Source organism: Arachis hypogaea, chromosome 19 (assembly GCF_003086295.3).
Source record: "Arachis hypogaea cultivar Tifrunner chromosome 19, arahy.Tifrunner.gnm2.J5K5, whole genome shotgun sequence".
In the NCBI taxonomy this organism is placed as follows: Eukaryota; Viridiplantae; Streptophyta; class Magnoliopsida; order Fabales; family Fabaceae; genus Arachis; species Arachis hypogaea.
In genome coordinates, this window is record NC_092054.1 from 16420467 (window position 1) to 16492555 (window position 72089).

Here is a 72089-nt window from a genome sequence, read left to right on the forward strand (position 1 = left end):
TCTCTAGATAAAGTACCGTAGCTTGTCACCACGTGTACCAGGTTGAAAACTTGATACGCTGTTGACCCTCTGACATAAGGGTGACCAGGCACTTATAAATTCCCGAGAATGGTACCCCCATTGAGCGATTTGATATATGTATGAGAAAAAGCTATGCATAGACTCATGGGATGCACGTCGGGGGACAGTCCAATGGTTTAACAAACCGGACTTGTCGGGTTGGCTGTATAACCGATAGATGAGCTCATTAGCCATAGGACAGGCATGCATCATATGCATATTACTTGAATTACTTGTTTGTGCTCTAACTGGATTTGCCTAAGTGCATTTACTATGTTAAGTGTATATTTGCTACTTGCAGTACTTGTAACCTTCTTGTGTTTGCTTTTATCTGTTTATTTGTCTATGAAATGCTGACGGAGATGGAGGTATAGAGGAATGACAATATAGGACTTAGATTTAAGATTAAGATTAAGTTAGGCTTAGATACTCTTAGAAAATCACCTTTTATGGCTTCTGTTTAATACTTCAAGCTCTATAATCTGAGTATCGGCGTTCTAGGATTGCCTTTGGCATTCCCAGGACCTTATATCTTATGTGTGTGGCACCTTTACCATACTGAGAACCTTTGGTTCTCACCCCATACTATGTTGTTGTTTTTCAGATGCAGGTCGAGAGGCATCTCGTTAGGCGTCTGGACTTCTGAAGCGAAGTGGTTATCGGGTTATTTTGTTGTATAGTATTGTTTATATATGTACTTAGCTTTCTCTCCGCATAACTTGTTCCTTTTGATCCTCTTAGAGGCTTATGGAGAAACAGGACTTTGTTTATGTACATTCATGTTTTGGATATGTATATATGTATGTGTAAATATTCTCCGGCCAGCCGTGACTTCGCGGGCTGAGTTAGGAGCTTGTTATTTTGTATCTTTGGCTCTCTATTCCTATTTTTATTATCTTATGTTCGATAGTTATAGTTTTCTTAGCACGCAAGTTAACTCGTTTCTTGAGCGTTGCGTTTTTATTCTGCAACTTTTATTTCATCTATTCTTCAAGGTTCCTTGTATATTATACTCTTTCTGCTATTATACGTATACATTATGTTGTAGAGGTCGTAATACCACACCACCTTTGTTTTGCGGCTTAAGCGTAAAGCTCAGTGTGGTAGGGTGTTACATGTAGAACACCCAAAAACTATTGTTATAAACGTATAACAAATAAATTTTAGAGCGGAAAACGAAAAATTTATTCCCTCCATAAATAATAACATAATATCTATTTTTATACATAGAAAAAATATTAGTAAGCTCCCTAAACCAAAACACGCAGCTCTTTTTCCCTCCCTCTAGGCCTAACCCACCACTCATCATCTGAGTCATCATCGTACAAAATCAAAACTCATCACGCAGCCTCACCATCTAGCCCTAACTCACCACTCGTTGAAGGAAGCAATTCACTGTGCGCTGTCGCTGCGTCTCTACTCTCCTCGCTGCGCGTGTTATCGCTGCTTCTCCCCTCCTCGCCGCATGGGTCATCGCTGCTTCTCCCCTCTCGTCGTGGGTCCCCTATCCTCGTCGTGGTCGTTGCTGCTTCTCCTTGTTGTTTGTGGGCTGTCACCTCTTCTGCTTTTGCTTTGCTACTTCTACTGTCACCTCGTCATTTGCCTTTCTCCTTGTCCCTGCTTCTACTTCGCATCCTGTCTCACGGTCACTAGTTCTATGCCTCCTCGTCATGGCTCAACCTTTATTTAAGTAACTCAAGTATCTCTTTTCCTCTGATTTTAATGTATTTAGTTTTTGTTATGATTTTAATATTAATTTAGTATAATGCTGCTCTATTTTGTTATGAAACTAACTACTAATTATTATATTGTAACGATTAGTTATTACAACATTTACTTCTTTATGTTCTCTGGAAATGCATTTTTTGTTAATTGTTATTTTACTATCATTGATTCAAAATAAGAAAACATTACCACAATTTTGTAGATTTCTATATGGATGATTGACTCGGTGGCTTATACTCATGTGCTATTATTTTCAATATATTTGAATTGTCCAATGCAAATAAAATTAATTTTGTTATTATTTTTTGGATGTCATAAATCAAAAAAGTTTTTTGGTTCACTAAGTATATAATTGTTGATTTGCTAATGGGCTTGTTAATAAGGATAGAAAATGTGGTAACTAATGTCTTTAGTTGTTTTGTTTGATTTATAGGTGCTAATGCTAGTATGTAACCATATAAGTCTTAATAATATTAATATTAGGATTATTGTTATGAATTGCTTATATTTTTATTCTCTGCTACCGTTGTAATTAATTTATCTTTTTGAATATTAAGAATTACAATCAAATAATCACAAAATAAGTTCAAAATTTAGAATAATGATAGCAGGAAGTATTTGTATATATCATTTAATTTGTTTATATATATATATATATATATATATATATATAATTAACAATAAGATAAAGACTTATATTTCTATCTTTAAATTCACTTCTCTCGGTGAAGTTTAATTTATATATCTATAAGAATTGGAAAGTGAAAATTAGAAATGTTGTTTGTGATTTTTTTTCTCATTTTTTCAATTATACTTTTTTTTTCCACTCTTAGCTTAGTTTTTTTATCTTTGTTTTTTATTTATTTTGAATTTTGTTGTTATAGGTTGAAAGTCTTGGTAGAAGTGGCAGTTTATGCTCACGCACATCATTGGGGCACTTTCAAATCGATCCATCGTTATCAATTCTTTCCAATTCTCTTTTTAGTTCTAATATATACCAAGATTGAATGATTATAATTTTTGGTCTCTTTGAATATATTGTTGTAATTTTGTTAATCATTTTGTATAGAGACAAAGGTAAAGAGAACACGAGAACCTACACAATGCTTGAAGCTTCATGCAAGATAGTTGGAAGATAGAGAAAAAATTACTCTAGATGGTAAAACAGAGGCAATTGGTCCTACTGATGAAGTTGTAACTAACTTGAGCAAATTTTTGGATACAATGGTAAAGAATTTAGATTTTTGTCCATTAATTTACACAAACTAATTTACACAAACTGAGAGGGGAATAAAGATAAAGAGGATATTTGGGAATACGTTCTAGTGAGAATATTAGAATTGTTACTTTTCATCTCTTTAAGAAAACATACATATTTTATTCTTACTAGCTAAAAATATTTGTGTTTTGTAGGTTAAATTCATTATTCCAATTGAAGGAAAAAGATAGTATTTGCTCATATCAATGACAGTTGGAGATGGTATAAGAGCACAATTAAGCAAACTCATTTTTTGCCATATAAATATATGAGCGAGATGCTGAAAAGTCGTCCTAAAAGTATAAATGAGATTCATTTTCAAAAGTTAATTGCTTATTAGAGAAATGAGGATATTAAAGTAAACTATGTGAAACCTAATTTAATTGTGCATGCAATTATATATATATATATATATATATATATATATATATATATATATATATATATATATATATGAGCAAAATACGATGACTTTTTTATAATACTTGTCTCTTGTTATGTAGAAAATGTCTGTGCAGAATGCGAAAAATAGGGCACAACAGAAATTTAGGCATCAAAAGAGACCAATAAATTTTGCAAGAATATATGCAAAATTGGTACACATTTTTAAAAATTATTGTGCATTTGTGTATGCGTGTGTGATGTGTGTCTGTGAGTATCAAGTATGTGTTTATTTTAGAAATAAAATTAACTCTCTTTTGCTAAATGCTATTTGAACTAAACTTACAGGTTACTTCTAAGAAAAATAATGAACCACCTGCTCAAACAGAAATGCTTGTTGAAATTCACCAAAACACAAAGGACAAATCATTAGATAAAGACATTTTGGATGTAATTGTAAGTATTGGGAGTTAATTTGGTCAAAATAAGTTATGAGTGTTTTGTGTCTTGGTTATTTGCTAATCAATTATTATTACTTTTATGCTTGTAGTTTAGTTAAAGACTCTTGATGTTGTTCTTAATTTGTAGTATTTGCTTTGATGTTGTCAAATGATTTATATTTTTAGTTCAATTGTGTAGTTATTTTTCTTTTTTTTTTAATTATTCTTATTTTTTTTTCAAATTAACATAGATGCATCTGCAAGTTGAGAATAAAAAGTCTAAAGAATCAATAATTAGAGCTTTTCAATTCATATTTGGGAAAGAGAAGACAGGGCAAGTGCGATATCATGAAAAAGTTACCACACCAACTTTGTTGAAGAAAAATGAAGAAATTGCTACCCTTAAACAGCAATATGCAAATGAGAAAGCAACATTAGAGGGTAAGGTTGATGTGAAGCAATAAGAAGTAGATGAACTAAAATCTCTTGTTAAGATATTGGTGCAACAAAAAAACTCAGGAGTCAACCTTGAGATGTTAGTTGCTAAGCTAGGAAACACTTCAAGCAATCCAAACAATGATGCTAATGAGGAGGTATCATTTGTTGTTAAAGTTTCTATAAGTTATCATATCTTAAATAATGATTGATTTATGTTTATGTTAAGGTGAGTTCTATGGTGTAGAAGTGATTGTCTTTCTATATGTGTAGAAATGTAGTGTCCACTTTCTTATTATGCCAAGTGTATATGAGAGAGAATTAGAAGTGACACCTTAAAGTGAATGTTCAGATGCAACATTGACATTTACTATTCTCATCACTTGAAGGATTAGTAACATTTTTAAATCTAATTAAATTTAGGTGGGTTAATTAAAGTGAGAGAATCAAAGAAGACAATAGACTTACTTGAGTTGGACTTTTTTTTATATTGATTATTGTGGTGATTAAGATCTGGGTTAATAAAAATGACTCCAAGTAATTTCGGATTATGGTTCCTTATTTTATTTTTTTATTATTTATTATATTGCTGAGATCTGAGTCATTTAACAACAAAATTTTCTGTAAAATACAAAAAATTTGCAATTGAAGTCGAATTGAATTGTGACTCTAGAAGTAATACTTTAAAAAAGTCTAATTATTTTTATGTATCTTCATATGAAAAAATATTTATACCATTAATTATATTTTTATAATAAAACTATTTGATATATTTCATTTAAATTACATGTTATGATTGTCAAATTGGTATATTGAAAATTTGATATTATTATATTTTAATGAAGTATATAAATATTTAACGAAGTACTTTTTTATATATACTCAATCAATAGTTGAAATTCATTCAACTTCTTTTATAGCTTTTTGAAAAGAAAAAATATTACGGTCATATTATTATTATTATTATTATTATTATTATTATTATTATTATTATTATTATGTCACGTTAATAAAATTGGTACATATAAAAATAATATACTATGAAAACATATCGTATGTATCATGATATGAAATATTTCAGTATTTTTAATTATTAATTTGAATTATAAAATTAATTTTAATAATTGTTAATTTTAATTATAATATATTTTAATTAAAATCAATAATTAAAAATAAAGAAACACAAAAACCATAGTACATGCATGTGAATGCTTCTTATTTTACCATGTGACATGTATTGTAATTTGTAAACCTTAATCTACATGTAATAGAGTATATTTATTTCCTATTCATATTTAAAGCTTTATAAAGTGAATGCAAGTAAGATGCTATTTTTCATGACTTCATTTGTTATCCATTCTTTTTTCATAATTATTAGTGCTATAAAAAAAATATGATAGCATAAAGCAGTTGAATTATGAGTTTAAAATTTAAATAATTATTATTACGGAAAAATCGAAAAAAAAATATTTGGACTCATATTAATATTCACACAATAATATAATGATTAAGGGTTAAAATAAGAGAGAACCATAAAATAAGAATAGGAATTTTTTTTATTTACTTCTATGCCAATAATCAATTTAAAAAAAAACCCAACTCACTTAAGTTTATTATCTTTTTATTCTCTCACTTTAATTAACCCACCTAAATTTAATTAAATTTAAAAATGTTACTAATCCTTCAAGTAATGAGAACAGTAAATTTTATTATTGCATCTGAATATTCACTGTAAGGTGTCACTTCTAGTTCTCTCTCATATACACTTGGCATAATAAAAGAATGGACACTATATTTCTACACATGTAGAAAGATAATCACTTCTACACCATAGAATTCACCTTATGTTAATTCTATTATCTTGTATATCCAAATAAAGAATGTTATATATATGTTTGTCCCCTCTCTCTCTCTCTCTCTCTCTCTCTCTCTCTCTCTCTCTCTCTCTCTCTCTCTCTCTCTCTCTCTCTCTCTCTCTCTCTCTCTCTCTCTCTCTCTCTCTCTCTCTCTCTCAAACATTTTTTAGCAAGCATTATTTGTATTAGAAAAGTGTAGTTTTATATTTGATTTACTATTTTTTGTTTTGTTTTGTTTATAGAAAAATCATGTTGAAGGAAAAAACAAACTTAATTAACATCACAAGATTTGAAGATCAAATGTTAGAGAGTAAAAGTCATGAAATAGTGGACATGATGATAAACCTACTTGCTATTTAATTACTTCAACTCTCTTTTGTTATTGAATATTTTGCAAAGATGATATAGTTAGAGGTTGTAATTATGACTTAGACTAGTATTATGATATTTTGAACAATAATGATATAATTAGAAGTGGTTATGACTTAGACTAGTATTATGGTATTTTGCAATGATGATGTAATGTGTGTGTGGATCTTACAAAATACTTTATAAATCAAATTTAATAGTAAATGTTTAATTAGTTTTCTTTAGTAATTTGATTCAAATAGTTAAGGTTATTTATTAACACTAAATTAAAAAAAATAGTTGGAAGACTAATTTCAATGCAACATGAAAAAACTATTGTAAATAAAGAAATATATAACTATAAAAAGCTGTTGTTAAAAGTCACAAAAGGCAATGGTGTTAAAACCGTTCTCAAAGGCAGCTACAAAATGGGAATGGTATTAAAACCATTGAAAAAACAAAAAAAAAAAATGGTTTTTAAACCGTTGTCCAAATTAGTAACAAAGCTATAACAGAGAAAAATTGTTGCCTATCCAATTACAGTTCTAAACCGTTACATAATGACAGAGAACGGTTCTAAACCATTGCCTATCTAGTTATAATTCTAAACCGTTCTTTAAAAATGTTGTAAAAACCATTGTCTATTAGGGTAACAAGGGCAACGATTTTCTTTGTTGCTGTTATCTTAGGTAAGAAACCGTTGCCTATTAGCATTGGTAACAGCTGTATATACAACAGTTTTAAAAACCGTTACCAAAACATTGCTTAAAATTTTAGGAACGATTTTCTAATCTATAACAACGGTTTTCAATTGTTGCAAAAATCCTTATTTATTTGTTGTAGTATGTAATTTGAAAGATATGACCACAAGTCCTTAAAAGTTATCCTTACTACAGAGGTTGAAAGAGTTATCAAGTCCAAAAAATTGAATCTCCATTATATTGACTCATTTAAATTTTGAAGAAGATTAGTCTTGTAGCGTATCAAATAGTTGTATCATCATATCTCTCGAACCTACACGACGTATTTCATGTCTTATGGTTTTCAATTTATTATTTCTCAAACCTCAAAATCAAAATCAATAGATGAGAATCATTTTGAAATATACCAATCCGAGCATGAGTTAAGACAAGACTTAAGTCTTTGGTGCATTGAAGTTAGCAGAGACCAATACGAATTATGGAATAAAACATTAAGGACTAATGAATTAATTAATTTTAATTAGAGACTAAAATATTTGGTTCAAAATTTTTTAGGAACTAAAATGAATAAATACTCTAGATTATAAATCATGGTTAACTTGAAACATTTACCCATGGAACATGTCAAACGCATCCACCATTATGTGTGATAGGTGTAGTTTGTCAATTTGTTGATTATGGGTGTTTATGTCTCTTCTAGAGCAGGTGGTTTTACCATGAGAGCATGTAACTTTGTGTCAAGTTTTGCTTTGCTATTATTCAGTTTTGTTGTAACGGTCTAAACTATCTTCATATTTGGATTGTGTTGAGACTTACTTTCTTTTCTTTTTCCCCTAAAAAATGCTAGACATCTTAAAAGGCGTCGCTAAATGGATCATAAATGAGGCCAGTTGAGATTGGTAGAATTGAGGTAAGCTTTGGGGTTTGACAAATGAAGTTCCGATTATGGTAGAGGTAGAGCAATGAAATCTCAGTATGAAATTGCCCATTCAAGCCTCTACGATGTCATGTCACAACCCATGTGACAATAATGAAAAAGAAAGGATCAAATGGTCCAGGCCTCCTAGGTAGCAACCACAAACCTTTAATGCAACTGTAACATAACAAATTAGGGATTGGATTGTAAAAAAAAATAAAAAAAAAGGAACAAAAATAACGATCACTTTCACATGCCACATGTGTGTGTGCAAGTGACTTTCCCTTTTCCTTTGGAAAACAACATGCCCTCTACTCCGGCAACGCTATTTTGCTCCTTTTAATCCATCCAAACATGTTGCACAATTTATAAGCCACAACTACTCAATTACACGTGTCCATTTCTTCTCTTTTCATTGCAGTAGAGGGGGGAAATACCATTTATCTTGTGGCCATTGTTCTTCCAGCTTCATAATGTGTACTCGTATAATTTCTGTAAACACAACAATTATTGGACCTGAAATTTAATGAACCAAAACATATGGCAATTCAAAAATAATATTAAATTCAAATAAGAAATTTTTGCCAAAATCATGAGTTGAGATTTTTAAATTGTAAATCAAACAAGCCATTATCCAATAAATTATAGTTCAAATGGTATTTTCTTTGTTCGGTAAAAAAAAAATCAAACAAGCCATTACTAAAATTGTGTAAGACTTTGTAAACAATATATGAAGATCTTCTAAATTCAGATCAAATGTCATCACTAGACAAGAATTGTCAATTGTGATCTGAATCAGTGCTTATCTTGTTGAACTTGATTTTGATTGTCCTTTTTTTCTTTTTTTGGGTAAGTAAACTTTGAATCAGCCGTTCCCATTAATTAATGTGTGATATCAATATTCAATAGTGAAGGAGTGAGGGAAGTGCATAACCGCTCTTGGTGGGTGGAGCAATTCGAAGCTTCGGGTCCACCTAATTCCAACCAAATAAAATCCGGGGCAATTAGGTAAATATATCCAACTTATCAACTTGAGAGAAAACAACAAAAGCAAGTGTTACAAATTAGAGATGTCATAGGAAGACACGAAAATTGTTAGACCATAAAAAATAAGAATATATTAAATGTATATTAAAATTAATCATTAAAATAAATTATTAGTATAAAATATATACTAAAATATAAAATATATATTAAAAATAAATTAAATAAAATATATATTTATATATAAATATATAATAATTATTTTTTAGTAACTAATTTTAATATATAAATAATATTTTTATAAAAAATATTCGTGTACTTGTTTCATTTAAAACTACTCTTCAAAATTCAATCATCCTTTATTATGAATTCTTTATTTTTGTAACTTAAATTTTTATGTATTAAATCTTTTAAACTTTTGTTCCATCAACAAGAAATAAAGTTCACTACAGGAAAGTCGTCGATACCGACAAATTTATTGACAGATTTTTTCGTTCGTCGCTAATTACAGATAAATTTAGAGGTGAATATAAACTTTTAATTGTAAAATTCTAGAGCTTATTATCGTCAGATTTTTTTCTAATAAATTCAACGGTAATATATTATTTATTATTAATAATTAAAATAATAGTTACTGACGGATTTAACCAATAATAAATTCGACGATAAACTTAAATTTTAATTTTTTTTGAAAATTCAATATATATTTTAAAATATTTAAATTTAATAATTTATAAACTAAAAAAAATTAAAAATTTACAATTATTTTACAATAATTTGTTTATAATTTTTAGTTAAAAGTTCAAAAAGAAGTTTAAATATCAAATTTTATTATTAAAAAAAGAGAATTCAATTAAGCAGAAAAATCAGATTTAAAATGCACCAAATCCTCAATTATAAAAATTGAACAAAATTAAATAATAAATCGAAAGAGCAATACTGATGAGTATTAGAGGTTAGACTATGTTAATACTACTATATTACATAAAGAATTAACCATACTAAATTATTTATGATACTAACAATTAACTAATTTATCGTCTTTCCCCATTTTTCTATCTTAATCCCAATTTTTTGACTAATTGCAAGTGTGGTTGAAGAATCAAAGGATTAGTGTAGTAAACCTGTTATGTTACCATAATCTTACACTTTACATTGTTATTATTACAAAAGTGTATTGAACCTGTTACATTATTATAATCTTTTGAAAAACTTTTAGTGATATTGCTAACATTATATTATTTGTTCATTTTTCATTTCTATAGTAGTAATTCTGGACCGAAATAAGTAGTGCTAATCATATCTTTCTAAACCAAGTATTTAGAGTTACATTCTTCGTGTTATTTACTAGATGATGATCTTATTGTTTCTTGGTCCACTAGTTATCACTATGGGTCGTTAAGGAATCAGGAAAATACATACATAAAGTACCGAATAACACACAATAAAAAATGATAAAAAAACATGTATTATATGTTTATAAATGGATGAACCTTTGAAATTTGCTCGTGAAAAGCATTCATATATGCAAGGAAACAAAAATTAAAGCCTTACTATTATGATAAGTGTAGCATTTCACCAAATACTTGGATCGCATGTGAAAAAGAATAAGATGCATAAATATTAACAAGGGAACGAAAGAATAAAACAAACCATAGTGTAATCGACAAAGGACCCAAAATCCTAAGGTTCCATCAACACTGTATATGCCAATAGTGTGTCTCATCAACCCGGAACAAGGCTTTGCATCAGACCTCATCAGCTCGCCATCGGAATAGCCGACTTATACTAAAATAATATATAAAATATAAATAAACACAGAAAATATAATTATATTCTAATATAAGCCTTAAAATCTCATTCAAATTAAAAATTTTACATCAACCAAAGTGTTATAAAATTTCATCCAAGTCCGCACAAGTCAAATAACAAAAAATATCCAAACAAGATTAATAAGTAAACAGTAATTAGTATGCAAATAAATAATAACTAGAACAATAAGTAGGCAGCAAGAACAATAACAGCTAGGCAAATAAATTCAATAACTACATAGCAAAAAATTTAATAACACCTAACAAAAAATTAGCAAAAAAATTATTAGCAAGAATTGAACAATTATTAGCAAAAAAAATTAACAAATTAACAAGAACAATGACAACAACAACAATCACTAACAAATCAACAAGAACCATAATAGTGATAACTACGAAAACTGAACAATTATTAACAAAAAATTTAAGTAATCAAGAATAATTACAGCAAATAAATTCAATAAATACAAGAATTAAACATCTATGCAACAATAACATAACAATTAACAAGAAGAATCAGCAATAAGAAGAACAACTAACAGATGCTGAAGAAGAACTGTAACATCCTACAACACAGAGTCTTATACTTAAGTAATAAAACTGAGGTGGCGAGGTATTACGACCTCTAAAAGTAAAATTATATATATAATATACTTGAAAGGAAGTTTTGTCTAGGAGCCTTTGAAGAAAAGTTTAAAATAAAAGTCGTAACGCTCACATAAATGGAAAACTTGCATACGAAGAAACGTAAGATATAAATATGAATAATAAAAAGGAAGTGTCAAAAGATACAAAATATTCAAGCTTCAGGCTCAACCTGCGAAGCCAAGGTTGGCCGGAGAATATTTACATAAGTATACATAACCCAAAATATCCCAAAACAGATAAAATAACAACCTGTTTCTCCACATCGACCTCTAAGAGAGACAAAATAAAGTTAAATATACAGAGGAGAATCTAAATACAGAATAATAAACATATAAGCTCAAAATACAGAGTCCCAAGATATTACACTTCACTTGCAGAATGAACTCTAGACGCTTACCGAGGTGCCTCTCGACCTGCATCTGAAAAATAACAATATCGTATAGGATAAGAACTGGGGTTCTCAGTATGTTTAAGGTGTCCACATATATAATAAATAAGGTCCCGGAAAAGCCAGAGACAATCCTAGAATGCCGACACTTAGATTATAAAACTTAAGGGAATGAACTGAACCATAAATTTGGTAAAACTCTCTAAGGTACCTAAGTCACAATATAACTCTAACCCTGCAATTTACTTTTTGTCTCATTTAACTCTAACCTTTGCTTTCACTTTCACCTAACATAACATTCTATACATTTTACCGCTTACTAATATATCATTGTTAACCCACCCTTACTACTGATTCAACCAGTCATGGCCTATGGCCCAAATAAAACCAGCTTGGCTTCCGGCCCAAATCAACTTAACCCGATCTCTGACCCATTTCAAAAAAAATCATTATTATTATCAATCCACCACCAAAGTACTCAAAACAGAAAGGCAATCACAGACACAAGCAAATACAAGACAAACATATTTAAAGAACAGTTACAGCAAGTATCACAGTTACCAGTTAAACAGAATTTATCAGGTAGACAAACCAAAATAATTATGCACACCCAAACAAAGCAAACAAATGCAACATAATGCATGTCTGTCCTACTAGCCGTGAGCTCACGTGTTGGTTAAATCGCTAGAACCTGACACATCTGGTAGCTAACCCAGACATTTGTCTCTAGGTTGTGCATCTCCAGGAGGATCATAAACGAAGGAGAGTACCTTTCCACATCGAAGGAGCGTGCCTTTCCACTTTCTCCTGGAGGATATACGAAGGAGAGTGCATTTCCATATCGAAGGAGAGTGCCTTTCCACCTTGCAACCAGAGAAGAATGTGGGGAAAACAATACGAAGGAGAGTGCCTTTCCACCTTCCCCACATCCATGTCACGACAAGAGAGGGAAATCCTCTATCCTCAACTTGTCACACATTCACATCACGACAAGAGAGGGAAATCCTTCGTCATCAACTTGCCATCCGATAAGATTATCAAGTTAACACGCAAGCAGGTTCGCACCTATACCTTGCCATCTCGACTATTCCAGCCATACTCAATCTTCGCCAATCTCAACATTCATCCCTCAACTCAGTCACATCACAAGTTAAACCTTTCTTCACTTCCAAGTAACCTCCCTTTTTATAGCTTAATCTCGCCACTACACTTAAAACTAATCCTTAGGGTTTGAAAGAGTAAAAATAGAGGTTTAGAGGTTCAAAATTATGTTTTAATACACAAAACTCACTTTGTTGATTTCAAGGGTCACGCGTACGCGTGGGCCATACGTATGCGTGGACCATGTGTATGCGTGGGAGTGCAATTTTCCCATCATGCGTACGCATTACCTCGTCCGCGTACACATGTACGCTGGACAGAATCAGACGTCCGCATATGGAGGGGTTTGCGTACGCATGCGTTGCAGATTAGTCAAAAATGGTTAAGTCTGCAGAATTTTAATTTTACATACCAAACTTCCGATGCGCATAACTTTCTCGTTTTAATACATTTTTCATTCTTTCTTCAAAAGGCATAAATTTAACAGACCCAATTTTCATATGAAATAAGTTTAAAATAATTTGGAGGTCCGAAAGCCTAGCTATGGTTAGCCGAAGTTCGGCCAAAAATCAGTTTTCATTCAAAATCATAAACCTCCATTCCTACAACTTCCTAACTTATTTCCCAAAGTTCCAAGCTTCACAACATACCAAACAAACCAATTCATGTCCCAAAATATACCTAATCAATTCTCATTTATTTCATAACCCATCATTACCCCAAACTTATCAAATTCAACCCCAACAATTCATACTTAAAACAAGATCATATTCAATACATCATCTCATCAACCTTCCACCACACTCATATCATTAACCAACACAACATAACTCATAATCAATCTTCAACATTCACATACATATATCAATTCTCAAATTCATTGTACACATATACATATTAGTTTCCTAATCATCTTAACAACCAAACATTCAATCCAAACTTATCCTATGGTCATCTAACCTAAGTTTTCACAAGACATTATATATTAAATACGAGAAACCAAAACCATACCTTAGTCGATTTCTCCCTAGCTCGGAACATCACAATTGACCACCGTTCCACAAAATCCAAGGCTCCAGACCTCTCCAAACAGAAAATTCAGCTACCAAGTCCAAAGCTCAAGCTTCCAACTCCACAAATTTTGCCACCAATACATATAATTCAATCTAATATCATATAAACACCACTAAATCAATATAGGATTTGCTATATACACAATTTTACAAGGGTTAAAAATCTCTCACCTTACCAACGAGAAATTTGGACAAGGCCCAGTGATTCCTCACCACTTGAGCACACCTAACATTATTAAATCACAAAATCTCAAAGCCCAAGAACCTAATATTTTCGAATTTAAGGAGAGAAACTGGGAGGAAAGTAGCTAATTCCTTACCAAATTGTTGGATAGATTTCGTAGAGGTTTTTGAGACGAACGCATGGCCGATGATGGCTCGTCAATCAGAGTTCCAGATCAAAAGTTATGGGCGATTGAATATCGGGGTGAATAGTGTTTAGAGTTTTGCTTCTTCCTCTCTCACTCACCGTGTCTCTTCTCTCATGGTTGAAAAATGAGCTGAATTGCTCATAGAGATGGCTTATATATATTGGGTTTGGGCCCAACTTGGGCCCGGTTCAACCAGTTTAGTCTGTTGGTCCGTTTTTAGGGCAAAATATTTAAAATTAGTGTAAAAATTTGTATTTTTAATATTTCTTCCTTTCTAAACTATAAAATCTTGCTTCCTAATTTTTTCGAATAATAATTAATTTATTGGCTAATTATTTATTAATTTTGTGGATGTTACAAGAACAACTAGCGACGAGATGCTGAAGAACTGAATCGAGTAACATTGTCATGCATTATACCTGAACGCCGGAAGGAATGGAGTTGGATGGAGGCTAGCAGGTTTGAAAGCGACAGCTACACGAGGCAGAAAATGATGACAAGGCGATGGCAGAGCTCGTAGAGTGGCAGACAAAAGAACTCACAGCTTCAAGCTCTGGGAGAGGAAGGGGACGCACCGTCGGAGAAGGCAAAAATGGGTTAGGGTATTTTATTAAAAAAAAATAAAAGCAAGATGGAATAAGGAGAGGGATGAGGGCAACCTATCTGGACAATGGAGGAGAGACACAACTCCGACGATAAAGAGCGGCAATGCCAGCTCTTTCAACGGTGACGGAGAGCAACTCTGTTTGAGGCAACGAAACACGATACAGGCGACTTGACACAGACTTTGGAGGAGAATAGAGGTGGGCAGCGATGGCGGAGGGGAAAAAGGATAGGTTGCCAGAGGTAGTTGTAGGGGAGAGAGAAAGAGAGAGGAGAATGGGGGATATGAAAGAGTGTTCTTGAAAGAGAGGGAGAAGGCTGCACTTTTTGAATTTAGATCAGCTTTACCGGCAGATACATCCGACCGTAATGCATTGAGTATGACCAAAACGCAATATTCCATTAATTGAGCTTTACCAGCGGAGAAATTTCTCAGAAATTCTAACGGTAATGCTCGCGCCAATTTTTCTTTTTTTCCCTCCAAATATTACCAGTGAATTTATCGTCGAAAAATCTAATCCGATGGTAACTTTTTTACTCAACGAATTTATTGTCATATTCACTTGTAAATCCGCCAGTAAAGTCACCACTAACATTTAACGATAATTTCGATGATAAATCTGATGGTATTCAGCGTTTTTTTATAGTAGTAGTTAAGAAAGGAATGATCAAAATAAGTAATTATTTCTAAAAAAAATATTTATTTTGATTTATAATTTATGTAAATTTATTGACTATTGTTTGTACAAATAAATTAATACCCAATCAACTATTATATTTATATATATATTATGTATAAGGTATATATGAATAATTATCCATATTGATTTGATAATTTCATAAATTGTTCCCTTGTTTTATTAGTATTATTAATTTAGGGGTTTTTAGGTAGGGATGACAAACAAATTTGCACCTGTGAATACTTTTGGGGATTATCCGTAACGAGGAGGTTAATAGAGATCTGTAAAATTTTCACAAAAACAAAAATTTGTCCTACAAATAAATGGAAATGGGTGCGGAAATTGAGCTACTCGTCTCATGGGGACTTACAAAATCTTCATGAAAGAAAATTTACTTAAATATATATATATATATATATATATATATATATATATATATATATATATATAAAAGTTATGTAAGTAACTCTAATTTATTTTATTTTAATTTATATATTAAAAATTTTATGTGTATGTTATTATGTTAAAATTGGGTTTAAATTGTGTTTGATTTGATATATTTAGTTGAATTGTATAGGATTTTATTATGGTTGTGTTTATTTTTTAAAAATATCTACCTCTCCCGCGAAGAGAAATAATAGAGACTCGTAACGAAAATGAAACGAGAGCAAAAGACAATTTATTAAATGAGGACGAGGATGAGAGAAGAGTCCGCGTCTCATAGAGACCCATTACTATTCCTATTTCTAAGTATTAGAATAAATAAATAAAATTTGTATTTTGTACTTTTCATAATAATTGGTTTTTTTTATGTTTTAAGTTTAAAAATTTTGTACCATTCTCAATCCCCTATTCTTCTCCCTAGTATTTTTAGGAGTAGTGTTTACTTTTATATTTTTTAATTAAAAGATTATTTTGATGATGAATTCTTAGAAGTACTTTTGAAAATATTAATATAAAAGAAAATTTAGAATGATTTTGTTTATCTCAATGAAAAATTTAAAATTAAAATTTAAAGAGATCTATTAAGATAATTGTTAAAAAAAATAATAAAATTGAAAAAACATACTATTTAAAATAAGATCCTCTGAAATAAAAAATGAGTAAAACAAAAAGTGAATTATCTTTGATAATATGTAAATCTTATTAATTTAATTTAAAAATAATTAAAATATCAACTTTTTTTACTTTATTAACCTTTTCAATTTTAAAAAAATTATCTCTTAAAATATATTAAAAAAATATTATATGCATACAAAAAATTAACTAACAAACCAGTCATTCATATAAAATATATATTAAAATTAAAATATAAAATATACAAAAAATAGTTTCACTACACATTTAAACGATTTTGTCAACTAAATCTAATCAAATTAGTCAAAATTCAGCAAAAAAACGCTCATATGCGTGCATGTGATCACACGCCTCTTCATGTAAAAAATAACACTAAAATTTTATAATCGTAACATAGATAAAAATTTCTTAATTTTGACATAGAAATTTCTTAACTTTAATATTAAAATTTCTTAACCAAAATTCAAATTTCTGAACTTGATGCTGTAATTTTTTTTTCTTTTTTTTTTCGTGCAGAATTTTTGTATTTTTATTTATAAAATTACGTATCTTTTTTAAAAAATTCTTGTGTTTTTTTTTGTGACTAAAAATTCTTGTGTTTATTGTCAAAAAGGATATAAAAAAAAAAGAAATAAAAAATTGCATAATTCTTTTATTTTTTCTTTGTTTGATTTTTTTTTGTTTTTATTTTTTTTAGAGAACGAAACTAAAAGAATTACGAAAACAAGAAGGAGGAGGAGGAATTGTTTAGGAAAAACATAAAACAAAAAAATAGCACTAAAATTTTTTTGTTGCGACACATAAATTTCTTAATTTCGATATCAAAATTTTTTAATCGGGATGTAAAAATTTATTAACAACAATTTTTAAAGTTCTAGATCTTTAACTTCTTATTTTTTTATTCTTATTTTTGTTTAGTTTTGTATTTTTTTATTTTTCTATTTTTTGTTCTTAGTTTTTTTGAGAGAAGGAAATGAATAAAAATAGAACAAAGAAAAAGAAGATGATGTAGATGATGCGAAAAAAAAAAAAAGAAAAAAAATGAAGAAGAAAAAAAAAGTTGAAAGGCAGTGGCCTAAAATTCAATTATATACATTTTTGTTTCAGTTGAAATAAAAGTGATATACAAATTTAAAATGTATTATTTTAATTTATTTAGATTTAATTAAATAAAGAATTTGAATATATAATTTTTTTAAAAAAATAAATTAAATAAAATATATATTATATATATAGTTATTAATTTTTTACGTCATATAATATTAAAAAATATATATATATATAAAATAAATATTTGATACGCTATCGGCTATCTTCCTTCTCCTCCTCCTTCTCCTTTTCTTTACACTAAAGTCAACTAAAAGCTAAATATAACTTTCCTCTTCACCTCCCTCCACCCTCTCCCCCAACCCAACGCAAGCCTTCTTCTCCCAACTCCTATACCCTTCTTGAAATTGCTCTTCCTTTCTATACAAACATGAATATGAATAACCACCCCCCAATTAGTTAGTTACCTCGAACAAAATTCCTCTTATTTCCAAATTTTCCACACCTAACTAACACACACTACTACTTATTAAGTTATGCATTCTCTCTCTTCTCTTACACTCTGATTTCAATTTTCAAATATATCAGATCTTTCCAAAAAAAAAAATTCCAATAGTAAACCCTCTTCCTCTCTTTCTATTCTTCCATTTCCAAAGTTTCAGAAGATTCTGATTCCAATCCTAATCTTTCTCTCTCTTCAAAAACGTAGAATCTTTCTATTGTTTAGTTTCTTTTGTTCTATCAAATAGTGCGAAGAACGTGGTGTTTGGCACAAATTAGGTTTTGGCGTTGGTTTGAAATTCTCCAGGGCTCAGTGAGAGAAGGAAATGTGGGATGTTTTCGTGGTTGGCAAGGATAGTTTCGGCGTGCTTGAGGCCAGTAGTGAGGCGATATGCGCGTATGAACAAGGATGATGATCGCGATCTCGATGACGATCCCTCTTCTCTTCACGATTCTCTGTTATGGTGCAGGGATCTCGAAAAGCACTCGTGCGGTGAGTTTTCTTTTGCTGTTGTTCAGGCAAATGAAGTGATTGAGGATCACAGCCAGGTTGAGACAGGTCCCGACGCCGTGTTTGTTGGTGTTTACGACGGACATGGAGGCCCTGAGGCCTCTAAGTTCATCAATGAACACCTCTTCCGCCACCTCATCAGTATGTTCTCTTTCTTTTGTTCTTTTCTTTTGCTTGTGTTCAATTCTTCTCAGTTAAATGATCGTTATGAATCCCGCCTTATCCATGCGGCAATCCGTTAACTAGCGTACACCGTTAAACGGAGCTCTAACTGATCGGTGAAGGATTAGTTCTTGGTCTGCCGGTGGATGGATACCGTGGAAAAAAAAATTGTTATAAATTTAACAAGAAAACTTCCGTTTTTTGGGTCCACGGCCGTTACTAATCTCTCACCGGCTTGAGTTAGATAGTAGACAGTATTGAACTCTTGGTATCTTTGATGACTTGATTCATAGTTAAGGGAGGATGATCAGAAAACTACTGTTTTGATCTTGAAAGGTTTGTTTAACAACAAAAGTGTCCTTTAAAAGGTAATTATCAGTTTCTGAACGATTATTTTCCACGGAAACCAATATTAAGATTAAAATTAAAATTGTTGTTTATAATTTATTGAGGTTTCCTGTTACATAAACCATTGAACAGAGCGGTAAAAAAGTGTTTTTTTAGCTACTTGATGAGGTTTACCAGTAAAAGTGTTTCTTTTTTGGGTGTAGGTGTTTGACTTCCTCTGTTGTTAACTTGTTATTTTTTTTCTTCAATTTAATCTGGACTAAAACTTAAATTTGATCCGAGTTGAGGGAAACATCTTCCAAATAAAAACTCTTGGCATACTATAAATTTTAAAAGTGAGTATATTGTTGTCTTGAACAATTCTTAAAAAAAAATATTTCATAAAGCATGCAGTTATTTCATAGACAATAGTGAAAGTATTTGACTTTAGTTTGTTACTGTTTTTCACAGTTTTTGCTAGTAAAACTCCAATCTGATCTTTGAGGGAATCATCTGCCGAACACATTACTGGACGAAATTTTGTTTTGAGAAACAAAAACTCTCGACATAAGTCTATAGGAATTAAAGATGTAGGTCAAAATTAGTACTTTTCACAGACAAAGTAGTTATATGATGTATTAGACTATTAGTCCTTGGCAAATGACTAAATTGACCCACAGTTTTAATTCCTATCACTATGCGCTCTGTTTTCATCAAAGACCAACTCAAGGGCTTTATTCTTTTTATTTTTTTGGTTAGAAAAAAGATTAAATGAGTAAATTATATGAATTTGTTGTGTTTTGTGTTGATGGACTAGCCTGATTTGCTGGGGAGTTATCAATGTTGATGTTTTGGACCTTTTTGTTTAGGTGTTCTTGTTATTTGGATGAGCCTTTTGGCTCCGGTAGTGTTTTTTGGCTTGTTTCTACATTTTGTATGCTTTTGGGGCTACAACTTCTGAAGCAAAAGATATTTCACCTGCTAGAATTTTGTTTCTATTTTTTTGTCTTACTCTTCTTGCCCTGAATTTTTTATTCTTATTTTTTATGTTCTTTTTCATTGAACCAATTATTTGTACTTACATGGTAGAAGACAGGATGGGAAAACTATAATCTAATATTCTTAGAAGCATATCTACAATCAAATAATTCCTCAATTTAGCTTTCTTTTTTTTTTTTCATTTTTATTTTCTTTTCTTTTCTTTTCTTTTCTTTTCTGTTCTTTTCTTTTCTTTGTTTATTTATTTGACATGACAGTTGAGTTGTCTTTGTTCTAGCAATGGAATTAGCCTTTGATGCCTGCATTTGATTAGACTTTTTACATTACACCATTTTGGTGTGGCCTTTCCTGGACCATGCATAATGCACAATGTTTTGTACTGGGTTGCTCTTTTTCATTTTTGCCTTTTCTTTCTTTGTGTTGTATATTGTTGTTTTTCTTCTCCGTACTAGCCATCACGCACGAATTTTTTCCCCTCCTTTTAACTAATGATTAAGTGTAGGTCTTATAAATTAAGTAGGTTCTGCTTAGTTGTGTACTTGAACGTGAGAGGATGGAAAATTCGGACAGAAAGTCGCTCCACACATAACTTAATGAAAATAATTTTCACTCTGTCCTCTATTTGCTTCCCACTTTCTGTGCACTCAATTAATCGGAACCCTTATGTAGTTAATTGAAGTTAATGTTTTGTTATATGTATTGATTGATTGAAATGCCGGTAGTATGGGGGAAATTATGTTTTCATTCAAGATGTTTTTAAAAAATGGCAGATGTGATATGAGAACCAGAACATGTGAAGTTTTATTTTCCTGCCAATTCTACATTTGTTTTCATCTCTCTCTCTCTGTGGTTTGATCATTGGTTTCAAATGGACAAGTTAATTTAATTTCTGACCCTCATAATCCATGTTTCTTTTACTCATTCGGTCTCTTTTTGCTGATTCATAGTTATTTTATTGTTCATGCCTTTTGATACTGCATTGGTTTAAGCAATGATGGAGGCCTTTTTTTTCTCCTTTTTAAAAAAATAAAAAATCTTGCTACAGCGATTGCACAAGAAAATGGTTCTATCTCCGAAGATATTATCAGGGGTGCTGTTTCTGCTACTGAAGATGGTTTTTTAACTCTCGTCCGAAGGAGTTACGGGATAAAGCCATTGATAGCGGCAATGGGTTCCTGTTGTCTGGTTGGTGTTATCTGGAAAGGCACACTGTATACTGCCAATCTTGGAGACTCTCGTGCTGTAATTGGCTCTGTAACCAGATCTAACAAGATAGTTGCAGAACAGTTGACTAGAGAGCACAACGCTAGCAAAGAGGAGGTTAGACGAGAACTCAGGTCTTTGCACCCTGAAGATTCACAAATTGTAGTTATGAAGCATGGAACGTGGCGAATTAAAGGCATCATCCAGGTAAATTTCCTCATTCCTTTTATAAATGAATCTATGTCAATGTTTCATGTCGCCTGTATCTTTTTTGTATTTAATATTAGTAAGTTTTTAATATTGAGTAGCACTCTGTTAGAAATTTATGTTCCTTGAATATGAATAATGTTTGTTCTTTTAATCAACTTTGGTCATGCTTTTGTGTTGGTTTTGTTTCATCAATGTAAATTTTCTCGTCTACTTCACAACTGCTGTCAGGTATCCAGATCAATAGGAGATGCATATCTAAAGCGCCCAGAGTTCTCTTTTGATCCTTCGTTCCCACGGTTCCACCTGCCCGATCCTATCCGTCGGCCTGTGCTAACAGCAGAACCATCTGTGTGTTCACGAGTTTTACAACCTAATGATAAATTCCTTATATTTGCATCTGATGGTCTTTGGGAACACTTGACAAATCAGGAAGCAGTTGAGATTGTTCACAAAAGTCCTCGACCTGTATGCTTTTCCTTCTTGTCTTCTATTTTTCGCCCTTGCATATAGAAAATGTTGCTACTTTTTCTTATCATAAGCTGCGCATTTCTTGAACATCAGGGGATTGCAAGGAGACTTCTCAAGGCTGCACTAACCGAGGCAGCTCGGAAAAGAGAGATGAGATATAAAGACCTTCAAAAGGTTGAAAAGGGGGTTCGGCGGTTTTTTCATGACGATATCACGGTGGTTGTTATCTTCATTGACCATGAATTGGTTGGGAAGAATGTAACAGTTCCTGAATTGTCCATCAAAGGGTTTATGGACTCGGTTGGACCATCGAATTTTAGAAGCTTTCAGCATATGCCATAATTGCAAGGTTCATTTCTAGAAACTATTGCCAACAAATGTGATTCATTGGCTCAACCTGGTGGAAGCTTAAAAGACCTCAATACTTTATTTGACATTTTTGCAGCATCTAATTGTTTATTTATATGTTTAGTTTGAGTTTCTCACCTTTCAAGGTAAACTTTCAATTATATATACCTTGCCTCCTGTTGATAACTGAAGAAATAGGGAAGCCATGTTTTTTTTTTAATTTATTTTTTCTTATTTTTATTTGGGGCAATGTTTGATATATGGCAGAAGTTGCTTTGTTATAGTTTATATAGTACCTTTGAATAGAGTTTATAATTTGAAGCATAAGTTCAACCCTTGTTACGGAAATTAAACTTGTTTGAATCAGCTAGACTTGGAACTCCTTGTGATTGTTAGCATCTATTGAAACCTCAGATTTATAGTTTGGTTAAAAATTAAATGTTGCAGCCAAAATGGAAAAATAAAACAAAAAATCAATTTCTAATGGCTATTTGTTTCTTGCAACTTTTACCGGTAGAGCATCTTGAACTTTAGCATTTGATAAGTTATTATTTCTATATCATATAATACTTTTTGACACTGTTAACTACAAACATGTTTTAATTTGTTTCTATTTTTTAGTTAAGCAAGTGTTGACATTGAGAAGTAAATTTAGGGAAAAAAGAAAACTTAGTTCAATACAAAAGCACATATTTGAGTTTATTTTTTATATTGTCAATATAAAAGAATTTTATATAAACAAACTAATTAATTAGTCTCATTAATAAAAATAATTAATTTCTAAATATATTTATTTTAAAAAAATTATCTAAATGCATGAATTTAATTTGATGATTATATAAAATTTTTATAGTGCATTAAAATTGAACTTATAATGTATTTATCTATTTTTGTTCTCCTTTACTTTTTTATTTTCCCCTTTATTTCTGTCTTTAATTTTCATTTTGGTCTTAATTTACTCGAGCAAGTTGATGGATAATTGGATATACCTTTTTGGATTGTTCATATAACCACCCTCAAATTTTATGGAATTTCAGCTATAATTAAATCAACATGAAGTAAGAAGTTGCAAAGCTAGTTGTGTTTTTAGGACAAGTACTAAATTTTAAGGATTAAAAAAACATGGAATTTCTTAAAGTCGTAAATGTTTACATGTATCTTCATTTAAGTTTAATTAAATAGCTCCAAATTTAGATATTGTAGTGTAGATGTGTACTTATTCTTAATAACATAATTAGAGTTCTTTTCAATTCATATATGTTAAATTTTACAAGAATCAAGAGAGAATAAAAATAAAATTAAAGCTAAACTTTGATTTATGTTAAAACATTTTAACTTAAATATATATAACCAAAACTAATCAAACTTATTGTATATATTTTTGAGATTCACTAAACAAGTTTAATTTTAATCTATTAAAAGGGTAAAATTTTACATAAACATCTGATCAATATAAAGTATAAAATTGTTTTATGCACTAAAATTAAATTTTTATTAAATTTAATGTCATTGGTATATAAATCATGTTGGTTTCTTTTATATGACGAGAAAGAAATATGAAGTTAATTTGTGAATAAAGAAATAAGAGATAAATACTATTTTGGTCCCTAAAGTTTAGAGTTAAAATTAAATTCGTCCCCAACGTTATTTTGGATTTAAAATCATCTCTAACGTTTCATTTGGTATTAAAACCGTCATTTTTAATAAAATTTTTAATTTTATTACTAAATTACCTCTAATAAAAAAATTATAAAATTACAAAAAAAAAAAAGAACGGGAAAAGGAAGAGGGAGAAGGGAGGAAGGGAAGATGAGGGGAAGGGGGGGGGGGGAGGGGGCGACGGCGCCGGCCACTGCCATTGCCAGGAAGAGGGCTCGCTGTTGCTGACCTCGCCGCCGCTACACCTCGTCGATTCTGCTTCTGATTTGGCTTCTGCTTCTGCTTTTGCTTCTTCCAATTCTGCTTCTGCTTTTACGTCTGTTTCTACGTCGGCTTCTGCTTCAGCTTCAGCTTCTGCTTTTGATTCGGCTTTTGCTTCTTCCGATTTTGCTTTTGCTTCTACGTCTGCTTTTGCTTCTGCTTTCAATTCGGCTTCTTCTGATTCTGCGTCAGCTTCTACTTCTTCTTCTGATTCTGATTTTGATTTGTTATTTTTCTGATTTTATTATTGTTGTGTGTTGATTTTGTTGTTGAATTTGATGTTGTTGTTTCTGAATTTGAATAATGTATTATTGGTGTTGAATATTATGTTCTTGAATCTGATTATTGGTATTTGGTGGGAGTAAGAGAAGTGGTGGTGGTGGTAAAGGTGGTGGTGGAGGACATTTTTGTCCGTAAAAAGTCAAAAGGATGATTTTAATACCAAATGAAACGTTGGAGACGATTTTAAATCCAAAATAATGTTGGGGACAAATTTGATTTTGACCCTAAACCTTAAAGACCAAAACAGTACTTATCTCAAAAAATAATTTATGATTAACAAAAAGGTATAACATTAAAAGAGATATATTTACTTTGAAAGGTAGCCAACAAAAGGGAAAAAAAAAGTAGTTTAGTTCAAATAATGGATGAAATTATTTTCTTGATTTTTAAGTCGGGGTTCCTCTTAAATTAACATACCATGCAACTCATATACATTTCATTTGTCATATTATAGATCATTTAAAAAGGATCATACTCAAATGGTAATAAATTCAAAATGAATTGCACAAAAAAAAATTTATCCACTTCCATTTCAAGGATTTAAGTCTTGTTGCAATATTTGTCGTTAAGAATCATTAAATTTTATAGTGATTAAGGTACCTATTAATGTTCTAGCAAGAGACTTATCAGTAATTTAAGAGTGCTATTCCACAAGCTTCATAAATTCTTTAGTATTATCAAGCTTGGAAAGAACTGATTTGATGTTGTTTGCTATGTTCGTCTGCGTGAACACAAGGCTAAGCCCATTTGACTTTTTCTAAGCTTATAATGAGTTTTTTCTTCATTGCTACTAAAAACAGTAATGACCTTCCAAGTACTTGGAATATTTCATCTTTAAAATTTTATTATAGTTAAGTCTATATGTCGGGACAATGTAATGTACTCTTTTTCATACTACCAGATTTTATTTCTAAGTTAGGTTTTGTTGGAGAGGTTTTAATGAGGTACACCCTCCATACTTGCCAACTCTGTAAATCCTCAATCAATGACACACTATTCCATAAATCATTGTTATACTATTTACTATCCTTTTAACAACTGAGCTATACGTCACTACTATTTCATACATCATCTCACAATCGAAAACACTATTCGACTTCACAAGTACTATCCTTATTTTTTCCTCAAATTCAAACGAATTCCATACTAGTTTACAAAAACATAGAACAATGATATTCAATCAGTGCCAACATATTTTCAAAACCAACCAAACAAATCACATGCATACACATTAAAAGCAACATAATATCTACTGCAAATCAAAACATAAGCATCTGTTTAAACCAAAGTACCATATTCGCCCGAGATATATCCTGTACATCAATTCATCACAAACTACCACCATCTAATTAATTACAAACTTCTCAAAATATGAAATAAATTCTTTCAACATTAGAAAATAACAATTTGTTCAAACAAAAAACTCAAAATATATTAAAACTCCATCTCAGGAGCACCCACATTCTCATCTTCACCCTCTTGGTCAGTATCATCGTCCACTAGCTACCCACCCATCACAACCTTGTAAGGATCCATCATAGCAAAGTCTACGGTTGGGGCAATGAACTTAGCCTGATCAAATGCTCTATCAAAATCCACAGCAAACATTTCAAAACTATATTTCTCTTTTTCGGTCTCCAAACTTTTCTTCTCCACCGACAGCTCCACAATCCTTATCTCCAACTCCAATTTCTCCTTATTTAGGTCTGCCTCTTTCTTCTCCAACTGAACTATCTTGTCACGCAATATTTTATTTTCTTCTATAACACTTTGCAAATTTTTCCCTATTTCCAAGTTCTCCTTCATCAGCTGTTCCATGCTCGCCTTGTCGAATGAATCCCTAAAATGTTTTAGTTCTTAAGTCCGACCCATCGAAACATCAGCCGAGCTCTAATTACCTGTACTAATACAAAGCTATAAATCAACATACACATTATTTCATATGAACAAACTAAAACACACAACAAATGACCCATACCTGCATGTGCCGACCTATTCCCACATCACCTATTTCTTGCACAAGTTTAACGTCAGATGGACATTACCCATACTCATCCGACATTAACATAAAGGGAAAGTGATCACTCCATATTGAAGTGAGGTAATCATTCCCCTTATACCCGTGCAACACCCTCTGACTCTCAGTAAAATTTTTAACATCACCAAGGTCCACCTCCTTTTCTGCAAATTTCGAGCTAGTCAAGTCTACCACTTTCTCCTCCTCAACCCTTTTTCTTTTATAACTCACACTCTTAGCAGGAGAGGGTTGATTCACCTCGACTCCCCCCCTCAGCCTTCGCATTGCTTGTAGACCCTTTCTTATCCACATTCTTAGTCTTAAAAAATGACCACAAACTACTCATCGTCACGTTCAGAGCCTTTTTGCCTGAAAATACAAACAAAACATGTTTAATTTCATAATCAAAATCAACAAAAAAGAAACCACATAATTCTATAACTTTTACCTAAGTACTCAATTACAGCCTCCCTATCTTCCTCCCACTCAAGCAATTCAGCTATAGCTAACAAACGGGACGACGATATATTATTCACCAAAAACTCCACTATCATTTCATTTTTACACTACAAGAAAAATGCTGAGAACCGTCGGATATAGCGACGACGATTACCGTCATATTTAACGACGAGTTTGATAAAGAATTCATCATGTCAAATAATTATTGGTGGATAGTCACTTTCGACGGTAAAATTGCCGGTAACTTTTGGCGGAAAACCACAACAAATATGCGACAACTTTAGCGTCGGAGTTACTGTCGGAAGAATCCGATGGTAGACACGTTTAATGAAATGCTGTGTTTTGGTGATCTGCACCATATTACCGTTGAAAATATCTGCCGGTAAATCCGACGTTAACCATGCCCTAAATTGGAACCGTGAATCCCCTCCCCCTTCATTTCAAATTCACTCTCTCTCTCTCTCTCTCTCTCTCTCTCTCTCTCTCTCTCTCTCTCTCTAACATTGTCATCTCTCCTTTCCGTCAACCACCTCTGCCGCAAATGTCACTGCCGCTGCCTCTGACGCTGCCACCACTGCTAAACGTCCCTATCGCCGCTACTACAATGCCCTTGCTGCTTCTGCTTATGCTGCCACTGCACCTCCACCCCTCTTCTCCATTTTCTCTTATTCTTCAAGGTTTTTTGTTTGGTTTATTTCAAATTCTGTTATATCAAGTTAATTAGTTAATAGAGTTTAGTTAGTTTAATTTTCTATTTTAGTGGATTTAGCTGGTTGGGATAGGTCAGAATAGGTTAGATTAGACTTTGAGATTGCTGAAAAATATTGGATTATTAAGCTATTGACTGTATTAATAATGATTGAGTTGTTTGTATGTTAACTTGATAATGATTGAAAAAATTAATCGGTTGAGAAGGGTTAATGAATATTTGGTTTGGATGGAACCCTTGAAGGGTGGAGAAATTTGAATTTTAGGGAAGACTCTGTCGAAATTTTTATAAGATTTTGTGAAATCAAAAAAATTAAAATTATGTTTTCGAAATTGTTATAATTAATTATTAGGTTGTTGTATTTTTTTACAATTGTTAATTTGAATAATTATTTTGATCTTAGTTTATGTTTTTTATTTTGTTAAGTTGGTGTTATGATAAATATTTATGGCATTTATAAAAGAACTATATATGTATATATTCATTTTGGTTCTTACGAAAAAAAATTCTCCTTTGCAATTAGTGTTTGATTGCTCTATAGGCACTTGTTAGTTTGCTAAATTAATCAAAACACTTACTCATTTTAATCTAATTATTTTGAAACTCAAACACTGTAATTTCCTTTTTTTTTTCTAATTTACTAAACCAAAACACTTTTAGAATTATTTGTTATTTCTTAAGTTTCTTCTTATGTTATTATTTATTGGTGTTTGTTAGCTTATTAATATGCTATTAATATATTCGTTGTACAGACATGACGATAAGTAGCAGAGGTAGGTCGAGTAGGTCACGTGATTGTGATAGAGGGTAGGCTTCCACCAAATCTCCCAAGACTGCCCAGTCATCACCTTCTACCCCGACTACACCGTCGACCCTTGTAACGTCACAGGCGGGTCCATCGAACCAGTAATTCATCATGGTCCCAAACCCGAACTGGGTGCCTCCTTCTGCTACGCCCCTACAGATGCAGCGACGATGTCGACAGAACCCGTAGTCGGCGATTCCTCCAATGCCCCCGAACAGGATGCCCCTCCACCACCGCCCGTCATCCGGCTGAGGATTTGGCCCGATGGCAAACAATCGTGAGTTTAATATTTTAATATTAAGTTTGTTTATCTTATGCATTTGTTAATGTGAGATTTTTTCTCTGACAGGTTTGCATTAACCCCAATGCTTGCACACAAGAGATATCCGAGCTCATTAAATCCATGTACGACCACCCATGGCCGACCTACACGTAGATCTCGGCTGAGACCAGAGAGCCCTAATTTCAGAAGTGGGCGGTAAGAACCCAATTTGGTTTGAATTAATTAACTATATTTGAACTGTATTTTATTCCGATTAACGAATCCTGATGAATCACTTTGTGCAATTGAAATTCACATGGGATGCAAAACACGATGTCATGATCAGGATGATCTATGACCATCAGGCAGCCAAACGACTTCAGCAGATAATGAGTGACGTTCATCAGGGGAAAGACCACCTAACATCGTGGATCCATCCAAACATCAAGCGTGAACTGGAGGTCTATTTTAGAGATAACGACGGGTTCAAGCGTCACCGTCTGACAAATGTTGCTAACAAGGCTTCGCCTAAGTCATCGAATGATTTGGGGCACTCGCCAGATTTATCCATAAACCCTTCCTCACACCTTTGGCTTGGAATAATGTAAAAAACACTTCCAACGACGGTTCCAACTCAAGAAACTCCATCAAAATTTCAAACTCCTTTGACAAACGCCCAAGAATTTGGTTGCAATTGAGATGGTGCGCATCTCAATTGAGTCAGGACACCACACTCGAAAGTGGTAAAGGGAAATTTAATCTCCAACTTCACAAACAAGTATGTATACATATTGAAAAAATTCACTCCCTTCCCCCTATGGCAAATCCGACCAGACAACCCACACAGTAAAAACTCGACCCTCACACCTTCTCCCTCTCTTACCCAACCAGAATTCCCGAGCTGTCGAATACTTTCTTCATCATGAAACAGTGAGGCATACTCCTTTACAACAAGAGCAACCTAAGCATATGGATGATCTTTGTCTACGATTATCTCCACTTCTATTATCTCCGATTCTTCCTCCTTCCTACTCCCCTCCCTTTTTCATTTTCTGTCCCTTCACCTTTTTTTTCCCTTTTTCCTTTATCTTTTCTTTTCCCAAATCTTTCTCCATCCTCTCCAAACAAAACAAACACTATAGAGTAACCACGAAACAACAAACAGGAAAAAGAAAACAACAAAAATAAAACTACGAACCTTTCTTACTCATCTTCAAAAACTTCAATAGAAACCAAAAATTTAAAAACAAAACCCTGTCAATACTAAAACTTCACTTTTACCACCGCAAGTTAAGCAATCAACGACCTAGCAGCCATCTATTCATTTTTAAACCCATCTGGACTGTTTATTGTGACCTCCAACACTCAACCAGTCATTATGACATTGGTAACTACAAAAACATTACCCACATCTTATCGGTTTCTCTATTTTAATTTTTATTTATTTATTTATATCACATATACCATTTAAATTTTAAGTTTCAAAGAGAACACTTACAACAAATTTACACGATGGAAACAACTATCTCACTTTAATTTTCTATTTATTTATTCAACTATCTACTAACCCCCTCCCATATAACGCTTTTTCGCTTGTCTTCCCAAATCCAACAAGTTGAGCTTGGGGCTACCACCATCTCGATTCTGAATTATAGGTCGAAACTCAATTTGTCTACATTAAAAAATTTTACAGGTCAAGTTTGGAAGCTGTGATCCGTTACTTAAAATCTGACCCAGTCACACCTATAACTCGAAATCTAGATAAAATAAAATAAACATGTGCCACATCAAAGAAACGTGTTTTCCTCTCCTAACGGACCTATCCGAGTAAAGTCAAGAGCGGTTATCACAAAGTCAAGTTGAAACCCTAAACGGTTAACTACCTATAGCGCGAATCAATGCTATAAATACAAAATTCTTAATATGTTTCAGGTACGCTATTCACTCTAAATATCATATCTCTCATCTTATACTTTTTTTAATTTGAGCATGAAGTGTCTTTGTAGGTGTTTATCGCCGCTATTCTTGAAGAGGTCGACGTATCTTATATTTCATCCAACTCAAGAAAAAATGAGTTCAAACATTAAACAGGACGAACTATATCTTGAAATCGACTATCTACTCAAAAACACATTTATTTACCAAATATATAATTGTTAAAGAAGACAAAATCAACTATTCGTAATGGTCAATTATGTATGGGTATAGGATATGCAAACATAATTGGTTAATAGCATAGCGTAACTTCACGAGACCAAAGACATGCTATGCCTTGATCATCATTTAATTCATATAACATTGATATATGTGCAAAATTTAAATAACCAATTCATTGTAGTCCATTACAATAGTAAATATATGCAATAAACAATCATTCACGAAGAGATAAACTAAAAATATAGTTTTTTTTTTGAAACAACATAAGCTCAACACACTAATGTGGAGCAACAAAAGAAACAACAAGAATTTCGTTAAACCATAAAGCCCTATAGCTTCCCGCAACGCAATCAACCACCAATAGAGACATTCTCAGTCCATTCGTTGTAGCTCTGTAATGTCTTACTTAGTACAAAGTCCACCACTGTTTCCTGATGCTGAAAAATCCTAGCATTGCGTTCCCCCCATATGTTCCAAATAACTGCAAAGAATCCCGGCAACCATTTCTTCTGCTCTTGTTTCCGCTTATGCCGACCAGTCCACCTCTCAAACATTTCCCTTACAGTTCCAGGCATAGACCAAACCTCCCCAAAAGACTCCACCCACCTGCACCGTACCTGCCATGTAAACTCACAGAGAAGAAATAATTTCTTATAACTATAGATTTCATGCTTCATCAATTTTGCAGTTATTGAAATATCATTTTCATGGACAATCACAAATTTCATAATCTAAATATTCTGATATCACTTGTTAATTTAATATAAATTTAATGTACATTACAAAATTATCATTCATATTATAAGGATTTTAAAATTTATGACTATCACAAATAAAAATAAAATGAGTAGTTACTAATTTTGATTTATGATGAGTAAGTATTATAAAGAGAATTCATTTTATTTATTCATTTGTCTTTTTAATTCTTTCTTCAATTAAGTTATTGATAGTGAATAAAAAAAAAGACTTCATTAATAGAAAAAAAAATTGAGTTCTAATTTTCTTTTCATAAAAACTAACTTTTATCAAGTTGGTTACTTTTCAAAAAATTATACAACCTTTTTTTTTATTTTATTATTTAGACATAATATAATATAACTTCATACATTCAATTATCTTGGTAAGCTTTTGTCGGGATGAACAATAATTATAGCAAATTAGCAATATTGAAGTAGTATGTAAAATAAATAAATAAATAAATAAGTAAAGGAATCAGATATATAGCAGTATATCTACAATAAAAATATTCTTGCAAAGAATGGTTGGTTTAACCAAATTGAATAGTAACAGTACATAGTTCTTATTATACAACAAAATGGTAATGAGGATAAAAAAGAATTCAATGAAGAATCTTTCATATCTTCCTTAGCTTATGCTTTAAAATATAGAAACATGGAAAAAATGGTAACAATATAGGAAAAGGAGAGCTCCTCAATCAACTGATAGTATTATATGTAATACAAATGTGAATTGTAACTTGTTGAAAGCTTTGCAACATTAGAAGCACTTCCTGTGAACGATTGATGGACCTGATTCATCATATTCTGCCTTTGCAATCCACATCTACACTCGAGCAGATAACATATAAAAATTAATGAGAATTTCATAGTAAGATATATGATACGGCTAACCTTGATAAGCCACTGACATGCCTTACGAAAAATTAACATATTGTAGACCAATTCATTTTTTCCTTTATATATTATTTTTTATTTATATTACCTAATACTTTAAGTTAATATTTTCTTTATAAGGTAAAAACTCAGGTGCCGACCACTTTATGTGAAGTTGATATTTGAGAACCATTAGATGAAAATTTAGTCAAATAAGTTAAATCATCTAGCGGCTCTCAGATATCAACTTCACGTGAAGTCGACTACACCTGAGTTTCCACTTTATAAAAATGCACAGTATTATACGTACCTGTTGGAAGGTGCTGAGTGAAGCCAAAATGGAGCCTCCAATCCAGACACTATACTTCCTCTCTGGCGGTGCAACAACCTTAATCTTCATGCTACTGGGTGCCAATGCAGAAATCTCCTTGCTCATCCTATCAGCAATACCCGGAAACATTGTGGTTCCACCACTCAAAACAATGTTACCATAAAGATCCTTCCTGATATCAACATCACACTTCATGATGGAGTTGTAAGTCGTTTCGTGTATGCCTGCGGCTTCCATTCCGATCATGGAAGGCTGGAACAGCACTTCCGGGCACCGGAACCTTTCCGCCCCTATTGTGATCACCTGACCGTCCGGCAGCTCGTAGCTCTTCTCCACGGCCGAGCTCGTCTTGGAAGTTTCCAGCTCCTGCTCGTAATCCAGAGCAATGTAGGAGAGCTTCTCCTTCATGTCTCTCACAATTTCACGCTCAGCAGAGGTTGTGAAGGAGTATCCACGCTCCGTCAAGATTTTCATTAGATAATCTGTCAGATCACGACCTGCAAGGTCCAAACGCAGGATTGCGTGTGGCAGGGCATACCCTTCGTATATTGGAACTGTGTGACTCACACCATCTCCAGAGTCCAGAACAATACCTTCATTACATTACAGAGACGTTATTTAATTTCACATCCATCAAACAAACTCAACAATCATAAGAGTTAATTAAGAAAGTTGAATTACCAGTTGTGCGGCCACTAGCATAAAGGGAGAGCACAGCTTGGATGGCAACATACATGGCAGGAGCATTGAAGGTCTCAAACATGATTTGGGTCATTTTCTCACGATTGGCCTTGGGATTGAGAGGTGCTTCAGTGAGAAGAACAGGGTGCTCTTCAGGAGCCACACGAAGCTCGTTGTAGAAAGTGTGATGCCAAATCTTCTCCATGTCATCCCAGTTGCTAACAATGCCATGCTCAATTGGGTACTTGAGGGTCAAAATACCTCTCTTCGATTGAGCTTCATCACCCACATATGCATCCTTTTGTCCCATTCCAACCATCACTCCCGTGTGCCGCGGACGCCCCACAATGCTTGGGAACACTGCCCTTGGAGCATCATCTCCAGCAAATCCAGCCTACAAAATAATTAAATACATATAATCATGATTCCAGAACTCAACTGGTCATGTTATCTAGATTATTTTTTTTATTAATTTAATATTGATAATAATTAATTATAGTAAAAATGTATAAGAAGTATATAAAATTGTTCAGTTTTTATTTTTTATTCATTGAAAATTTTTAAAATAAGGAGAATTAATTTTTCTTTTTCTCAACTTTCACTCTTCTTTTCTTTTAAAAAAATTATAATCATTAAAAAAAATTATATCAATTTAACCGATTAACTGATTTTTTATTATTTTTTATTGATTAATTATCAATTGATTTTTTTTATCTAAATTAATCGATTTACTAATGATTAATTTTTAGTTTATCTAATTAGACTCATCGATTCAATCCGATTCTTATAATCATGCATATATCACAAAATAAACAAGAGCTATGACAAAAATTTTCTACTACGTTAGATTAGAGGTTTGGATCCGTATGTACCTTGACCATTCCAGTTCCATTGTCACAAACAAGAGGTTGGATATCCTCAGCATCTCCCATTTTCTACTGATTGCTATTAAATTTCGCAATTTTTTTTCCATAAAGTAGAAAATAACATAATCATTACAAGATAGAAAAAAAAGCACACAGATATAAAAAAAATATTATTCAAAAATAATCTATGAATATTAGAAAATATTTATTTATTTTTTCAATAAAGTAAGCAACAATCTGAATAATTAAATTTTAACTATTAGAGTACAATTTTTTTTCTAACAGAATAATCACACTTTTTTAATTTAGAATAGAAAAAGTTTTTGCTCTAAATGATTAAACATTATATTGACATAAATTATTTAATACAACCACAATACATGTATAATCGAATTTATTCATATATAAAATCAGTCATTAGATTACTCAACTCCTTTGCAGTAGAATATAATCAGACTTTTCAATACATCTAATATAATCAGTCATTAGAAAATATAGTTAAGAATCGTTATTTAATTTGATATGTTTGACTATATCATATAATAATTTTCAGTTATCAACTTCATATGAAATCAATTGCACGGATATTTTCACCGTTAGTTCCTTGCACTAAAAGATAAAAGAAGAACCAAGAAACATATTTATCAAAGATCATGTTCCTTATAAAAATAAAAAACATTAATAAAAGTGCAAATGAATTAAAATTATATGCATATAAGCATCATGTATCAACATACATTGGGAAGAAATTGCCACCTGCAAAGAATTTGACAATGGAATAATTGGTGCAATGTACGTTTATGAAAGAAAGAAGGAAGTGGAAACCAAGAGAATGTGAATGTTAAGTACCTTGGGCTTGGAACTCCGAGATGAATGAATGAATGGAGCTACGAACGTGATTGTGTCTATGTTGCTTTTGTTGTCTATTTTTAGGTTTTACTATTATTAACTAACCGTGTGCCTCATGCATGTGTGGTAGCGGTCAATGTTTTTAATAACCGACAGTTAATGGCAAATGAAATGCACCCCCAAATGACCCGCAAATTCAGTTTTAAGTCATATTGTGATTGATTGTCTTGCGGATCATATTTGTTGTTGGAGATCAAAATAGTTAGCCAAAATTTAGTTAGTAAAAGTAACTTTATGTTGTAAATAAAAGTTCTAAGATTAGTTATCTTTACCTAATATTTGATCAATAATGTATTTTTTATGCTATTACATCCACATTTATCAAATATTTGCTATAATTGAATATAACTATATTAAATATATACTAAAATCAATCATAAAATTAGTTGTTAATAATAAATATAGGGTAAAATATATTTTTTGTCTCTAAAATTTGACAAAAGTTTTAAAAATATCCCTAAATTTTATTTTGTTTTAATTTTGTCCCAAAAGTTTTTGATTTGCATCAAATATATCCCCAACGGCTAATTTTTCAAAAAGGTTAAGACCAATTCAACAACAATTTCATAAGAACAACCCTTAATACAAGTAAATCAAGAATAATTTTCATACATTATTATTAAATTGGTCTTAAATTTTTTGAATATTTAGCCGTCGAGGGTATATTTGATGTAAATTGAAAGTTTTTGGGACAAAATTAAAACAAAACAAAATTTATAGATATTTTTAAAACTTTTGTCAAATTTCAGGGACAAAAAATATACTTTATCCAAATATATATTAAAATTAAAATATATATTAAAAATAAATTAAATAATATATATTTATATACAAATAAATAATAATAATTCTTTTATGATTGATTCTAATATCTATAACATTTTTTATTTGCCTAATATACACCTAAACTAATATATTTTGTACACACAAATAAAAATGGCGAAACCCACACACACACACTAGAGATACAGAATTAAATAGTCCCATGGCACAAAGAACTGATTATCTTCGACGCCCTTTTTCTTTTGGATTATTGATAAATTCGTTTTCTTCGTTTCCTTCTTGTTTGTACACTACAATAGGAGTGGCAGATAGCGGCAGCAGTTTTGTGGCAGTTATAAAAAATCGCCACAATATTAAAATTACCGGCGGTTGATGCGATGGCTATACGGGATTTTAATTTTGAAAGGGTAAATGAATCAGTTGAATGAGCATGTCAGCTTGGCAGAATTAGTTAGAGCAAGTGGTTATGAGTTAGTTAGTTAAGCAATAGAAACTGTTAGAAACTGTTAGTGTAAGTCAAGCATATATAATCTCTTGTAACAACTCACTTGAACGACGAAAAGAAATCATAATCAACTTCACTCAAGATCTCAAACTCTCTCACCCTCTTTTTTTCTTCATCACCACCATCTGTTAGCCACTGATACCTTTCATTGTATTAGAGCTGCAGATCCAAAATGACAACTCCAATCAATGCAATCGCAGTACTAGTTCAAACCAGTAACAATAACAACAAAGAGGTTTAAAACTTCTCGAACCCGATAGTGATCAAGTTAGACTGCAAAAATTTTCTGCCATGGAAAGAGCAGGTTGAATCAACAATCGAAGGGTACGAATTAGATGATCACATCAATGGAGTCAATATTCCACGCCAATTCAATTCATCCGAAGAGTATTGTTTGTTCATCACGTCAATTAACGCAAGAGACAACCCTATCTCAGTCAACGCGTTAGAAGCACTGCTACTTGCTCAAGAGGAGTGGCTTGAAAAGTTCAAAAAGATCGATCTAATTCATGCCAATCTTGATCAAGCTGGAAATTAGATAAGGTTCAAACAAATAAACAACAATTATAGTTACAATAATCATGCAAGTAGAGGAATTGGAAGAGGATATAGCTATCGAGGAGGCCATAATAATCGAGGTAGAGGTAGATTCAATTCAGGTTCAAGTTCTGGACGAGGAAGAGATCAAAATGGTTCAAGATTCATCTGCCAAGCATGTGGCAAGCTAGGACACATAGCAATTGATTGCTGGCACAAATTTATCAAAGATTTTGGAGGAAGTCATAGCAGACTTCAAGCCAACATGGCAATGGAAAATCTTGCAGCAACACCATCAACAATGTATGATCCAAATTGGTACCCTAATTCGGGAGCCACTCATCACATGATACCTGAGGTATTCAACTTCTCTAAATATGAGAACTACAATGGTAATGAGCAAGTGGTTGTAGGAAATGGAAATTCTTTATAGATTTCTAAAGTTGGCAATTCATTTCTAAAACCATTTTCATCAAATCATTGCTTTAAACTACAAAGACTGTTGCATGTTCTTGCTATCAAGAAAAATTTGCTTAGCGTTTACAAATTCATGTGTGATAATAATGTTTGGGTTGAGTTTCATCCTAACAAATGCTTGGTAAAATCACAGGATTTCAAGGAGACTCTTCTCCAAGGAACAGTTAGGAATGGTCTGTACTCCTTTGGTCTAGCTAGAATAAAGAATTCACTAAATAATATTGCTGTGTAAAGCACAAGTGTGATAAAATCCTCCAATTTTTAGCTATGGCACCTCAAATTGGGACATTCCTCTACTGATATAGTATCCAGAGTATTTAAAAGTCACAATATTCCCTTTACTCCCACTAATTCTCTTTGTAAATCCTTTTCTAATGTCAAACTGTAATAAAAAAAACTCCTTTAGAGTTGGTATACACCGACATATGGGGTCCAGCTCCAATGTCTTCAATAATGGTTCTAAATACTACTTGCATTTCATTGATGCATTCTCTAAATTCACTTGGATTTATCTACTCCATAATAGATCTCAATTGCATACAGTTTTTGTTCATTTTAAGACAATGGTTGAATGCCAATTCAATTCAAAATTAAAATCTGTACAATGTGATAATGTAAAAGAATATGTAGCTTTGGCCAAGTACATGCAGATCGAAAGAATTGTTCCTAGATTTTCTTGCCCCCATGTGCACCAGCAGAATGGAGCGGCTGAGCGCAAACACAAACACATTACAACGATGGGATTGACATTATTGACAGAAGCAGCCTTGCCAATGAAATTTTTGAGTGATGCGTTTGTCACAGCCACTCATCTCATCAACTTGCTCCCAACTCCAGTGCTAAACTATTAGTCACCCTTTGAAAAGCTGATGCCAAAGGTTCCTTCACTTGACATACTAAAGGTCTTTGGATGCTTGTGTTATCCACACACCAGGCCCTACAACAAGAGTAAACTTCAATTCCGATTTGAGTCGTGTGTGTATCTTGGGCCCGCAATCAACTACAAAGGTTTCAAATGCCTTAATAAAGCTGGGAAGATAATCACTGCAAGAGATGTTAGGTTTCAGGAAGACACCTTTCCTTACAAGTCTTCTGCCATTGGCTTCATCAATCCTTAAGCATCACACCCTCAACCAGTAAACTTAACCATACCCTCCATACCAATTCTCACTTTTCCTTCAAATCAACCATCCATACGCCCTGATAACACTTCCTCAAACCCATATCACTCCTAACCCACCTCAGCCTCAATCGAATTATCTCACCCTCCACCCAATACCTCAACCTTTACCCTCATCCACCTCACATCGACATTAAACATCTCAGCCTACTACAATTCAAACTCCATAGCCACGGTCACAAAATCAGCATTCCATGGTTACCAGAGCCAAGAATGGTATCACCAAACTAAGAGTATTTCAAGCAATTCTTTCTTAGGATCTGAAGCCAAAAACCGCAAGACAAGCACTTGAAATCCCTCATTAGAGACAAGCAATGAATGAGGAGTATGCTGCCTTGATGAGAAATAAAACATGGGTGCTCACTGATAAACCCCAATTTTGTGGTTTATCTTGTACTTAATTTGGGAGATTTTATCACTTTTTTCCACATTTATTCAATGAAATAGCATGGTTTTGTAATTCTCCTTTGATTTGTGCTTAAATGTGAAAACATGCTTTTTAGGCCTTAAAATAGCTAAATTTAACTCACTTTAATTCCATTCAATGCCTTGATATATTTGTTGAGTGATTTCAGGTTCGTAAGGCAAGTATTGGATGGAAGAAGTGAAGAGAAAAACATGCAAAGTGGGAGAACTCATGAAGAAATGAAGGAACCGCAAAGCTGTCAAGCCTGACCTCTTCACACTCAATCGACGATAACTTGAGATACAGAGGTCCAAATGAAGCGGTTCTAGTTGCGTTGGAAAGCTAACATCCGGGGCTTCGAAATGATATAAAATTTGCCATAGTTGCTTCGCATTCAGGGGCGCACACGTGCACTGTACGCGTGCGCGCCGATGCTGCACGTGGCCCACTAAAGGTGAAATCGCTGGGGCGATTTCTGAAGCACTTTGGGCCCAATCCAACTCATTTATGATGCTATTTCATATAGAATTCAAGCTTGGGCAAGGGAGGGGGGAGCATTTTTGGTAGTATAGCATCATGTAGGTTAGTTTCTAGAGAGAGAAGCTCCCTCTTCTCTTTAGAATTAGGTTAGGTCAATCTCTCCTAGATCTAGGTTCAATCTCATCTTTTCATCTTGTTTCCTTTATGATTTCTTGCTTCTACACTTTCATTCTCTTAGTTTGTGATGTTAATTTTACTTTTATGATTCTTTTATGTTCATGAACTCATGTTGGATTTGGATCTCTTTAATGCAATTTAATGTTTGATGTTCTTTTAATTGTTGATTTGAGTTGTGATTTACTTTCTTTGCCATTGATAGTTGTTAGATTTTACTATTTCTTGCACATTTACCATGCTTTCCTTGTATGCCTTCCAAGTGTTTGAAAAAATGCTTGGTTATGCTTTAGAGTAGATTTTGAGCATTCTTGACTTGAGAAGAGTAATTGGGTAATCTTGAGTCATTAATACCCAATTTAGATTGGTGATCTAGAGTTGTTAGTTAATATCATTTTCAATGACTCTAATCTTTCGCTAATTCAATTAGTGAGTTGATTAGGATTTTTTATTTGAGATTAACTAGTCTTGTTCGACTTTCTCTAATGGAAGATAACTTATACCTTCTTCCAACATTGGGGATGACGAAATAAGATAAATTCTTGTTAAGTGTTGTTATGATTAATGACTAGGATAGAAAGCCTATGATCTCAAAACTTGCCATGAATGTCTCTCTTTATTGATTGCTTTCTTTAATTGCTCTCTTTACTTTTCTTGTCATTTATTTTATTGCCCTTCTATCAACCAAACCCCCTTGTTCTTCATAGCCAATAATTAAACACTTCATTGCAATTCCTTGTGAGACGACCCGGAGTTCAAATACTTCGGTTAATTTTCATTTGGGATTTGTACATGTGACAACTCAAATTTTTGATGTGAGAATTGTTTGTTGGTTTGGAGGTATGCTTGCAACGAAGTAATTCTTTTCTATAAGAAGAAAATTTAGACCGACACTCAATCTCTCATTATCACTCACTAAACTGCCAAAGGGAAGATCTGCTGTTGGAAGTCGTTGGATTTTTCACATCAAGAGAAATTCTGATGGCTCAATTAGCAAATATAAAGCGCGCCTGGTAGCTCAAGGATTCAATCAATGACCAATCATTGATTTTAAAGAAACCTTCAATCCCGTAATTAAACCAACAAGTGTGAGGATCATTTTAACATTGGCACTCTCCAGAGGTTGGGACATAAGGCAGTAAGATATGAACAACACGTTCTTAAATGGTGACCTTCATGAATAAGTATACATGACGCAACCTCAAGGATTCCAAATCGGTGGTTCACAGGTGGTGTGCAAGCTTACTCGCTCTCTATATGGACTGAAACAGGCCCTAACGGCCTGATTTACCAAGCTGTCCATTGTACTCATCAGACTTGAATTCCAAGCAACTCAATCAGATGCCTCCCTCTTTGTCAAACAATCCAATGGTGCAGTGCTCTTTCTCTTGGTGTATGTTGACGACATAATCCTCACTGTCTCTTCCTCACAGGCCATTTATGATGTCACCCAACAATTAAACAAAGCTTTTGCATTTAAAGACATGGGTCCCCTTCATTTTTTCCTTGGAATTGAAGTAAATCAATTAGAGAATGGTAATTTGGTGCTTACACAAACCAAATATATTAGTGATATCCTGAAAAAGGCTGATATGGAGAATTGTAAGGCTGCTCCCACACCCATGACTACAAATCTAAAACTTACTTCTCAGGATGGTGAGTTGTTTCACAATCCCAGCTTGTATAGATCCATTGTCGACAGCTTGCAATACCTAACAGTAACTCGACCTGAGTTGTCCTTCCCTGTCAACTAGGGGTGTGCATGGTTCAGTTTTTCTATGAACTGAGCTGAAACTGCACTAAACCATTTTAAATGGTTTAGAAACTGAACCAAACTGCTTTGTCACATATGAAGTTGGTTCTAAACCAGTTTATAATACAGTGTACCAGTTTAAACTAGTTCATAAAAATAAAACTGGTTTTAATTAAAAAAACCAGTTTAAATTGGTTTATAGGCTAAAACTAGTTTTCACACTCCCCTCTCTCTCTCCCCACTCTCTCTCCCCTCTCCCTCTCTCTCTCTCTCTCTTCCTCTCTCTCTCCTTTCCCTCTTCCGCTCTCTCTCTCTTCTTCCCTCCCTCTCTCCCCCTCCTTTCTCTCTCTCTCTCTCTTTCTCTCTCTATCTCCTTCTCTCCTTCTCTCCCTCTCTCTCATTTCTCTTTTTTTTCTCTCTCTTCTTTTCTCCCTCTCTCCCCCTCCTTTATCTCTCTCCCTCCTCTCTATTTTCCTTTTCCCTCTCTCTCCCCCTTTCCCTCTTTCTCCCCTCCCCTCTCTTTGTCTTCCTCTCTCTCTCTCTCTCTCCCTCTCTCTTTTTCCCTCCCTTTTTTCCCTCTCTATCCCTTTCTCTCATTCTCTCTCTCTCCCCTATCCCTCTTCCTCTCTCTCTCTCTCTCTCTCTCTCTCTCCTTTTCTTTCCCCCTTCTCTCTCTCTCCTTCTCTCTTTCCGTCCTCTCTCCTTCTCTCTCTGTCCTCTCTCCCTCTCTCTCCCCGTCCTCTCTCCTTCTTCTCTCTCCCTTTCTCTCATTTCCCTCTTCCTCTCTTTCTCTTCTTTGCTCCCTCTCTCTCTCTCTCTCCCTCCTCTCTCTTCCTCTTCTCTCTTGCTCCCCTTCTTTCTCCCCATCCCTCTCTTTGTCTTCCTCTCTCTCTCTGCCTTTTCCTTTTCTCTCTCTCCCCCCTCTCTCTTTATCTCCATCTCTCCCCCTCCTTTCTCTCTCTCTCTCTCTCTCCCCTGCCCCTCTTTCTTCCCCTCCCCTTTCTTTCTCTCTCCCTTTTCTCCCTCTCTATCCCTTTCACTCATTTCTCTCTCTCTCCCCTATCCCTTTCTCTCCCCTTTCTTTCTCTTTCTCTTTCTCCCTCTCTCCTCTCTGTCTCTCAATTTCTCTCCCTCTCTCTCTTTCTCTCTCCTCCTCCTCCTTCTCTCACTCCTCTTTTCCTATCTTTCCTCCTCCTCTCTTTTTTCCTCTTCTATCTCTCTCTCATTCTCTCTCTTATTTTGGAGAAAATATGGGGAGAAAGAGAAGAGGAATATAGAGTGAGAAAATGCTGAGAGAGAAAGAGAAAAGATAGAAAGAAAGGAGAGAAAGAGAATAAGGAGAGAGAGAAAGGAGAAGAAAGAGAGAGAAAAGGAGAGAGAAAGAAGGGAAGGAGAGAGAGAGGAATAGGAGAGAGAAAGAAAAAAGAGAAAAAATGAGAGAGAGAGAAAGAGGAAGAGAAAGGAGAGGGGGAGAGAGGACGGAGAGGAGAGAAACAAAAGGGAAAAGAGAAAAAAGAGGAAGAGAGAGAGAGGGGGAAGGGAGGGGGAGAGAGAGAGAGGATGGAGAGAGAGAGAGAGAAGGGAGGAGGAGAGCGAGAGAGGAGGGAGAGGAGAGAGAGAAAAAGGGGGAGAGAGAGAGGAATAGAGAGAAGAAGGAAGGGGGAGGGAGAGGGAGAGGGGGAGAGAGAGAAAGAGATAGGAGGGGGAGAGAGAGGGGGAATGGAAGGAGAGGGGGAGAGAGAGAGAGAGGAAAGAGGGGAGGGGAGAGAGAGGAAGAGAGAGGGGAAGGAAGAGAGAGAGAGAGAGAGAGAGAGAGAGAGAGAGAGAGAGGGGGGGGGAGAGAGAATGGAGAGAGAGGAAAAAGAGAGAGAGAGAGAGAGAGAGAGAGAAAAGGAGAGGAGGAGAGAGAGAAGGAGGGAGACAAAGAGGAGGGGGAGAGAGAGAAGGGAGAGAAGGAAGAAAGGGAAGAGAGAGAGAGAGAGAGAGAGAGAGAGAGAGAGGAGAAGAAGAGAGAGAGAGGAAGAAAAAGGAGAGGGAGAGAGAGAGGGGAGGGAGAGGAGAGAGAGAAAAAAAAGGGAGAGAGAGAGAGAGGGGGATGAGAGAGAAGAAGGAATGGGGAAGGAGAGGGAGATGGGAGAGAGAGAGAGAAAAAGGAAGGAGAGGGAGAAAGAGGAAGGGTGAGAGAGAGAGAGAGAGAGAGAGAGAGAGAGAGAGAGGAAAGAGGGGAGGGGAGAAAGAGAGGAGGGAGAGGAGAGAGAGAGGGGAAGGAAGGGAGAGGGAGAGGGAGAGAGAGAGAGAGAGAGAGAGAGAGAGAGAGAAAGTATGTAAAATTAATTTTGGAGTTTAAATAAAACCAGTTTTAATTTGGTTTAAAACTAAACTGAACCATAAAAACTAGTTTTTAATAAACTGGTTTTTCATACAAACTATGGTTTCAGTTCAGTTTTTTATTTAAAAAAACTGGTTTATTTAAAACAGTTTCAGTTCAGTTTCAATTCAGTTCAGTGAAACCAGTTTTTTTGCACACCCCTACTGTCAACAAAGTTTGTCAGTTTATGCAGGCACCAAGAGATTCTCATTGGAAATCAGTCAAACGCATTCTAAGGTATCTGCAGGGAACAAAATTCTTTGGCTTACACATGCAGTCGTGCAATGAACCTAACATCACAGGATACTCTGATTCTGATTGGCCATCGGACATTGAAGATAGGAAGTCTATAGCAGGTTATTGTGTTTATATGGGGATGAACTTGATCTTTTGGAGCTCTAAAAAACAGCAATGCGTATCCAAGTCCAGTACTGAAGCAGAGTATAGAGAAATTGGTGCAGTTGTGGCTGAGTTGCTTTAGGTAAGAAAGCTCTTAGCTGAAATTCATATTGTCACTCAACCGAAAGTGTATTGTGATAACTTAGGTGCCGTTCAGCTCTCTGCTAATTCGATTTGGCACTCTAGATCGAAGCATTTTGAAGTTAATCTGGCATTTGTGAGGGACCGTGTGGCAAAAAAAAATATTCAAGTTCATCATATTCTAGGTGACACGCAAGTGGCTGACATGATAACTAAGGTTGTTTCATCGACTAAGTTTCATGCAAACTTAAGATTCGGAAAGCTCCAATCTTTTGTTTGAGGGGAAATGAAAGGGTAAATGAATCATTTAAGTGAGCCTGCCAGCTTGGCAGAGTTAGTTAGTTAAGCAATAGAAACTGTTAGAAATTGTTAATGTAAGTCAAACATATATAATCTCTTGTAACAGTTCATTTGAACGACGAAAAAAAATCATAATCAACTTCTCTCAAAATCTCAAACTCTCTCACCCTCTCTTCTTCTTTACCATCTGTTAGCCGCTGATGCATTTCAAATGTTTAATGTACTTTATTTCTTAGCTTATTCTACCTCATCTGTGTTGCTCTGACGATGGAAATGATAAAAGAAAAGATTTACAAAAATGAGTGATGAGTGATCGTATAAACTTCCAAATTCAACAATGCAAAATACTTTTAAATTTTAGTGAAATGCTGAAGACTTTTTCCTTGAGAATTTATTATCTAAATTTCAACTCTAATGATAACCATGTAACATAAAAAGATGTTAGGTCTTATATATATAGTCCACCATTGTCTTTCTCCCAACACTGATGACATACAGTAACATTATTACATTCTTTACGTTTGAAGTAGTGCATCACTAGCAACGCTAATGCGTTCTGACAAAAAATAAAAAATAAAAAAATACATTGCAATGCTTAATTTTTTTTAATTTTAAATTATAAAATTTTAGTTAATTAGTAGTGTAGTACTTTTTATTTAATAGAAAACGTTTAAGGATCAGATTTATTTCTGAGGTTTACAATCTAATTAATTTGCTTATTTTTTCTTCATCAGTGGCGTATTATTTCATATTAGTTGAATACTTTCGATGATTCATAAATTTTAAAACACTCGCAAAAAGTGAAGAAATTAAATAATTTCCGCATCAAATATTCATATAACAAAATATATACTACAAAAATTTACGATAAGTTTTTTTTTTTTGACAAAAGAAAAACTTGTATTAAAAAAAATAGTCGAGGGAAACTTACAAATCACAAAAATGTGAAAAACACGAAATCTAAAACTAAATTAAAAATAGATAAATTTTATGTTAACTTGTGTGGTCTAAGTGAAAGCACAGAATTTGATTATAATGAATTTTATAAGACAAAAATATAGATATATTATAATTTCTATTGTTTTTAAAATTACACAAAAAGTACTGTAATAGCATTTTCAATTTGAATAGATTAATAGTTTTCTGAATTTGAAAATATTTTTATGGACGAAATTTTTTTGTATTGTATCTTTATCTCATACTTGTAATAGCATTTTCAAAACATCATAAAAAAACTAATACACTACAAAGAGGAGAGAACAAACTACAAAGGAGTTATTATAAATTTCTGAAAGAAAAAACAGAAAGTACAACTAGGAAAAAGAGGTATGCCGGAGAAGGGAGAAAGAGGTGACGGTAAAGGTGTGGACGGTGGTGAGAGAATGACAGTGGTGGTTGAAGGGGGAGAGAGAGAGAGTACAATTAATTACTAAATAGTTCAAAAAGATAATCAAAACATGCACTCCTCTTTTTGTTATTGTTCGGATGACGTCTTCGACATTCCACACCAACACATTCCTTAACACATTCTGTCCTCTTTATTGTTTTACGTTTAATGTCTGCCTTACATTTCCTGATACAGCCGTCTAGGTTAGATACAACGTTATAAGATGTAGTAGTCCAAAATTCTTTAGAAGTGGTTTCATCATGAAATTTAGTAATGGTAGAACAAATAATAATTGCTCCAACAATTAACATTGCAATTGCAAGTACAACATTATTCTTAGCCATAAGTTGTCTCTCTTCTTTTTTCAGTCTTGCAATCATAAGTTTACAATGGACCATATATATTTTATATTACCTAATATTATTATATATATGTTATATGATTCTAGAACTAGGATATTCTTTGCTTAGTTCATGTCCTCTCCTTATACATTGAGTTACTCATTAATAATATAAATTAACAAGAACTTTTCATGGTAGAAAAGTATTGTTTTATGGAATAGTTTATTATTTTAATTAAGTTTGCGTGTCTCTTCATTTTAATAATGGATTGAGATAAAAAGTAAGAACATAAATGTGAAAATTAGTAAAGCTAATTTTAATAAATAAATAAATAAATAATAACTAAATAAAATGAAAGGTAATAAATAATTTTAATTTATAATTTTAGGATTTTAATGGTTGAAAAAGAGAAGAATTATATATCTTTAATTGACGAATGGTTCATATTGAAGAGACTTACTTATAAATTGACCTTTTCTTTAATTCATTTCAATCAAGTCATCCAAATAGAATAACATAAAGAAAAATCCAAAATAGTCCCTGACAATTACCTCAAAAGACAACGAGGCCATCGACAAAAAAAAAAAAAAAATCCAACCCGGCCTCTGAGCTTTACTTTTATGGGACTGATTAGTCCCTGTGCCAAAAAAAGTGAATGTTGTTTTTTTTTGGCACAGGGGCTAATCAGTCCAAAAAAAAAAGATCAAGGACCGGGTTGGATGTTTTTCTTTTCTTAGAGGCCTCGTTGTCCTTTCGAGATAATTGTGAGGGGTCGGGTGGGGTATTCACTCAATAACATAATATTTCTTTGAGTAGTTTTCTCCTATATATGATAGAGAGAAGTGTGTTCTTCTTTTGTCAAGAGAGAGTGTTATTGTAGTCTCCTTGTGATAGAAAGAAGTTGTAAATTCTCAAAGAAGTTATTCAATTGTTTTTATATTTTATACAAATTTCTAATTTTTTTCATCTCTATATTTTGCTGTGTCATTTGTCTGGTACCTAATAGTGGTATCAGAGCCAAAGGTTACTGATTAATATTTTTTTTCCGCTGCGAGTTACCGTCTAAAAAAATGGAAGCAAAGTATGAAATTCCAAAATTCAGTGGGAGTAATTTTTTCATATGGAAATTGAAGATAAAAGTCATTATAAGAAAAGACAATTATGTGGCAGCAATTGAAGGTAGACCCATTGAAATTACAGATGAAAAATGGAAGGAAATGGATAACAATGCTGTTGCAAACTTACACTTGGCACTAACTGACTCAGTTTTATCAAGTGTAGTAGAGAAAAAGACAGGAAAGAAAATTTGGGATGCTCTCACCAAATTATATGAAGTCAAGTCACTTCACAACAAGATATTCTTGAAGAGAAGACTTTATACTCTTCGAATGAGTGAATCCACATCGGCAACGGATCACATCAACAATCTAAATACGCTATTTTTCCAATTCTCATCGTTGGAATATACCATAGCAGAAAACGAACGTACAGAGTTCTTACTTCAAAGTCTACCAGATTCATATGATCAGCTTATCATTAACTTAACTAATAATATTTTGATTGATTATCTTTCTTTTGATGACATGGCTGATGCGGTTCTTGAAGAAGAATCTAGGCGCAAGAATAAGGAAGATAGATTAGAGAACTCAAAATAAGCAGATGCTTTGTTGATGACAAGAGGAAGATCAATGGAGCATGGTTCCAGTGGGAGTCAAAGTAGACTAAAGTCACAAAGTAAGAAGCAGGTCAAATGCTACAATTGTGGTAAGAGAGGGCACTTCAAGAAAGATTGTTGGAATAAGAAGAGTATAGAGAAGGTTCCAGAAGAATCAATTTCTCAAGGATGTATTGCGAGCACCTCTAATGATGGAGAAATGCTGTATGGCGAAGCAACAATTGGTTCTAAAGGCAGCAAGCAGCTCACTGATGTTTGGATTGTTGATTCAGGAGCAACATGGTACATGACTCCTCATCGTGATTGGTTTTGTACATATGAACCTATCTTGAAAGGATCGGTGTTTATGGAAAACGATCATGCCTTAGAAATTATTGGAATAGGTACTGTCAAAATAAAAATATTTGATGGTTCTATTCGTTCACTTCAAGGGGTAAGACACATAAAAGGCTTGAAGAAGAATTCGTTGTCGATTGGACAATTGGATAAACTTGGTTGCAAGACCCATATCGAAGGTGGGATCTTGAAAGTTGTTAAAGGAGCTCTTGTGGTAATAAAACAGAAAAGATTGCAGCAAATCTATACATACTTGTGGGAGATACTTTACAAGAGGCAGAGGCATCAGTTGCTTCATCAAGCCAAGAAGAAATGACGATGACATGGCATTGCAAACTAGGCCACATGTCAGAACGAGGCTTGAAGATTCTTGTAGAACGTAATCTCATTTCTGGTCTCAAATCGGTACTTACCGTTTTGTAAGCACTGTGTTACAAGCAAGCAACATAGATTGATGTTTGGTAGATCAACTGCTCAAAGCAAGCACATGTTGGAGTTGATTCACTCTGATGTATGGGAGTCACCAGAGATGTCCCTAGGAGAAGCAAAATATCTTGTATCGTTTATTGATGATTACTCTAGGAGGCTATGGGTGTACCCGATCAAGAAGAAGTCAGACGTGTTTGCAATGTTCAAAGAGTTCAAAGAAAAGTTAGAACTTGAATCTGGAAAGAAGATAAAGTGTTTAAGGACAAATAATGGAGGAGAATATGTCGATGGTGATTTTCTAACATTTTGCAAGCAAGCAGGTATTCAACGGCAATTCACAGTTGCATATACGCTTCAGCAAAATGGTGTAGAAGAGTGAATGAATAGGACTCTCCTAGAAAGAGCACGAGCTATGTTGCAAACTACAGGTTTAGCCAAGTCTTTTTGGGCAGAAGCTGTTAAAACCGCCTGTTGTGTGTAAATCGGTCACCATCAACTGCAATTGGGTTGAAAACACCAATGGAGATGTGGCAAGGTAAGCCACCTAATTATTCTTCTTTACATATATTTGGTTGTCCTGTGTACGTGACATACAATTCCCAGGAAAGAACAAAGTTGGACCCAAAGTCTAGAAAATGTATATTCTTGGGTTATGCTAACGGAGTTAAGGGGTATCGCCTGTGGGATCCCACTGCCCACAAGGTAGTTGTCAAAAGAGATGTGATATTTACAGAAGATGAATTGCAAAAAGAACAAGAAAATGACATCACTGTTAAAGAGATAACCACTGTTCAAATAGATGAAAAATGCAGAGAAGGTGATCTTTCTGAAGCAGAACCACAGCACGAAGAACAAGAAGTAGAGGCCAATGATATAGAAGTTCGTCGATCCACTCGACAAAGAAGAACACCATCATGGCACTCAAACTATGTTTTGACAAACCATGATGCATATTGTCTTTTGACAGAAGATGGAGAGCCAACAAATTTTATGGAGGCTATTCGCAAAATCCAGATGCTTCTATGTGGATGACAGCAATGCAAGAAAAAATTGAGGCATTACATAGAAACCATACTTGGAAACTTGTTGAACTTCCAGTAGGTCGGAAAGCCATTGGTAACAAACGGGTATACAAGATCAAACGAGATAGTAATGATCAAGTGGAACGATATCATGCAAGATTGGTTGTCAAGGAATATGCTCAGAAAAAAGGTGTTGACTTCAATGAAATATTTTCTCCAGTGGTGAGACTAACTACTATTAGAGTAGTTTTGGCTATGTGTGCTGTATTTGATTTACATTTAGAGCAATTAGATGTATAGACTACTTTTCTTCACTGAGAACTTAAAGAAGAGATATATATGCTCCAACCAGAAGGTTTTGAAGAACAAGAAAAAGAAAACTTGGTTTGCAGGTTAACTAAATCTCTGTACGGTCTAAAGCAAGCGCCAAGGTGTTGGTACAAGAGATTTGATTCTTTCATTATTAGCCTTGGATACAACAGACTTAGTTCAGATCATTGTACCTATTACAAGAGGTCTGGTGATAATGATTTCATCATTCTTCTGTTGTATGTAGATGACATGTTGGTGGTAGGTCCCAACAAAAATCAAATCCAAGAATTGAAGGCATAGTTGGCTAGGGAGTTTGATATGAAAGACTTGGGACCAGCAAACAAGATATTAGGGATGCAAATTCACCGAGACAAAAAGGATAGGAAGATTTGGCTATTGCAAAAGAATTATTTGAAGAAGATCTTGCAACGCTTCAACATGCAAGAATGTAAGCCAATTTCAACCCCACTTTCTATGAATTTTAAACTATCCTCAAGTATGTGCCCTAGTAGTGAAGCAGAGAGGATGAAAATGTCTCGAGTTCCGTATGCATCAGCAGTGGAAAGCCTTATGTATGCCATGATCTGTACAAGGCCAGATATTGCTCAAGCAGTTGCAGTGGTAAGTCGATTTATGGAAGATCCAGATAAAGAGCATTGGAATGTTGTTAAGAGGATCTTAAAATACATCAAAGGGACCTTGTTCCGAGGGTTACCTGAAACTGGAGGTCGATCTCAGACGAGATCTTCTGTACTGGTCGGTGCTGACGTGTCCAGCTGGTGAGTGGCGGTCGGAGCTGTTGTATCCGACTTGTGGACTCTCTATGCTGCTGATCCTTCGTCACCGGAGGGTGGGGGTACCTGCAAGGGACTCCGATGCTTAAGTTAGCAAGGGTATTAAGCAGGTTTTTAGTAGAATCAGAGTATGAGTTATACTTGGGTGCTCCAGTGTATTTATAATGGTTGTGGGCTAACCTTCTTAGGTAAGATAAGTTAGTTATCTTATCTTATCTTATCTTTGGGTGAGGTCAGCTTATCTTTAAGGGAACCGCCTTTATCTCTATAGGCTTGGACTGCCTTTGGATATGGGTCGTGTTCCTCTATTTGGGCCCTTTACTAGGCTTTCCTGGCAATTTGGCCGATCTCTTTGAGAAGAGGTCGGATAGTTGGACCTAAAGAGGTCGGTCGCCTTGTCGCTAAACATCCCGGGTCGGACAGCTCGACCCAGGGTATGAACAGTGCCTCTGCTCGAGGTCGGTCTTTCTTTTTGAGATCGAGTCTTAGTCTTAGGACTTCGATCCTTCTCGGGTGAAGCCGAACTCGAGTATTTGTCGACTTCTTTCTTTGTAGAATTTTCTTTTTTGAATGTGGAACGTTTTCTTCTAAAAGTGCGCGCTTTTGTATTAGCGCTCTGTTCTTGGGAACGTGCGAGGGTTTAATACCCTCATTAATTGGTTTTAAATGTCCCGTTTCTCTTAGCCTCTTTATTTTGAATTTCACATTTCAGAAAAATGGTTTCTCTTCTCTGTAACCTCCCTGTTCTTTCTTTCTTTCTATTTTCGCCTGGAGTTTGTAGCTTTCGCCTCTTTCCTTGCGACATTGCTTGGTTATTGTTTCCTTCTGGCTGTGGAAGAGCGATTCCAGATTCTTCTCCTCTCTTCAACTTTCTCTCGAGGCTTTCTGTTTTTTTCAGGTTGGTTTTTTCTTACTTTCTTGTTCTCATCCTTTTTCTGGTAAAACTTTGATTCTGAATGTATGTTGGAAAGTTTGAACCTTTTTGTGGTCTTTGTGTTTGTTCGTCACTGTGATGTATTTTTTGGATTTTGTTACGTTTGGTTGCTATGATGCATGTTTCTGGTATTCCACCTGATCATTAGGGTTTTCCTAGAGCTTTGCCCATTTTACTGTCCTTGCTGTTGCTTTTTTGGGATAATGGCTTCGGCTTTTAATTCTTCAAGAAAAAGGTTGCATCTTTGATGTCCGTTTTTTGTCCTTTGTTTGAGCTGCTTTTTTCCTTTGATGACTTTTGTTAAAAAACTTCAATGCCAAAAGAAAAAGGGTTGCTTTCTTTTGTTGGGAGAGGGTGTGGGTTCTTCACTCTGTTATTGCCTCCAAAGGATGCCCCTGGTCCTTTGGGTTGTGTCCTGGGGCTTTCCTTTTTATTGCTGAGTCTGCAATCTGCTGTTTTTATTTTTCCGTCCGAGTTATTTGTCTGTTCTTGAGTAATTTTAGTAATTCATCTTTTCTTTGGTTGTAGGACTAGTTGGCCATGTCTTCTCGCCAAAATATTGTAGATATGTCTTCTAAAGTTCCTGAGGGGATGTCCGATTGGCTGGACTCCCTTGTCTTAATGTGTGTTTCTGTGGTGGATGCTGAGTTTTGTGTAGAGCTGAAAAAACATCATAGGGTTTGTGGTAGTGGTGCCCAGGAGAGGGATTATGAGCTTGTAGCGCCTGACTCTGACGAGAGGGTTTGTTTTCCAACCTCGGTCGAGGGGGAGCGTCCCTTCTTCTATGCCTATGAATATTTCTTCAGCCAGTTGAACATTACCTTTCCCTTTACTGCTTTTGAGACCGACTTGTTGTGATCGTGTAACGTTGCCCCGTCCCAACTTCATCCGAATTCCTGGGGTTTTGTCAAGATCTTTCAGCTGCTTTGTCAAGAGTTAGGTGTCACACCTTCTCAGACCCTTTTCCTCTATCTTTTTGTTTCGGCCAAGCCCGGGGCTTCTTCCAAAAAGAAAGCTTCTTGGGTTTCTTTTAGATCTGCCCAGGGACATAAAGTTTTTGCTATGTATGATGAGTCCTTTAAGGACTTTAAGAACTATTTCTTTAAAGTTCGAGCTGTTGATGAGGGGGCCCACCCCTTTTTCCATGATGAGAATGATGAGCCTACTTTTCCTCTAGAATGGCAAAAGAATGTGATAGTGTCTCATTATACTTGGGAGATGCTTGACGAGGTCGAGCGGGCTTTTGTAATTGTTCTTGAAGATATATGGGGGGAACCTCCCCACCTTGATACCAAAAAGTCTCTGGGGGACCCGTCCCTGGTCCGAACTGCGTTGGGTACTGTCTGACTTGTTTTTATCCTTGTTTTTAGCTTTACTTCCTCTTTTTGTGATTGTAACCTATTATTGTGGTTGATTCTGTTTTTCAGAGATGTCTAAAAATAATGACTCCATGAAGGCCTTCAAGAAGGCAAGGAAGGCTGCTCCTGCTAAAAACATGTCGGCCAAGGTGGCAGGAGAGGGATCTTCTCAGGTTCAGGTGAAGCCACCCGTGCCGAGTTCACCTGGGCCGAAGAGGGTGATCCCCACTCCCCGGGTTTGTCTGGCTGACCCTCCACAAACTTCAGCTACTGCTTCTGGCGCTCCTCCTCCGAAAAAGCAAAAAACATCTGAGCCCTTCAACCTTGATGCCCCTGATTTTGATGCCGTCGAGTTTGTCGACCAGCAAATTGCCCCCTATGAAGGTCTTCCAATGGATGATGTGTCCATTCTTCATCACCTAGAGTTCATAACCAGAAGTAGTGTGAAGATGGCTCATATGGGTGCGGCTCTTTTTCGAACTGCTCAGGGTATCCCGGTTCATGCTACAAAATCTTTCATGATGGAGGCTAAGTCAGAGTTTGATAGAATAAGGGGTTTGAAGGAGGAGCTGGAGGTAAAGTTGGCAAAGGTGAAGAAAGAATTAGAGGGTGAAAAGGCTAGTTCTGTGGCCTTGGCGGCTTCTATGAAGTTGGCTGAAGACACAGCGTTGAGGCACAAGGATAGCTATGTTTCGGCCTATAGAGAAGTGGTGCATCTCAGGAGTGATTTGGAGACTACCCGGGATGATTATACCGAGCTCCAGGGTCACCTTGTGGGCAGCGTGACTGCTGCTTATGAGAACTTAAGGGAGCAGGTTCGGGTTCTGGCGCCCGAGCTCGACCTTACTCTCTTTAGTCTTGACAATGTTGTGAGGGACGGTAAGATTATCCCTGACGACCCTGATGATGATGATGTTGAACCTCCTCCTGCGCCTGCTGCCAAGGCTTCTGTCGTGCCGACTCCTTCAGCTCCTTCAGCCGGAATTGAGTCAGAACCTGACTGTCAAATCTTGAACCGGGAGGATGGGATAGTGGATGTTGTGCCCTTCCAGACTTGTCCTCCTTCGCCCCGTGTTGATGCAGCTTCTGGGAAACCTCTGGATCCTCTTTAGTTATTCTTGGTATATTTGCGTATGGCCCTGTCTGCGGGCTTTTGAACTTTATATTTTTGTAAATGGTATTTTGATGACTGTTGACACTCTTTTAGTTGATTGTTTAGCGACTTATTTTTTGAAAAACAAAAAACAGCTTCCAAGTTCTTGGGGCTGACTTAGGTAGCCTCTTTGAGCTTGTTCTTATTATAACTTCATGCCTTTAATATCATGTCGGTCTTTATCTACCTTGGTACCTATTCCGAGGGTTACCTGAAACTGTAGGTTGATCTCGGTCGAGATCTTCTGTTCTGGTCGGAGATGACGTGTCCGGCTGGCGGGTGGCGGCCGGAGCTGTTGTGTCCAACTTGTTGGATTGGCTACACTTCTGATCCTTGGCCACTGGAGGGTGGGGGGTACCTGCAAGAGACTCCGATGCTTAAGTTAGCACGGGTATTAAGCAGGTTTTTATGTAGAATCAGAGTATGAGTTATACCTGGGTGCTCCAGTGTATTTATAGTAGCGTGGGCTGACCTTTCAGATAAGATAAGTCAGTTATCCTATCTTATCTTATCTTATCTTGAGTGAAGTCAACTTATCTTCAAGGGAACCGCCTTTATCTCTGTAGGCTGGGATTGCCTTTAGACTCTGGGTCGTGTTCCTCTATTTGGGCCCTTTTATTGGGCTTTGCTGTCAATTTGGCCGAGTTCTTCGTAAAGAAGTCGGTCCACTTGACCCGTACAGGTCGGTTGCTTCGCTACTGAACATCCCGGTTCGGACAGCTTGACCCTGGGTATGAACAGTGCCCCTGCTTGAGCTCGGTCTTCTTTTTGAGGTCGAGTTCTCGATTTTGATCCTTCTTTAGTGAAGCCGAACTCAAGCATTTTGTCGATTCCCTTGCAGCAGCTTTTTTGAATGTAGAACGTTTTCCTCTAAAAGCGCGCCCTTTTATTTCAGCGCTTTGGAAACGTGCGTGGGTTTAATGTTTTCATTTAATTTTAACATTAATTGCCCCGTTTCCTTTTTGGTTCTTTATTTTGATTTTTGAAAAACCCAGAGACGGTTTCTCTCCCTCGCCCTTTTCGTAACTTCTTCGCACTTATTCCTTCGTTCTCTGCTTTTTATCCCTACTTCAATTTTTCTTGCGTTGCGGCGTCTGAAGCTTCTGTTTTCTCCTGGAGTTTTGCGTTTCTTTCTGCGATACTGCTTCTGTTTGTACTTTCTGCTTGTGAGGAGGCGATTCCGGATTTCATCTTTCATCCTCAATTTGCTGCTTTTTCCAGGTTGGTACTAGCTTTCTTGCTTCTTTTATGGCTTCGTCTTCGGTTTTGATTTTGCATGTTTGAAAGTTTGAATCTTTTTGTGGTCTTGTATTTTCTTGTCACTTGTGTTTTTCCTGACTTCTTTTTATGCTTTCTCTTGATATTTTCGTCGAGGCTTTCTAGGATTTTGTTGCTTCTGGTCGTTTCCTGTCTGGTACCGATAGAAAATCTGTGTCTGTTCCCTGTTTTGTTTGGAGATTTCTTTTCGTCCGATTCTAAAAAGTTTGCACCTTTGATGATTTTTTCTTGGTGTGCTTTGATTTCGGAAATGCCTTTTGCTTGGTGAACTGCAATTTCTGTGTTTTATTGTGACAAAAAAATGTTTGCTGTTTGAATGCTTTCTGAGAGATGCTAGGATGCGAGCTGTAGATTTTTCCTGAAAACCTTGCCTGATTATTGCCTCCGAAGGATGCCCCAGGACTTTGGTTTGGGTCTTGGGGTTTTCCTTTTTCTGCGTGTTCGTCTGTATCGTTTTTGAGTTGTTTTCTCCCTTGTCCAAGATGTTTTTAGTAATCCCATCTTTTTTCTTACTTGTAGGATTAGTTGGCCTCATGTCTTCTCGCAATAACATTGTAGAGATGTCTTCCAGAATTCCCGAGGGGATGTCCGATTGGCTGGACTCCCTTGTCTTGTTGTGTGTTTCTATTGTGGATGCTGAATTTTGCACAGAGCTGAGGAAGCGCCATAGGATTTGTGCTAACGGTTCCTGCGAGGGTGATTATGAGCTTGTTGCTCCTGATTCTGATGAGAGAGTCTGTTTTCCGACTTCCGTTGAGGGGGAGCGCCCCTCTTTCTATGCTTATGAATACTTTTTTAGTCAATTGAACGTTACTTTCCCTTTTACCGCTTTTGAAACTGATTTGTTGTGGTCTTGCAACATTGCCCCATCTCAGCTGCATCCAAACTCTTGGGGTTTTATCAAAATATTTCAGCTTCTTTGTCAGGAGTTGGATATAACACCTTCCGAGACTCTTTTCCTTTATCTTTTTGTCTCGGCCAAACCTGGGGGTTCCTCTAAAAAGAAGGCTTCCTGGGTTTCTTTTAGGTCGGCCCAGGGGCATAAAGTCTTTGCTATGTATGATGAGTCGTTTATAGATTTTAAGAACTACTTCTTCCGAGTCCGTGCCATTGAGGGGGTTTGCCCCTTTTTTCTTGATGAAAATGATGAACCTGCTTTTCCTCTGGAGTGGCAAAAGAATGTAAGAGTGCCACGTTACACGTGGGAAATGCTTAGTGAGGTTGAGCGGGCCTTTGTGGTCGTTCTTGAAGATTTGTGGGGGAGGCCACCCCATCTGGACACGAAGAGATTTTTGAGTGATCCATCGTTGGTTCGGGCTGCTTTGGGTATTGCCTGATTTATTTTTATACTTGCTCCCGGGCTTTGTTTCTCCTGTGTTGTAACTTGTCTTTTGTTTTTTGTTTTTTTCAGAGATGTCGAAGAATAATGATTCTATGAGAGCCTATAAGAAGGCGAAGAAGGAGACCGCAGCACTAAACCTCTCGGCCAAAGCGGCTGGAGAGGGATCTTCTCAGCCTCTGGTTAAACCTCCTATACCGAGTTCTCCTGGGCCGAGGAGAGCAATTCCTACCCCTCGGGTCCGTCAGGTTGATCCTCCACAATCTTCCGTTGCGGCTCCTGGTCCCCCTCCTAGTAAGAAGCAAAGGACAGCTGAACTTTTCAATCTTGACGCTCCTGACTTTGATGCAGTTGAGTTTGTAGATCAACAAGTCGGTCCTTATGGTGTTCTTCCTATGGACGACGCGTCGATTCTTCATCATTTTGATTACATCACTCGTATTGGTATCAAGTTGGCGCATATGGGGGCGGCCCTATATCGGACTGCTCAAAGTCTCCCTCTTCATGCCACTAAAGCTTTTATGGAGGAGACCAAACAGGAGTTTGATCGGATGAAGGATTTGAAAGGGGAGCTTGAAGTAAGGGTGGCCAGGTTGGAGAAAGATTTAGAAAATGAGAAGGCTATTTCTACTTCCTTGGCTGGCTCTCTGAAACTGGCCGAGGACACGGCTATGCGGCATAAGGATAGTTATTTGACATCTTACCGGGAGGTGTTGCGCCTAAGAGAAGAATTGGAGAATGCCCGGGAGAATTTCTCCAAACTTCAAGGTCACCTTGTTGGCAGTGTTGCTGCTGCCTATGAAAACCTGAAGGCACAAGTTCGGGTTATTGCTCCCGAGGCTGACCTGAGCCTCTTCAGCTTGGAGAACGTTGTCAGGGATGGCAAGATTGTCCCTGATGACGAGGATGAGGATGATGTCGATCCTCTCCCTGTAGCTTCTACCAAGGTGTCGACTCCTGCTGTCCCTGCCGAGGTTGGTCCTCCTGTTTCTGATCCCGACTGCCAGATTCTGAATCGGGATGATGGTACGGTAGATGCCGTTCCTCTCCAGACTCGGCCTCCGTCTCCTCGGCCTGATGCTGCTAAAAAATCTTCTGACTCTTAGCTTTTTATATTTATTCTGGACATGTGGTTGGCCCGGCTTGTGGGCTTTGTTAAACTCTTTACGTTTTGCTGACACTTTCCTGTTGCTCGCCTTAGCAACTTTTGTTTTTTATAAAAAATAAATGGTAGCATGCTTTAGCTTCTTTGCGGTAGGTTTTGGTTGCCTCCAAGGCTTTTTGACCTTGTGGATGATATCGGTCTCCTTTAAGTTATTTGTAGTCCTCTTTCTTGGATTTTTGTCAGATCTCTTTCAGGGACTACGTTGCTAACTTTTAGTGGTGGTAGGAGTCCGACTTGGTTATATCGGTCTCCTTTAAGTTATTTGTAGTCCTCTTTCTTGGATCTTTGTCAGATCTCTTTCAGGGACTACTTTGATAACTTTTAGTGGTGGTAGGAGTCCGACTTGGTTATATCGGTCTCCTTTAAGTTATTTGTAGTCCTCTTTCTTGGATCTTTGTCAGATCTCTTTCAGGGACTACTTTGATAACTTTTAGTGGTAGTAGGAGTCTGACTTGGTTATATCGGTCTCCTTTAAGTTATTTGTAGTCCTCTTTCTTGGATCTTTGTCAGATCTCTTTCAGGGACTACTTTGATAACTTTTAGTTTTGGGCTGATTTTGTCGTATCGAGCCCTTCTAAGTTAAAGTAATCCTCTTTAATAGGGTTGGCCAGACCTCTTTCCAGGGTTTACTTATAACTTGGGTTGACTTGGTCCGACTTGGCAACGTCGGTCAGTCTTAAAGTTATTATTTTAGCGATCCATAAGACCTCGTCAGGTTCTTTTTAAGATTACTTTTGATAACTTCTTACATTATTCTGTGTTCATCTTTGCCGATTTGTAGAAAGTGGTTGTCATCTCTAGATCGTCCTTTGGGTGAATCGCGTTTTCACCTTTATCGGACGGTTTGTCTTTATCGTGATCGTATAGTGAAATTGTTTTTCACTTTATGTCGATCTGTCGCTTTATAATCGGACGATGAATACTTCAGATTAATGCGTCTTGAAATCTTTGTAGAATATCTCAAAAATATTTTATTTAAAAGAAAAGGTAGAAATATATACATATGGGATCGTCTGAGTCTCAACTTGGTACCTCATTAAAAAACCTTTTCAAGAAAAAGAGTACATCCAATGATGAGATCTTTTATATACTTTTTTCTAACTGTAGTACCTTCTGAGGTTGCAGGCGTGCCATGACCTGGGAAGCTCCCGTCCATCGAGTTCGGACAGTCTGTAGTAGCCCTTTCCAAGCACTTCTATAACTCGGTAGGGTCCTTTCCAGTTTGCTGCCAGCTTTCCCTCTCCTGGTCAAGTTGTTCCGATATCATTTCGAATTAGGATGAGATCATTTTCTATAAAACTTCTCGGCACCACCTTTTGATTATATCTGGAAGCCATTCGACGTTTTAGAGCTTCTTCCCTGATCCGAGCTCTTTCTTGGGTTTCGGGTAACAAGTCGAGCTCTTCTCTCTGGAGTTGGAAGTTCGCTCCTTCATTGTAGTGAACTACTCTTGGCGATCCTTCCTCGATTTCTACCGGAATCATTGCTTCTGTTCCGTATGCTAATCGGAAGGGGGATTCCTTCGTGGTTGAATGTGGAGTTGTTCGATATGCCCATAGGACCTGTGGCAGCTCTTCTGCCCAGGCTCCCTTTGCATTTTGTAATCTCTGTTTTAGTCCAGCCAATATGACTTTGTTAGCCGCTTCGGCCTGTCCATTGGCTTGTGGATGCTCGACGGAGGTGTACTGGTGCTTTATATTCAGGTCGGCTACTAGTTTTCTAAAGCCTGCATCTGTGAATTGAGTGCCATTGTCTGTAGTTATTGAATATGAAATCCCAAATCTCGTGACAATGTTTCTATATAAGAATTTTCGACTTCTTTGAGCGGTGGCATTGGCTAGGGGCTCTGCTTCGATCCATTTTGTAAAGTAATCTATGCCCACTATGAGGAATTTAACTTGTCCTGATCCCTGTGGGAAGGGGCCGAGAAGGTCAAGTCCCCATTTTGCAAATGGCCAAGGTGAAGTCACGCTGATGAGCTCTTCTGGCGGGACGATGTGAAAGTTGGCGTGTTTTTGACATGGTGGACATGTCTTTACAAATTCTGTGGCTTCTTTTTGTAAAGTTGGCCAATAGAATCCTGCCCGGAGTACTTTTTTGGCGAGAGCTCGCGCTCCGAGATGATTACCACAAATGCCGCTATGTATTTCTTCTAGAACTTCCTTTGTATTGGAGGTCGGTACGCATTTTAGTAAAGGTATTACGATTCCTCTTTTGTATAGGATGTTGTTTATGATGGTGTAGTACTGTGCCTCCCTTTTTAACTTCTTTGCCTCCTTTTCTTCTGCAGGGAGTGTTCCTTCTTTGAGGTAGTTAATTATGGGGGTCATCCATCCTTGGTCCTGACTTGTTATGGCCAGGACTTGTTCCTCTTCCGAGATTGATGGGTTTTGCATCATTTCCTGGATGAGGCTTCTATTGTTGCCCCCTGGTTTGGTGCTGGCTAGTTTTCAAAGTGCATCAGCTCGGGCATTTCGTTCGCGGGGTATGTGGCAGATCTTATATTCCCTGACTTGTCCGAGCAGTTCCTTGGTTTTATCCAAATATTTTTTCATGGTGGGATCTTTGGTTTGGTAGCCTCCCTGTTATTTGTGATGTAACCACTTGCGAATCGCTGTAAATGTTGAGTTTTTGAGCTTCGACCTCTTTAGCCAGCTTCAAACCAGCTAATAGTGCTTCATATTCCGCCTGGTTATTGGAGGTCGGGAACCCGAACTTGAGGGAGAGCTCAACTTGGGTTCCTTGGTTGCTTTCTATTATCACGCCTGCGCCGCTTCCAGTTTTATTTGAGGAGCCGTCCACGTAGAGATTCCATTCTGTAGGAGTTTCTGGGGTATCTGTGAATTCTGCGATGAAGTCGGCCAGATATTGTGATTTGATGGTCGTCCGAGCTTCATATTGGAGGTCGAACTCTGATAACTCGACTGCCCATTGTAGAATTCTACCTGCTAAATCTGTTTTCTGCAGTATTCCTTTTATGGGTTGGTTAGTTCTGACCTTAATGGTATGAGCCTGAAAGTATGGGTGGAGTCGTCGAGATGTTAGGATGAGAGTATAGGCAAATTTTTCTATTTTCTGGTAGTTCAGCTCAGATCCCTGTAGTGCTTTGCTAATGAAGTGGACGGGTTGTTGCCCATTTTCGTCTTCTCTGACTAGTGCTGAGGCTATTGCCCGGCTTCCTACCGCGAGATATAGTATAAGTGGTTCTCCTTCTTGTGGTCGAGATAGGATAGGTGGCCGTCCTAAGAACTCCTTGAAGTCCCGGAAAGCTTGCTCACATTCTGTCGTCCATTCGAACTGTTTTCCCTTTCTTAAAGTATCATAGAAGGGGAGAGATCTTATCGCAGCTCCTGCTAAGAATCGGGATAGGGCGGCCAATCTCCCGTTGAGTTGCTGTACCTCTTTGACACAGGTTGGGCTTTTCATGTTGAGTATAGCTTGACATTTGTCTGGATTTGCCTCGATTCCCCTTTGTGTGAGCATGAATCCCAAGAATTTGCCTGCTTCAACTGCGAAGGTGCACTTTGCGGGGTTTAGTCTCATGTCATGTTTCCTTATAGTGTTGAATACTTAGGACATGTCGGACAGTAATGTATTTTCGCTTTGTGTTTTTATCAACATGTCGTCCACGTAGACTTCCATGATTTTCCCAATGTGAGCAGAGAAGACTTTGTTCATTAACCTTTGATAAGTAGCTCCCGCGTTTTTGAGACCGAAAGGCATCACGATGTAGCAGTAGTTTGCTTTGGGTGTCAAGAACGATGTTTTTTCTTGATCTGGTGGATGCATGGGGATTTGGTTGTATCCTGAATAGGCGTCCATAAACGACAGGTATCTATATCCGGAGGAAGCATCTACTAGAGCGTCAATACTTGGGAGTGGATATGGATCTTTTGGGCAGGCTTTGTTGAGATCGGTGTAATCGGTACACATGCGCCACTTCCCGTTTGATTTTTTCACCAAAACGACGTTGGCTAGCCATAGTGGGTACTTTACTTCTCTTATGAATCCTGCCTCCAGTAGCGTTTGTACTTGTTCTTCCACAGCTCGGGATCGTTCTGGTCCGAGTTTTCTTCGCTTCTGCTGCACCGGCCGAGATCCTGGCATGTCTGCGGCTTTCCATGCGAAGAGGTCGGCATTATCTCGCAGGAATTGTAACAGTGAGTTTTTTGAATCTCCTCTTAGGACCGTGCCGATATTAGTCGTTTTATCCGAGGTATCTCTAATCTGAACCTTCTCTATCTTGCCTTCTGGGTGCGGACGGAGTTCCTCCCGACGCTGAGCTCCGCCAAGCTCAATTGTATGAAACTCTTCTCCTCTTCCTTTGAGGTTTAAGCTCTCGTTATAGCAACGACGTGCCATCCTTTGATCTGCTTTTACCGTGGCTATCCCCTCTGTAGTTGGGAATTTCATGCATAGGTGTGGGGTTGAGACTATTGCGCCGAGTTGATTGAGTGTTGTCCGACCTATGAGAGCATTGTAGGCTGAACTTACGTCGACTACTATGTAGTCTATTTTGAGGGTCCTAGATTGGTTCCCTTTTCCAAAAGTAGTGTGTAGCGATACGTATCCCAATGGTTGTATCGGGGTGTCTCCTAGTCCAAACAGATTGTTCGGGTATGCTCTAAGCTCCCTTTCGTCTAAGCCGAGTTTGTCAAAAGCTGTTTTGAATAAGATGTCGGCAGAACTCCCTTGGTCCACTAGTGTGCGGTGTAGATTGGCATTTGCCAGTATAATTGTGATGACCATTGGATCGTCATGTCCCGGAATGATGCCGGATGCGTCCTCTTTAGTAAATGTTATCGCCGGGATGTCGGGTGCTTCCTCCTTTCCCTCAACGTGGTATACTTCTTTTAGATATCTCTTTCGGGATGATTTGGAGATCCCACCTCCTGCGAATCCGCCATATATCACGTGGACGTGTCTTTCTGGTGTCCGAGGTGACCGTTCAGTTCATCCATCATCTTCGTCTCGCCGTCTTTTCCTTTGGTCATCATCCCGGGTGGCCAGAAATCGATCTAATTTGCTTTCTCTTACCAATTTTTCTATGATGTTTTTCAAGTCGAAGCATTCGTTGGTAGAGTGCCCTCGAATCCGGTGGTATTCACAATATTCCTTCCGATTTCCTCCTCCCCTTTTGCCTTTGAGTGGTCGTGCTGGGGGAATTTTCTCTGTATGGCAGACTTCTTTGTATATGTCGACCAAGGATGCTTTGAGAGGAGTATAGTTGTGGTATTTTTTGATTTTCTCACCTTGTCGATCTTCTTTCCTTTTGTCTTTGTCTCGGTAGGAGGCTCCATATTTTGAGGTTTCTCCCAACCGAGCGTTCTCTTCCATGTTGATGTATTTTTCTGCTCGCTCCTGTACTTCGTCTAAGGAGGCAGGATACTTCTTTGATATGGATTGGCTGAAAGGTCCTTCTCGTAAGCCATTGATAAGCCCCATGATGGCGGCCTCTGTTGGTAAACTTTGTATGTCCATGCATGTTTTGTTGAATCTTTCCATGTAGTTGTGGAGGCTCTCCCGATCTCCTTGCTTGATCCCTAGTAAGCTGGGTGCGTGTTTGGCCTTATCTTTCTGGATGGAGAATCTGGCCAGGAACTTTTTGGCCAGGTCGTCGAAGTTTGTGATGGACTTCGGAGGTAGGTTATCGAACCATCTGATCGCCGTTTTTGTGAGAGTTGTTGGAAAAGCTTTGCAGCGAACGGCGTCTGAGGCATCGGTAAGGTACATCCTGCTTCTGAAATTGCTAAGATGGTGGTTGGAATCTGTGGTGCCATCGTACAAAACCATATCCGGAAGCTTGAAGTCTTTTGAAATTTTGGTCTTCATGATTTCCCTGGTGAATGGGTCCTGTTCTTTGCGTGAAGTTTCCTCAGGAGTGGTCCGAGGAGCTTTTGTTCTGAGGTCGGCCTCTAATTGCTGTAGTTTTTCTTCTAGTTCTCGACGTCACCGTACCTCTCTTTGCAGGTCCTTTCCGATCTCCCGTTGTTACTGGGTTTCTTTCTCAAGTTGTTTTAAGCGATTTTGGAGTGCTTCCATGGCTCCCGGATTTGGTGAGTTTTTGTCCCCGTTGGATTCTGGGGTATCCTTTAGCGTAGTGTCCGCGTTCTTGTGCGGTGTTCTGTTCTCCAGATCTGAATCATGGTCGTTGTCATGGCCGTCCGCCATGGTTTTGGGATGACTTTCAGGTCCCCGAAAACGGCGCCAATATTCCGAGGGTTACCTGAAACTGTAGGTCGATATCGGTCGATATCTTCTGTTCTGGTCGGAGATGACGTGTTCGGCTGGCGGGTGGCGGCCGAAGCTGTTATGTCCGACTTGTTGGATTGGCTACACTTCTGATCCTTGGCCACCGGAGGGTGGGGGGTACCTGCAAGAGACTCCGATGCTTAAGTTAGCACGGGTATTAAGCAGGTTTTTATGTAGAATCAGAGTATGAGTTATACCTGGGTGCTCTAGTGTATTTATAGTAGCGTGTGCTGACCTTTCAGATAAGATAAGTTAGTTATCCTATCTTATCTTATCTTATCTTGAGTGAAGTCAGCTTATCTTCAAGGGAACCGCCTTTATCTCTGTAGGCTGGGATTGCCTTTGGACTCTGGGTCGTGTTCCTCTATTTGGGCCCTTTTATTGGGCTTTTCTGTCGATTTGGCCGAGTTCTTCGTAAAGAAGTCGGTCCACTTGACCCGTACAGGTCGGTTGCTTCGCTACTGAACATCCCGGTTCGGACAGCTCGACCCTGGGTATGAACAGTACCCTGGATTGCCCTTGTATTTCCTGCTTGTGGCTTTGATTCCTTTGAGGCTTCTGAAGTTATTTCTAGTAATCCTGTTTTGTTTAGGCCCTTTACGAGGTCTCTGCCAGGTATTACTTTTTATAACTTTAGCATTTTATGGAGGCTGACTTCGTCATGTCGGATCTTTCTAAGTTATTTTCTAATCCTCTTTCTTGGACCTTATTCAGGTCTCTTTCAGGGATTACTTTTATAACTTTTATGTTTTGGGCCGACTTCGTCACGTCGGGCCTTTCTAAGTTATTTTTGTAATCCACTTTTTTGGACCCTGCTCGAGTCTCTTTCAGGGATTACTTTTATAACTTTTATGTTTTGGGCCGACTTCGCCACATCGGGCCCTTCTAAGTTATTTTTGTAATCCTCTTTCTTGGACCTTGTTCAGGTCTCTTTCAGGGATTACTTTTATAACTTTTATGTTTTGTAGGAGACCGACTTCGTCATGTCGATCTCTTCTAAGTTATTTTTGTAATCCTCTTTCTTGGACCTTGTTCAGGTCTCTTTCAGGGATTACTTTTATAACTTTTATGTTTTGTAGGAGACCGACTTCGTCATGTTGATCTCTTCTAAGTTATTTTTGTAATCATCTTTCTTGGACCTTGTTCAGGTCTCTTTCAGGGATTACTTTCATAACTTTTACGCTTTGTAGGAGACCGACTTCGTCATGTCGATCTCTTCTAAGTTATAGCAATCCTCTTTTATAGGGTTGGCTAGACCTCTTTCCAGGGACTTACTTATAACTTTGGTTACTGCGACTGGTCTGAATTCTTGACGTCGGCCAGTCTTTAAGTTATTATTTAGCAATCCATTTTATTAAGACCTCGTCAGGTCTTTTCTCTGGATCACTTTCGATAACTTCTTGCATTATTCTATTTTTATCTTTTCCGATTTGTAGAAATTGGGTTCAATCCTCGTTTGGTCGACCTTTTGATGAATTTGGTTTTCATTTCTGTTGGTCTTTATCGTGATCGTGCAGTGAATTTGATTTTCACTTTCTGCCGATCTGTTGCTTTATAATCGGACGATGAATGTTTCAGATTAATGCGTCTTGAGAATTTGTAGAATATCTAAACAGATTTTATTCAAAAAGAAAATGCAAATATATACATGCGGGAGTTTGTTATCCTTTAAGTCGGATAATTAGTAGGTCTTGGCTTGGTGCCTCATTAAAAAACCTTTTCAGGAAAAAGAGTGTACCTTATGCCAAAATCCTTTATCATCCCTAACTATAGTATCGTCTTAGGTCGCAGGCGTGCCACGACCTAGGAAGCTCTCATCCATCGAGTTCGGACAGTCTGTAGTAGCCCTTCCCAAGTACTTCTACGACTCAGTAGGGTCCTTTCCAGTTTGCTGCCAGCTTTCCTTCTCCAGGTCGAGTTGCTCCGATATCATTTCGGATTAGGATGAGGTCGTTCTCAGCAAAACCTCGTGGCACTACCTTTTGATTATATCTCGAAGCCATTCGACGCTTTAGTGCTTCTTCCTTGATCCGAGCACTTTCTTGGACTTCCGGAAGTAGGTCGAGTTCTTCCCTTTGAAGTTGGGAGTTGGCTTCTTCATTATAGTGGATCACTCTAGGCGATCCTTCTTCGATCTCTACTGGGATCATTGCCTCCATTCCGTATGCTAATCGGAAGGGTGATTCCTTTGTGGTGGAATGCAGTGTTGTTCGATATGCCCATAGAACTTGTGGGAGCTCTTCAGCCCAGGCTCCCTTTGCGTCCTGTAATCTTCGTTTTAGTCCAGCCAATATGACCTTATTGGCAGCTTCGGCTTGTCCATTAGCTTGAGGATGTTCTACAGAAGTGAACTGGTGTTTTATGTTCAAGTCGGCCACTAACTTTTTGAAGCCTGCATCTGTGAATTGGGTGCCATTGTCTGTGGTGATGGAGTATGGAACCCCGAACCTTGTGACAATATTCCTATATAGGAATTTTCGACTTCTTTGAGCAGTGGCGTTAGCTAGGGGTTCTGCCTCGATCCACTTTGTGAAATAGTCTACCTCTACTATGAGAAATTTAACTTGTCCCGATCCTTGAGGGAAGGGTCCGAGAAGGTCGAGTCCCCATTTTGCAAATGGCCAAGGTGAAGTTACGCTGATGAGCTCCTCTGGCGAGGAGATGTGAAAGTTGGCATGTTTTTGATATGGTGGACATGTATTTACGAACTCTGTGGCCTCCTTTTGTAGAGTTGGCCAATAAAATCCAGCCCGGAGCACTTTTTTGGTAAGTGCTTGTGCTCTGAGATGGTTGCCACAAATGCCACTGTGTATTTCTTCTAGAACATCCCTTGTATTGGAAGTCGGCACACATTTTAACAATGGTATTGAAATTCCTCTTTTGTATAGAGTATTATTTATGATAGTGTAGTGTTGTGCCTCCCGTTTTAACCTTTTTGCCTCTTTTTCATCTGTGGAGAGTGTTTCTGTTTTGAGGTAGTTAATTATGGGGGTCATCCATCCTTGATCCTGACCTGTTATGGCTAAGATTTTTTCTTCTTCCGAGATTGATGGAGCATGCAGCATTTCTTGGATGAGGCTTCTATTGTTGCCCCCTAGTTTGGTGCTGGCTAATTTTGAGAGTGCGTCAGCTCGGGCATTCTGTTCTCGGGGTATGTGACGGATTTCATATTCTCCTAGTTGTCCAAGCTGTTCCCTGGTTTTGTCCAAATATTTTTTCATGGTGGGATCTCTGGCTTGGTAGCTTCCTGCTATTTGTGAAGTGACGACTTGTGAATCGCTGAAGATGATAAGCTTTTGAGCTCCAACCTCTCTGGCCAGCTTCAAACCAGCTAGTAGTGCCTCATATTCTACTTGGTTGTGTGAGGCAGGGAACCCAAATTTGAAGGAGAGTTCGATTTGGGTTCCTTGGTCTCTTTCAATTATCACACATGCGTCGCTTCCGGTTTTATTTGAGGAACCGTCCACGTAGAGACTCCATTCTGTGGGGGGTTCCGGGGTGTCCGTAAATTCTGCGATGAAGTCGGCCAGGTATTGTGACTTGATGGCTGTCCGAGCTTCGTATTGAAGATCAAATTCGGACAACTCGACTGTCCATTGCAAAATTCTGCCTGCTAGGTCTGTTTTATGCAAAATCCCTTTTATGGGCTGGTTAGTCCGAACCCTATTGGTGTGGGCTTGGAAGTATTGACGAAGTCATCGAGATGTCAATATGAGGGCATATGCAAACTTTTCTATTTTTTGGTAGTTCAGCTCGGACCCTTGTAATGCTTTGCTGATGAAGTATACGGGTTGTTGCCCACTGTCGTCTTCTCGAACTAGTGCTGAAGCTACTGCCCGACTTCCTACTGCGAGGTACAATGTGAGTGGCTCTCCTTCCTGTGGCCGAGTTAGGATGGGTGGTTGTCCCAGGAATCTTTTGAAATCTTGGCAGGCTTGCTCGCACTCTTTTGTCCATTTGAACTTTTTTCCCTTCCTTAGAGTAGCGTAGAAGGGGAGAGATCTTATTGCCGATCCAACTAGAAATCTGGACAAGGCTGCCAACCTCCCGTTGAGTTGTTGTACCTCGTTGACACAAGTTGGGCTCTTCATGTCGAGTATAGCCCGACATTTATCCGGATTAGCCTCGATTCCTCTTTGTGTGAGCATAAAACCCAAAAATTTGCCAGCTTCTATTGCGAAGGTGCATTTTGCAGGATTGAGTCGCATGCCATGCCTTCTTATAGTGTCGAACACTTGGGCCAGGTCGGACAATAGCGTCTCCTCACTTTGTGTCTTTATTAACATGTCGTCCAGGTAGACTTCCATAATTTTTCCGATATGATCCGAAAAGACCTTATTCATTAACCTTTGATAAGTAGCTCCCGCGTTTTTAAGACCAAAAGGCATGACGATGTAGCAGTAGTTTGCTTTTGGGGTTAAAAATGAAGTTTTTTCTTGGTCGGGTGGATACATTGGGATTTGGTTGTATCATGAATATACGTCCATAAACGAGAGGTATTTATATCCGGAAGAGGCATCTACCAGAGCGTCGATACTTGGGAGTGGATAAGGATCTTTTGGGCAGGCTTTGTTGAGATCAGTGTAGTCGGTGCACATTCGCCACTTCCCGTTTGATTTTTTCACCAAGACGACGTTAGCTAGCCATAGTGGGTACTTGACTTCTCTTATGAATCCTGCCTCCAATAGAGCTTGTACCTACTCTTCCACAGCTTGGGATCATTCTGGTCCGAGCTTTATTCGTCGCTGTTGTACTGGGCGAGACCCTGGTAGACCGCCAACTTGTGGCACATTAATTTGGGGTCTATGCCTGACATGTCTGCAGCTTTCCATGCAAAGAGGTCGACGTTATCTCGTAAGAACTGTACGAGTAATTCTTTTATGTCCCCTCTTAGAATCGTACCAATATTGGTCGTTTTGTCCGGGATGTCTCCGATCTGGACTTTCTCTACTTTGCCTTCGGGTTATGGGCGGAGTTCTTCTCGCCTCTGAACTCCCCCCAGTTCGATTATGTGGACTTCTTCTCCTCTGCCTCTGAGGTTTAGACTTTCGTTGTAACAGCGGCGCGCCATCTTCTGATCTGCTTTTATTGTAGCTATCCCTTCTGCAGTTGGGAATTTCATGCATAGATGTGGAGTTGAGACTATTGCGCCGAGTTGATTCAATGTTGTCCGACCTATTAAGGCATTGTAGGCTGAATTCACGTCGACCACGATGTAGTCTATCTTGAGTGTTCTGGATTGGTTTTCTTTTCCGAAGGTTGTGTGCAGTGAGACGTATCCGAGTGGTTGAAATGGGGTGTCTCCCAGTCCGAACAGACTGTTTGGATATGCTCTAAGTTCTTTTTCTTCCAGGCCGAGCTTGTCGAAGGCAGTTTTGAACAAGATGTCGGCAGAGCTCCCTTGGTCTATCAATGTGCGATAGAGATTTGCATTTGTCAGTATAATAGTGATGACCATAGGATCATCGTGTCTTAAGATGATACCAGACGCGTCTTCTTTAGTGAAAGTAATCGCGGGGATGTCGAGTGCTTTCTCTTTCCCCTCAACATGATATATTTCTTTGAGATATCTTTTGCGAGATGACTTGGAGATTCCTCCTCCCGCAAATCCGCCGTGTATCATGTGGACGTGTTTTTCTAGTGTACGAGGTGATCGCTCGGTTCGTCTGACATCTTCATCTCTTTTTCTTTTTCTTTGTTCATCGTCCCGGGTGGCCAGGTACCGATCTAATTTCCCTTCTCTTACTAATTTTTCTATGACATTTTTTAAATCAAAACATTCGTTGGTGGAATACCCGCGAATTCGATGGTATTCACAATATTCGGTTCGATTACCTCCTCCTTTTTTGCCTCTGAGTGGTCGAGCTGGGGTTATTTTTTCAGTGTGGCAAACTTCTCTGTAGACATCTGTTCATACCCTGGGTCGAGCTGTCCGACCCGGGATATTTAGCGACATGGCGATCGACCTCTTCAGGTCCGACTATCCGATCTCCTCTTAAAGAGATCGGCCAAATCAACAGAAAAGCCCAATAAAGGGCCCGAATAGAGGAACACGACCCAAATCCAAAGGCAATCCAAGCCTATAGAGATAAAGGCGGTTCCCTCAAAGATAAGCTGACTTCACTCAAAATAAGATAAGATAAGACCTGATAACTAACTTATCTTATTAGAAAGGTCAGTCCACACCACTATAAATACACTGGAGCACCCAGGTATAAGAGATACTCTGATTCTACTAAAAACCTGCTTAATACCCGTGCTAACTTAAGCATCGGAGTCTCTTGCAGGTACCCCCACCCTCCGGTGACGAAGGAATCAACAGTGCAACCAGCCAACTAGTCGGACACCATCACTCCGGCCGCCCCCCGCCAGCTGGACACGTCGGCACCGACCAGTACAGAAGATCTCGACGGAGATTGACCTCCAGTTTCAGGTAACCCTCGGAACATTGGCGCCGTTTCCGGGGAACCTGGAAGTCATCCCACCACCATGGCGGACGGCCATGACAACGACCACGATTCAGATCTAGAAAACAGAACGCCTCACAAAAATGCGGACACCACACTGAAAGACACCCTGGAATCCAACGGAGACAAAAACTCATCAAATCCGGGAGCAATAGAGGCGCTTCAAGATCGCTTGAAACAACTTGAGAAAGAAACCCAACAACAACGAGAAATCGGAAAGGATCTACAAAGGAGGTACGGCGACGTCGAGAATTGAAAGAAAAACTACAGCAATTAGAAGCCGATCTCAAATCGAAAACTCCTCGGACTACTCCTGAGGAAAATTCACGCAAAGAACAAGATCCATTCACTAGGGAAATTATGAAATCCAAAATTCCAAAAGACTTCAAACTCCCGGATATGATTTTGTACGACGGCACCACAGATCCCAACCATCACCTCAGCAATTTCAGAAGCAGAATATACCTTACCGATGCCTCAGATGCCGTTCGCTGCAAAGCTTTTCCAACAACCCTCACGAAGACAGCGATAAGATGGTTCGACAACTTACCTCCAAAATCCATCTCAAACTTTGACGACCTGGCCAAAAAGTTCCTGGCCAGATTCTCCATCCAGAAGGATAAGGCTAAGCACGCACCCAGTTTACTAGGGATCAAGCAAGGAGATTGGGAGAGTCTCCGCAACTACATGGAAAGATTCAACAAAACATGCATGGACATACAAAGTTTACCAACAGAGGCCGCCATCATGGGACTCATCAA

At 36.7% G+C, this 72089-nt stretch overlaps 2 protein-coding genes across 4 annotated transcripts; one reads left to right on the forward strand and one right to left on the reverse strand.

The window, feature by feature from the left end:
• Positions 1 to 18151: 18151 nt before the first annotated feature.
• Positions 18152 to 22980, forward strand: LOC112775758 (probable protein phosphatase 2C 25). Its single transcript, XM_025819594.3, has 4 exons — positions 18152 to 19056; positions 21449 to 21813; positions 22045 to 22281; positions 22378 to 22980. Exons 1-4 carry the CDS (start codon positions 18738 to 18740, stop codon positions 22624 to 22626), a joined length of 1170 nt encoding a protein of 389 aa, XP_025675379.1. The 5' UTR covers positions 18152 to 18737; the 3' UTR covers positions 22627 to 22980.
• Positions 22981 to 32489: 9509 nt separating this feature from the next.
• LOC112779693 (actin-1) lies at positions 32490 to 35684 on the reverse strand. 3 transcript variants are annotated; one of them, XM_025824027.3, is made up of 6 exons: positions 35584 to 35684; positions 35472 to 35490; positions 34741 to 34813; positions 33869 to 34262; positions 33167 to 33780; positions 32490 to 32806 (listed from the first exon to the last, which is right to left on the reverse strand). In XM_025824027.3, the coding sequence occupies exons 3-6, from the start codon at positions 34798 to 34800 to the stop codon at positions 32741 to 32743; spliced, it is 1134 nt and encodes a 377-aa protein (XP_025679812.1). In that variant the 5' UTR covers positions 34801 to 34813; positions 35472 to 35490; positions 35584 to 35684; the 3' UTR covers positions 32490 to 32740. The 3 variants fall into 3 exon arrangements, with proteins under 3 accessions (XP_025679812.1, XP_072084116.1, XP_025679813.1); XM_072228015.1 differs by lacking the exon at positions 35472 to 35490 and having other exon boundaries at positions 35584 to 35625; XM_025824028.3 differs by lacking the exons at positions 35472 to 35490; positions 35584 to 35684 and adding an exon at positions 35491 to 35513.
• Between the last annotated feature and the right edge of the window lie 36405 nt (positions 35685 to 72089).

Excerpts from the sequence above, each read along its gene's own strand:
- LOC112775758 (XM_025819594.3), top strand. The coding sequence starts at position 18,738 with ATGTTTTCGTGGTTGGCAAGGATAGTTTCGGCGTGCTTGAGGCCAGTA. Across the intron at positions 19,057-21,448 it reads CCTCTTCCGCCACCTCATCA|CGATTGCACAAGAAAATGGT; the intron begins GTATGTTCTCTT and ends ATCTTGCTACAG. Across the intron at positions 21,814-22,044 it reads GAATTAAAGGCATCATCCAG|GTATCCAGATCAATAGGAGA; the intron begins GTAAATTTCCTC and ends AACTGCTGTCAG.
- LOC112779693 (XM_025824027.3), bottom strand. The coding sequence starts at position 34,800 with ATGGGAGATGCTGAGGATATCCAACCTCTTGTTTGTGACAATGGAACT. Across the intron at positions 33,781-33,868 it reads TGCTAGTGGCCGCACAACTG|GTATTGTTCTGGACTCTGGA; the intron begins GTAATTCAACTT and ends AATGTAATGAAG. Across the intron at positions 32,807-33,166 it reads CACTCAGCACCTTCCAACAG|ATGTGGATTGCAAAGGCAGA; the intron begins GTACGTATAATA and ends GCTCGAGTGTAG.